The sequence below is a fragment of the Ochotona curzoniae genome, unplaced genomic scaffold, assembly GCF_017591425.1.
Source record: "Ochotona curzoniae isolate NIBS_2020 unplaced genomic scaffold, NIBS_Ocur_1.0 scaffold_4505, whole genome shotgun sequence".
Lineage (NCBI taxonomy): Eukaryota > Metazoa > Chordata > Mammalia > Lagomorpha > Ochotonidae > Ochotona > Ochotona curzoniae.
In genome coordinates, this window is record NW_024467118.1 from 29,961,110 (window position 1) to 30,032,160 (window position 71,051).

Here is a 71,051-nt window from a genome sequence, read left to right on the forward strand (position 1 = left end):
TAGAGATTGGACAGAAATAACACTGGTGGGCCCGGTGCGGTGGCGCAGTGGTTAAGGTCCTCGCCTTGCACACCCGGGATCCCATGTGGGTGCCGGTTCTAATCCCGGCAGCCCCGCTTCCCATCCAGCTCTCTGCCTGTGGCCCGGGAAAGCAGTCCAGGATGGCCCAAAGCTTTGGGACCCTGCACCCGCGTGGGAGACCCGGAAGAGGCTCCTGGCTTCGGATCGGCATAGCATCGGCCGTTGCAGCTCACTTGGGGAGTGAATCATCGGACGGAAGATCTTCCTCTCTGTCTCTCCTCCTCTCTGTATATCTGACTTTCAATAAAAATAAAAATCTTTAAAAAAAAGAAAGAAAGAAAGAAAGAACACTGGTGATGGAACAACGAGAGTGTTGTGTATGCCTTTTAAAACTTTATTTCATTTTTTTTTTTGGAAAACAAAGTTAAAGGGAAAGAGAGTGATACAATGCCAGATCTTCTGCCTGCTTGCTCATTCTCCGGATGATCACAATGGCCAGAGATCAGCTGTTCTAAACCCAGGAGCCAGGAATTCCATCAGGGTCTCCCAGATGAGGAGGCCCAAGGACTTGGGCCATTTTTCATTGCTTTCCTAGGGGAGCAGCTGGGACATGAGCCAGATTCAGAATGGGATGTCAGCCTTGCAGGCCATGGCTTTTACCAGCTAGCCTCAGGGCCAGCCCCTGTGGGTGCTTCTGATCTTACCTGTTTCGGTGATTTTTTGAGTTTTTGTCATTGCTGTATTGTGTGGCCAATACCCAGAATTTCAGCTTTCTATCCCACTTACAAGATCCCTTTTTGTGAAATCTGTTGTTCTTAGGATTGTAGCTTCCAACATTGCAGTAACAGGGTTGCAGAGTTTCAGGAATGAGATTTTCAGAATTTTAGCCTTTAAGAATATTGATCATGTGAGATTTTGAATTTTCCCAGAATCATTTGCAGAAGAGACAGTCCTTTCTTCAGGGAGTGATTTTAGTACATTTGTCAAAGATAGGCTGGGTGTAAATGCATGGTTTAATTTCTGGGGCTCCTATTATGTTGCATTGGTCTACATGTCTATTTTTGTGCCAGTATCAGGCTGTTTTTGATTACAACTTCCTTCTGTGTTATGTCTTGAAATCTGGTATTATGTTGCCTATGACTTTGATTTTTGTATAAAGACCAAAGATGTTAGACTCCAACTGAATCACTTTATTTTTTCCATTTCAAAATTATCATTATTATTTTATGATACCGTTCCATAAGCTCTGGGATTTCCCTAACCACCTCCCCAAACCCTTTCCCTCCCAACACATTAAATGCCCCTATATTATTATTATAGTACAGTTCTTCATAAACAGTCATGTGCTCTTCATAAAGAGTCATATGTCCTTCATTGTCATGCCACCTCCAGTGGAGCCTGTGTGAGGAATCACCGGGCCAAGGCGGAAGCTTCAAGGAAGGATGCCTCCTGTGCTCGGCTGCATCTCTAGTGGTCTTGGCATTCCTGACTGTACTCTCTTTGCTCTTATCTTTATGGCTGGAATAATACTATTTATGTGTAGCAAAGGCTCAATGTTCCTTTATAGTTCTATGAAGCCTTCTGACAGGAGACTGGACAAGGGTATCAAGCAGTATGAGATAAAAAACTATCAAGTCACTAGCTTTAACAAACCTACCTGGGACTATTTTTGAGAATTCCTAAAAAGAAGATTATAGTAGAAATCTATAGCTTAAAAAGCCATACAGGAAGAAAAACTAGAAATATAGACAGGTTAATATTCAAACCAATGTAAGACACAAGGCACCATGAGAGCTAACTGCTTAATGGTTAAAACCGCAGCTGGTGCCTAGCCGTGTCCACAAGAAATAGCAACTGCAGTCTGTCACCAGGCTGTTCGAGAACAATCTTTTCTCAACAGCCCCATTTACCTTCCTGGAATAATTGTTTGTAAAAATGTAACCACATGAATAAGCAAAGAAAATGTCCCTTTGCAATAATCTGTTGCATATAAGCTGATGCCTTGCTTTTGCAAAATGCATTCAAGTACAACTGCCTTGAGTTGTCGTGTCTGTCACTCGCTGAATTCTTGCCCACCGTTCCCAGGGTCCTGTTGCCGTTGGACTGATTGCTCCCAGCTGAGCCGGTCTGTCGCACTTCATTGCATGCAAGGACAATGGCAAAGAGTCCAGCATCCTATTGTCAAGATATAGTAAAGAGTTTCATTGGGGGGTCCATCTCTGATCTGGAAGCAGAGATGCATACTGTACTACACCCTCACATCTGGATATGATAGTCTCCATTCCACAGTTACTACGAATCCCCTTGAATGAAAAGCCATAAAACAAAATCAGCACTGCACTGCCAATAATGGATAGAACATATACATAAGGGTCCAGTGTTGTTGCATAGTCAGCTAATCCTCCACCTGTGGTGCGGACATCCTATTCAGATGTTAGTTCCTATCCTGGCTTTTCCATTTCTGATCCAGCTTCCTGCTAATGGCTTGGGAAAGCAGCAGAAGATGGCTCCAAGTCCTTGGATCGCTCCACCCATCTGAAAGACGTAGAAGATCCTGGCTCTAGCTTCAGGTCAACCCAGTTTTGGTGTGGCAGCCATGTGGGGAGTGAACCAGTGTATGGAAGGTCTCTCTATTTTTCCCTCTATTTGTAACTCTGATTTTTAAGTGAAATTTTAAAAAAATTTTAAGAAAAGGACGAATGCACATGCATATATGTAAAGTTAATAAACACTGACTTGAAAAATATTATAAGCAAACAGAATGTAGCAAAAATATAAAAAAACTTTCTCTGGAATGGCTTTCTCTGCACAGCAGAAGTATTCTTCAGGCTAGATCACGTGTTAGAGAACAAAATAAATTTTAATAAATTTAAGATCAAAGACATGTTAAGAACTGTTGCCCCCATAATTGATGAAACTAGAAATCAAAATAGTAATAAAAATAGAAAATTTATAAACACCTAGAAAATCAAAAACATACCTTGAATTACCACTAGGTGACAGAAAAGTCAAAGGCAAGCTTTAAAAGTATCTAGAAACACACACACAAAAAATTTAATTTATTGGATAGATCAAAATAATTCTGAAAAGATAGTTAATCATAAGTAACTACTTCATTAAAAGAAGGAGCATCTCAGATTAAAATCTTAAATTTAAACTAAAAGAATTAGAAATATAACTGACTAAAACTATAAACAACAAAGATTAGAGAAGAACCTAAAATCAAACAGACTAGAAAAACTGTAGAAAAATCAACAAAATTGAACTGTTTTCCTGAAAAAATTTAATTGACCATTTCTTAGCCAGATTAAGCAAAAGGAAAATTCAACTAAATAATCATACATGCAAAAGGAAACATTAGAATGGATGCCTCAGAAGTTTAAAAACAAAAGGCCAGTAAGGGTCTATTGCAAACAATCAGCTCCCCCACCCCCAAAAATGGATAGCAAAGAAGTTTCTAAAAAAGTACAATTTATCAAAACTAAATCAAGAAGAAACAGTAAGCCTTACTAAATCAATAGTAAGTACGGATGTTGAATCATTCTCATAGCTAGTATCATAGCCAATGCGGGAAAGAGCTGGGTTTCCCTCCAAGATCCAGAAAAGGAGTGTTTGCTCCTGTCACTCACAGGCAACAGAGAACCCAAAGTCCTCAAGGAGTGATTACACATCAAAAGAACAGCAAGGTAACCAAACAGGAGAGGAAGAAAGAAAACTTTCTGTTTACACATTATAATGTATCTAGAAAATTCTAAAGACTCAACCAAAAAAAATGCTAAATGTAGTGATGGGAGAGATATTGTCAAAGAAAAAAACTGTAGTTACGCTGGAGGAATAAACTCAGGACATGTGTTTTATAATGTGATAACTATAATTAATAATGACGTACACTTGAAACTGTTTTGAGAGTAGATTTTAAATGCTTTCACCACACAAAAAATGGTAATTATATGAACACAGATTTGTTAATTTGCATGATTAAGATACCCCGTTGTGTAAAAATATTTCAAAACATCATATCATTTATCAAAAATGTGTTAATCTTATTTGTCAGTTATAAATTCATAAATAAATAGACATTCCTACAAGGCTAAAATAGTAAAGAAATTGACACTGGCATAAATACTAACTATATATCAATGAAATAGAATAAACTCCAAAACAAATACTTATATTTATGATCAATTAAATGTTGACATAAGCATTCAAGATACTCTCTAGGTCCACATTCTGTTGCTGTAATAGCATATTTGAGTCTGGGTTTTTTATAATAGAAATTTGTTTAGGAAATAGTGTTGGAGGCTGAGAAGGTCGAGATTGGACTGGCAGTCCCTAAGAAGGGCTGTTCCTTGAGGACTTTGAGTTGCTGTGCAACACACACTTGATACCCATTTCTGTTTCTGCTCCACAGACATTAGTTAAAGCACCTTATCTGCCCCCACTCAGACACTATGCAGCCTGGCCATAGGCTGCCTTGTAACACTCAACTGGAGCCAGGCAGCCCACCCCCGGGATTCTGTGAGCCTTCCTTTGATGTCTTTGATTGCCAGCCCAAAGTTTGCATGGTGTTCTTGACCTTCCTGGGCAGCACTCCAAGTCTGCCTTCTGGCTCCAGATCTATCAGGCTGGGAAATCAACATTTGTAGAAAACTACAGAGGCCCTGAAATCTCTACCTTTAGTGTGCCATAAAGTATTCAATTGCTTGTTCTCACAGTCTTATTTGCTTTGCTATGTAAATTGTGCTTTCAAAGCATTTTCTTGTGATCAAGAAGCCAAAAGCAGCAGAGACATGAGACAGATCAGTAAATTTAGGATTCATCTTCAGAGGTGCTGAGTATCGCATGCCAGCGTAGTCTGAGCGAATGGTGCATCCTCCAAAAGCCCCAAGACTCCTCTTGGAGTTTCTAGGGTCCTGGAAGAGCCTCATGCCCAGGTGTAGCTGCCCTGGGATTGAGAGTAGAAAGGACCTGAATCCAGTCCAAGTGCCAGAACTTCCATTCCCCTTTTTGGCCCCCTCAGGCTCCAATCTGTGAAGTGTGCCCCTTCTGAAGCAACCACTCAAGTCCCAGCAAGCCGCCACTCATTCCCTGGCTCAGGTTCAACCCAAGATACCATTTTCAGCATTTCAATAGCCAAAGGAGACTGGCTTCAGTACTGTAACTGCAGATTCCTTTCATGGAAACCCTGAAGTCAAAGGGGCAACCAGAGGAAGGCAAGGCAGGAAAAGAGTTTCCTTCAAGGGGCTTAACCAGAACATAAGCCTCCAGGAAGCCATGAGATCAAACAGCATGGAGAACGCAGTTTCTGAAGTTGGTAGACTTACCAATGCATTCTCAAATATTCCCTGGGTCTCCCAGGCTGTTGTAATTTTTCATTATGTTTATTATCTTGGCATCTGAAAGGTAATTTGTACCACCTCATAAGAAGCATGTCCATGTTCCACTGCCTCGTTTCTTTTATTAGCTAAGGGCACTATAGGTTCCCTGGAACACTCTCCTCTTTTTTGGATCCCCCTCATATCATGTGTTAGTGTGATGTATAACTAAGCCTGTGTTCCTTGATACTTTAAGCATAAAGATTGATTCATCTCATTCAGTTTCTTAGAGAAATAATCACACCAAAGCTGTCTTGCTAAGGTGTGTGGTTTCAAATCTAATTTCATGGCTTCATTATGCTGACATTCTCCAAAATCATAACACATAGGTTTGCTGTTGTACCTAGTACCTCTCTGCCAATCACCAGGGAAATAAAGTGAGCATGTTGACTCAATGAAAGCTGAATTCACATTTACAGTTCCCCCAAGAAACTGTAAAAACAACACTCATTTTTGAAAAGTCTCCTCATTTCCCTGTTTAAGCACTGTGTATGTCCTTTGCCCAAAACCCTATCAGCCTTTCACGCATCTTTAACTGATGACCATGCCGTTTGCCTGCTGTCTCCTGATTTAAAGTCTTGCTACTGAAAGATTCCATAAACTTACTGTAGGCCACCCTAGAGCACTACACGAAGAGAGAAGCTCTTCTCATCCCCAGCCCAAGGTTCCTTGTAACTTACCTATTCAACAATGAGAGTCTTGTTTTTCATTCCTGGAGTTCTGGTCTTATTGGTCCCTGGTTCTGCCAGGTAAAACAGAATCTTTTTATTCCAACATTATAAAAATGTAAATAAAAAAGCATGCAAGGTCTTCCGCGAGTTTGTCAATAAACCAGCCCAGGGCAGGTGTTACTGTAGTGTGAAGGCTGGGCCGAGGCTTGGAGGGTTGGTGCTCCGACTGTGTGGTAGATTCCCTTGGTGACTGAGGAGTCTGATCCAGAAAACGTAAGAGGATGTGCATGGAACACAGGGAATTTGGAGAACTACATGACGGATAGAAAAGGATGGTGGGAAGAAGGGCTGGGGGTGAAGAAGCTATTGCTCCACCACAATCCTTGCTATAAGGAATATACCCATGATACAGCCAATCAGGCGCCTACTTTAGATGCTCTTTAAAGCTAGATAAAACTTTGATGATTTACTTCATGTAATAGCAATTGTTTTATTTGCACTTGGAGTTTTCATTCTATTTTTAATCAAATAATTGCCCAATTTTATAGACATATTTACTGAATAATCAATGTAATATTTCCAAACTAACTTTGGAGTTCACTAACACTGCATAATAAATATTAATCTTTGTCTTATTTCTAACATTAATTTATATTATATTTTATTGACATTTTTTCTGATGTACATATTAATCCCATTTCAATGGCTTATCGATCTAAATTTCTCATTGCTGTTTTAAGTTTTTATGAAGCTATAATTTCCAGTAAAATTCACTCTTTTAAAAGATTGTCCTCTTCTGATTAAATTCTTCAATGATTCATAGATCATCCTGTAGAATCATTTTCTTCAAGAAGGTTCTTGATTTTCTTTTTCATTTCTTCAGCAACACATTAGTCATTCAGTAGCATGTTATTTAACTACATGGTGTTGTTAATTTCTTTCTTTTCTTCCTGTTGTTGTTCTTGTTTTATGGCTTTTCATTTAAGGGGATGTACACTAACTATGTAATGGAGACTATCAAATTCAGATGTGAGAATACAATGCAATATGCATCTCTGCTTCCAGATCAAAGATGGACTCCCTATGAAACTGTTAAATATATTATGGCAATAGGATGCTGGACTCTCTGCCAATATCCTTGCCTGCAATGAAGGACATATGACTCTTTATGAAGAACTATATTATAGTAATAATATAGGTGAACTCATTGTGCGGGGAGGGGTTAAGGGGAATCCTAGGGAACTGTATCATAAGATGATAATAATAAAAAGAAGTAAAAATAAATAAATAAATAAAAGATTGTCCTCAGTAGATCTCAGGATAGCCTTTAAATTGTGCAACCAGGTCCACATCTTAGCCCTTGTATATAAAACAGCAATAAATATGAAGTGTAGCCACTCTTTTGCATGCTGATTTCATCAGGGCCCAAAGCTTTGGGACCCTGCACCCGCGTGGGAGACCCGGAAGAGGCTCCTGGCTTCGGATCGGCATAGCATCGGCCATTGCGCTCACTTGGGGAGTGAATCATCGGATGGAAGATCTTCCTCTCTGTCTCTCCTCTCTGTATATCCGCCTTTCCAATGAAAAAATAATAAAAATAAATCTTTAGAAAAAAAACACAATGGAAGATTGTGATCTAGAGATTGAGATCTAGAGATAGGCTTACTGAATCATACCATGGGTCTGTTTTCACTTTGCTGAGTCAGCCCGTGTTGCTTTCCAGGAAAGCTGTACTAGTTCACATTCCCACCAACAGTGTTCAAGAGTTTCCTCTTTTCCATATCCCCATCAGCACTTGCTATTTTTTTGTCTTATTGTTAATATCTCTTCTGAGTTGCATGCTATCTATTAATGCAATATTATTCTATTTAAGTAATCTAGGACTGGTAAATTGGTGGTAAGGATTGAAAACAAAGAAAAGATATAGATATATTTCAGAAGTAAGGTTGATAACATTTATCAGCCAGATGAGAAGGCATGAAAACTAGTCCTGAGATTTCAATGATGATGACCTAGAGATAGATGACAGTATAGCTCACTAACTTAGAGAACCAGGAGAGCAGTGGGGTTGAGAATGGGAGGGAGGTGGGAGTCAATGAAGAGGTGTATGTAAGAAATGTGACTCTCAGTCCACCAGGCACATTTACAAAAGCCTAACTTTATTTGTGTATAACTTAACTTCCATTGTGAATTTCATTCTGCTTGGTCACAAAAACTGAAACTTAAATCAGTTCAGAGTTAGTCAACTTTTCTACAAGTTACTTTTAAGTTCAAGGGGAGACAAACAATGGAGTAGTGTCTGGGTGAACATTGATTATGTTCACATAATTAACATGTTTGACACATCCTGATTTTTCTGTACTTAACCCGGGTGCAACGGTTGGGCTGCCTCTGTCTTAGTCTCAATCAAATTCTTGAAGCTTTTTGGTGTGTTGCATGATTCTCTAACTTATGTGCCACCCTTGCTCATCAGATGGGAATACCTGTGGTTTCACTACCTTCATGCTATTCTGAGACATTCAGTGATTTGCTAGCACTCCTCCCAAGATAGAAGAACCTGTATGAGAGAAGGGAAACTGACAGTCTGAAATTGTCGCAGCTCTGTTGAGTGAAGAAAATGGTGGAACTGATGCCTTGCTGTAGTGCTCCCCTACTCCTCCCCTTCTTGAACTTTTCCTCCCCATCAAAGGAGACAACAATGGTCCATGACTGCTAAGCTGGCCACCTCCCTTCACCCCCGACTCTCCATGAACACAGGACACCTTAGTGAATTACATCACATTAATAGAACAGGTTGAAAATGATGGGGTTGTTGCTGTTAAGATCAGATTACAAAAAGGGTTCTGGCTTCCAGCTCATTCATCCATTCTTGGTCTTTGGGAAAGAGTTTCTAAAATATGTTCTAACCAATGAGAAGTGAACAAAGAGGGTCTCCAGACAAGAGTGAGAAACTGAGGCTGCCAGTCCAACAGGGAGTAGAACTTTGCCAGTGAACATGTAAGAGAGCATGTGCCAGGATCCCAGCTGCTGTACTTCCCATCCAGCTCCCTGCTTCTGGCCTAGGAAAGCAGTCAAGGACTCTGCACCCATATGGGAGACCGAGAAAAAGGTCCTGGCTCCTGCCTTTGAATCAACTCAGCTTTAACCATTGTGGCCACTTAGAGTGTGTGAACTAGTAGAAGGAACATCTTTCTCTCTCTCTCTCCTTCTGTATTTATTTTCCATGAAAAATAAATACATTTTTAAGAAAAAAGAAATGAAAAGCCCCTAGCCCTCAGGCCGCTGCTGTAGGACTCTGGTGAGCCCGGCTCTGGGATAACACCTTGATGAACAAGGAAAGCTGTCAAACAGGAAAGGGCTGTCAGTGTGGTGCTCCAATGCGTTGATGAGCTTCAGCAGTCCAGCTGCCCCAGGGGTGTTCAGCGCCTCAGCCGCCTGGAGCAAGGCATGCCTCCCTCGCCTCCCTGAGAGTTTCCTGCAGCAGATTGCTCAGCCACCCTCTTCTCTCTGTCAATTGTCCTTGTGCAGCACCAGGCTCTGTGTGCAGTCTCTCAAAGGGCAATTCCCAGCCATGAAGTCTCTCCTCATCGTGGTGGTTCTTCTGTCCTCTTGGGATGCCGCCCTAGCAGGTAAGATGTGAATCTTTCAGCTAAGGGAGGCAGGTGCTCCGACTAGAGCTGCCATTCTAACCAGAGACACCCTTGTAACCAAGCAGCCTTGTAAACATCCTGCTACTACGGACCCTTTCATCCCCCAAGCAGCAAAAGCATCGACCGGCTTTGCTGTCAGCAAGACCTGATCTTCAATCCTGACTCTGACATGTTAGCACTAGGACTTTGAACAAAGGACCGAGCTCCTCTGAGCCTTAGATCCTTCATTAAAAAAAAAAAAAAAAAGTAAACCATAAGACCTTTCACCTCGGAGTCTCACAGGGATGAAATGGGATTGTGTCTAGACTACGTCTATGCCTAGTGAGAAAAATATCCCACTCACCCCATCACATCCCATTGTATAGAATCATTAGTAATGCTCCCTCCTGTTTTGCTACTGCTGCTTTGTCTAGGTACGAGAGTCTGCACAGGTACTGATAGCACAGTGTATTAAGTTTTTTAAGACACTGAAAGCTCATTTAGGATTTATAGATCCCTCAGGTGCATGAAAAAGTTTCAAGAGACCCGCACTGCACTGTCTGTGAGAGCAAGAATGTCTACTCAGACAAGGTGGCCTCGAGGGAGGATGCAAGGGAGGCACAACTCAACAGACACATCAGCTTTATCCTTCCTTGACTGTGGAGGTCTCACCTGGAGTTACTGAGCCGCTCTGCGCCCTCTCCTCACAACTGCCCACCTAACTTTTCAGGCTCCCTGATGTGTTCTCTAGCAGATGAAGCAAATTTTCAAATCATAAAGGAGCACATTGGATTTGAGAGTTCATAGGCTCCAGGCCTAGAGTTAGAGGCATCAGTAATGGCTTCTGATAACTGATTCATATCCTCGCAGCGGTCAGCAGCTTCATTAGTCTACATATGTCCTATTCCATCCTTGCATCTGTGCGACTATCTTCCTTCATTACACGAATGTTACACATTATCAACCCAGTAGAGCTACAGCTTCTCATGGATTTCCATCTTGACAACTAGTTAACACTGATCATCTTTCTCTTATAGGGCAATTGTCCTCAAGGGCATGTTGATTTAGATAGGGTATGTATTGGTTCAAATTTTCTGTGAAGAGCCAAATAACTGCATTCTTTTTCTTCTGAATACCTTCTTCCATATTAATATAGGAAAATATTTATGATTGTTTATTCTAAGGGAGAGCATGTGCACAAAATTTAGAAATGACTCCATCTAGCTTCAAACCCACAAAACCATTCCATAGCACACACTGCACTGCACTTGTCATGTTTTCCCCTTTGATATTTTGTGTTTTTTCTCTGTCTAGATTGAAATTTTAGTGAAACTAATTTCAGCATATTGCTCAAATGTACCTCAGCAGTACCCAGTTTACTAGCTCTACAGACACCTGCTTGAGAGTTGAGTAGCTAAACATTTGAATAATTAAATACCAAGGGAATGACTGTACACACAGCTAACCTGATCGTTTAGATTATATTAACTGAGCAATTCAGGAGAACTTCCAATTACCAGTTATCTTATTGAAATCAGGCTGCCGCAACAACAACAATAAAAAATTGCAAACTGAGTGGCTTAGACAAAATTTACTTCCTCTAGAAACGAAGAACTCCAAGATCAAGATCAATTGACTGAGTTTCTGGTGAGGGCTTTTTTCCTGGTTTATAGATAGTCATCTTCTTGCTCTGTCTTCAACTAATAAGGCCATTAATCTTACTAGATTAGGCTACCGATCTGCTTGGATTAGAGTATCACCATTATTACTTCATTGAAACTAGATTACCTCCAGAAAAAGTATGTCTCTGAAAAAAAAAAATCACTTAAGAAGTTAGGATTTCAAAATGTGAATTTGTAGGGGGAATCCCAGTGCCTATAAAACTGTTTCACATAATACAATGCTATTAACAATAAAAAAAAAATGTGAATTTGGGGGCAATGCAATTTTTTTTCTTGTCACAAAATCAATTCTTTTGACCAACCAATCTTGGAATTTAGCTGAATAAATATTGAGGGGATAGTCATGAAGTGACCACCAAAGACCTGAAGTGAATTGTCTTTTCATTCATTTTCCTTCCAGGTTTCAATCTAATATCACCAGAATGGCGCAAGAAATGTTCCGAGAATGGTGTCTGCAGATTTGAGTGCTATGGAAGTGAAATGCTGGTCGACTATTGTATGTCACGTCTAGAATGCTGTGTCAGAGGAAACCCCGTACCCTGACATGAGAAGCCAGTCACTGCCTGCTGCCTTGAAAGCCTCTGACCCTCCCATCTTTCAGAAAGCCAGATACCACAGTCAAACTACAATATCGTGACGCACCGCAGTGAAGAATACTTAGTATTTTTTCATGAGCCGTTAAAATCTCATGATCTCAGATTTGAAGAGTAAAATGAAACCTTCTCATAAAGAGTGAGGCTTCTCATGAAAACCACTTGTAATCTGTATTCTGATTTCAGAGTAATCTCCACTATTTAGTTACTTTCTCCATAACTATAGAAAGTATGCCATGGGAGGCTGCGATAGAGTCAGCTTGCTATACCTTGCTCTTAACCCTACTGTCTGTAGAGGAACGGATTTGCATCTTAACTGACCTTGAAGTTCTTGAAATGGGAGAGAGCCCATCTTGGGATGGGTTTTCACAAGGTACTCTCGCCCATCTCCCATCTCCCCAGCCTCAGCCCCGTAGTGTTCAGCTACAGGCTGTAAGGCAGCTTGGTTCTCAGTGGAAAACCTTCAGCAGCTAAGCACACACGTCCTCTGCTCTGCATCAACCAGCGCCTCTAGCACTCTACCTGGGTGCCAGTCCAAAGGCCTAGGACCTAATATCATTCTGATCTTGCTATTTCTACATGTAAGTGAGAAACTCTCTAAATCCATTTGGACTCAGGTGTTTTCTGGGCCAGCCAGTCTCCTGAAGGTACAAACAGAAAGCCTAGCTCTTGTGCTGGTGGTGCTGTGGCTATAGCACTGCTGTTGCCTTCCTGCATGGCTGCTTGTTGAACATGGCCAGTTCATATGCAGAGGCATGCATACATTAGTTCTGCAGGGCTGCCCAGAGCCAAGAGCAGGGTGGCCCAAGAGACTGAATTCCAACTGTGTCGTAGTTTTCTACAGCATCAGGGCTGCATTCGGCTTGAACTCCGGTGAGTCTAAGAATACAGGGCTCTTGCTACGGAAAATTATTGATCTGGTACAAACTTGAGAACCAGTAGCTAAACTGCTAGGCTGAAACTCTGCACCCAGCCCTCCATGATGTTCTATCTTCAAGCAAATCAAGTGTAGATATCTATGGAAAGACATATACTAAAAATGTATTAGAGTGTGTCCTCCTCTCATAGGTCCAAACTTTCCAATGGAGTCTGTAAAAGAGGTAAGTTAAAGTGGACTGGGATAACAGGTGGCATAGATAAGCTATCATGGTTTCTGAGAATGTAAAGAATTCTTCAAGACAGGGTTCAGGAAAACTCAGCCTCTGAAGGAGGCAGGGGAATTTTTATCTGAAGAGTGATGAACATTACAGAATTGTGACCTCACAGCATCCCAGAGAGCCTGTCCATTTTGCTTTACCTGTCCAGTTAGCAGAATACCTAGACTCAGCATTGTAAGGTACAGGGTTAAGCCATGGCTTGTGACCACAGCATCCTATAGAATGCTGATTGAAGTCCTGGCTGCTCCAATTCCAATTTAGCTCCTTAAGAATGTGCCTCAGAAAGCAGTAGAAGATGGCCCAAGTGCTTTGGCCTCTGCCATCCACAAGGGAAGCCTGGATAGAGCTCCTGACTGTGGGTTTGGCTTGGCCCAGCCCCAACTCTTACAGTCATTTGGGAAGTGAACCAGCAGATAGAAGATCTCTTTCTGGGTCTCTCCATCCATATGTCATCCTACATTTCAAATAAATGAACAAGTATTTTTTTAAAATATCTAAAATTAAGTGCTTTTTAGTAGGAAAAGAAATAGGGGGGCCAGCATTGTGACACCTGCAGTGCCAGCATCCCTTATGGCAGTGCCAGTTTGACTCCTGGCTGTTCTGCTTCCAATCCAGCTTCTTGCTAAAGTGCATGGGAAACAACAGATGATGGCCCATGTACAAGAACCCTTCCCCCCAGGTGGCAGAAGAATAGAGTTCCAGGCTCCTGTTGAGGCCATCTGGGGAGAGAACCAATGGATGGAAGATTGTGTGTGTGTGTGTGTGTGTGTGTGTGTGTGTGTGTCCTCTATCTCTTTCTCTATCTCTCTGTCACTTTGCCTTTCAAATAAAAGAGTCTTTTTTAAAAAAAAATTTATTTAGGTTATGGTTTTAGAATCTGAAAGTCCAAGGTGAGGCAATCCTTGGCTCTGGTTTCTGTTGAGAGCCCAGTGAAGATGGTATCATGGGGGAGCACACGTGGGAGTGAGAGAGTGCATCACTAGATAGGCAGCTGGAGAAGAACTCAGCGCCAAGCTCACTGTCACAGCAAATCATTCCCAAGAAGTAGTTCAAGGTGTCACCTTAATCTGTTTTGAAGATAGCTCTTCTAATGACCTCCTAATGGACTCTCACTTCAGAAAAGTCCCATCCCCAGCCTGAGGGGCAAACCTCCAACAAATGGCCTTTTGAGTACCAAGCTACAGCCACAATATAGCCCCTGCTCATTTCCCATTTTATTCTCCTGATTGGGTGCAAGTTTCTACATGCATACACACAGAGAAACCTGAAGGTAACCCTGCCTATGGACAGTCTGAAGATTTAGGGGAGATATTGCTAAAAGAGACTGATTATCAAGCTGAGTCCAAAAGCTGAAAGGCAACTTCCTTCACTGAAATAATCAGATTCTCCCTCGAAAATAAATCAGGAGATCAGTCCTGCACTGCCTTCACCTTCCTAGCCCACAAACCCAAACCTCAGCCTTCACCAAGCCAGCCAGAAAACAGCCTCTGTTACAATGCTTGCTAAACACTCCTTTATTCTTTTGAAAGAAAGAATGCATGTTACAAGAGCATATGGAAGCTCTGCTAGGCTTCTTTAAATAAGGAAGCTGATAAATCATAAATTGAATACCTTTGGTTTACCTCTGCACGTTAACATACCCAAAGGCTCTGCCATGTTGCCATGTTGGTGGGTGGAGTCAAGGTAAGTCTGTCTGGGCAAAGGCACAGGTAAGTGTCTGAATCTCCCAGTCAAGTAGCTGTGACTGGGGGAATCGATGCTGGGCCAGGATTCCTGCTGCAGATCCTAGCTCCCCGTCCACCACAGCCAGGCTGTGCACAAATCCAGAGCTTGTCCAAGCATAAGGTTCGAGAATTTCCTCTATCCACAGTGATTGTGCTGTGGGAGGATCTCAGATGGCTCTGAGCATGCTCAGGACCATGGCTCTGCCCACCGCCACCAGGTAAGCCTGGGCAGAGGCATGGGTGAACACAGCTTCACGTACTGGCCACCCAGCAACAAACTCTGGGGTCTTGGGAGTGTGGAATTACTGCCTAGGGACATCCATGGATAAGGTCACTGGACATGTAGGTGAGGAATCAATCCTGAGGAAACCCAATGACAGGGCCACTGCTTTGCAGGTAAGTGAGGGGACTGAGACATGGTGGTTTGGAGGGGAGAGACCTGAAGATCTTTATCAGTCAGACTGATGCATCAGCCCACATGGGAACCTGGGTTGGGCTTATTAGCATGGACATGGGTGCCTAATATATGCCAAAGCGCATGCAAGCTGTGGCTGGGAACCTGTCTGGCAGGGCTAGATCCCAGTACCTGACTGTTAGAACAGGGGATGGGTCACATTAGGCAGGGCCAGGACACTAACCAACAAGTGAGAGAACCAGGTCTGGGGGTAAATTTTGTGGGGGATATGTGGGCCCAACCCTGTGGAAATACAAGTCCCATTGATTTTTCTCAAGAGTTGGGGTGGTGATGGGTTGAACTAGGTGTGACCATGGAACCTGCCAACACTCACAGGTACAGGGACTGAAAAAAGTCTGGGCAGGTCTAGGCTGCAGTACCCACATTTGCATCCTAAAACAGGATGTGGGCTGGGCTGGGCTGGGCTGCAGCATCCTACAGCTCATACAAGGCCAAGATGGAGGGGCAGGCAATGCTGGGAAAGGGTCTAGCAGCCAGTGGCATGCATGAGATCTGGGTCTGGGAGTAGGCCTAGTACAGGAACTTAGGCAACTCTCCTAGAGGGTGATAGCTCCCACTGGTTAGCATGTGATCCAGGCCTGGGGGTCAGGCAGGCTGGGTAAAGTAGCTCCAACTGCTGGCAAATGTGTGTGTTGGTTTTGGGGGGCAGACCAGGTAGGGCCAAGCAAGTGCTCACTGGCAAGTGCAGAAATCAGGCTGGAGTGCAGGTCATGCCAGGCTAGGATGCCACACCTACAACTTTGCATGAGCCAAGTATGGGAGCAGACTGAGGACTGAGCAGGGCCAGGTTCCCAGCACCCATCAGTGAGAGTTGGGACTTGGAGCAGGCTGGGTCAAGCCAGGCTGCAGCATCCAAAGGCAAAGGCCAAGAGAGGGGAGGGGCTATGCCAACTTGGGTCAGAGAAACCACTGGTATGCATGAGATTTGTGGCTGGGAACAAGTCTGGTTGAAGAATTAAGAGGACACCCTAGCTGGGTTATGGGTCTCACTGGTGAGTGCATGGTCCAGAGTGGGGGCTGTGGTCTGGTCTGGGCATGGCTGTAGTGTCCATTGGCACAAGTGTGGACTGGCTCTGGGATGTGCAAGACTGGGCTAGACTCCAGCACCCACTGATGCTCATAAGAACCAGGATGGGTGTAGGACAGACTGGACTAGCTCTCTAGAATGGAGTGTAGGTCAGGCTGGTTTGGGCCTGGTTGAGCCTCAACACAAGCCAGTTCACAAGAGGGCCAGGACTGGGGACCTGATGGGCTGGGCTAGGCTGTAGACCCCACCCGTGTGAGCTGGAATTGGGAAGTGAGCCAGGCCCAGCCAGGCTACAGCACCCTCTGGCAAATGCCAAGGTGAGACAGGCCAAGCCAGACTGGGCCACAGCACCCAAGCAGCACATATGAGACATAGAGGGAGAGGGAGTGAACCTGGTAGGAGAGACTGCATGACTGTTGCACTGCTAGACTACCACTCCCACTGAGAGTGTGAGAGTTGGGTTGGAGCAGATCATGCCAGGCAGGACTACAACACCTGCTGACCTCATGTGAGCTGGATCATGGGAAAGCCAGGGTGGATTGACTGTTCCTACTGGTGTATGCAAAACCCAGAGTGGGTGTTGGTTGGTTGGACTTCACCACAGCATCAGCTAGCAGATGCTGGCATGGGGGGTGTAAATTCTGTCAAGTTAAATTATGAAATTACCTGGAGAATGCAAGATCCGGGATTGGGAGTGGACCAAGTAGAGAAACAGTAGGCACTTCACTCTTGGGTTGCCACTCTGACTGGTGAGAATGAGAACCAGGACTGGAGCAGGCATGACTAGACAGGGAGTGGCATCTGCCAGCACGTGGGTGAGCTGGATAGTGGAGCTGGTTGGGTTGAACTGGGCTTCAATGCACATTGAAATGTATGAGAGCTAAATGAAATGTGGGACAGACAGGACCAGTCTGTTCTACATGCTGGCAAGCACAGGAACCAGAGCAGGGGGGCAGGTGTGGTAGAGGTTATTGCGGGTCACTCCAACTAGGCTACAACTCCCACTGGTTTGTGTGGGGACCAAGTGGGTAGGATTGGGCTGGACTGCAACACCCATTGGTTTGTGTAAAAGACAGGGCTAGAGACAGGATTGACCCAGCAAGTACATAAGCTGATTTGGGCAACAGACTGTGCCAGACCGTGTATTGGCATACACACATAAGAATCAGGTCTGAGATCACCTCAGATGAAGTTTCTTTGGGAATCCCCCCCAACTGAACCGCTGGACTCAGAACCCCAACCATAGAGAAAACTGTAATTTCCAATGGTCTGACTGTGGAATGTATGTGTCAGAGCTGGGCCTTCTCAGTGGCTTAGATGGAGCAGTGGACAGCATATCCAGGTGCACATGGAGGATATGGCAGTACACTGGAGCCTGCAGACGACCCTTGGTACCATAACAGAGGATGGAGGACAGAACAAATCAATCAACTACCCTAGCGAAAAGTTGGAGTGAGTACCTGGGCAAACGGAGACTCAGGTGGACTATGTCAGCCAGTGGATTCTGGAGAGATTTCATCGTGGTTGGAGTGACAAGATCAGCAGCAATACAAAACTGTTGAATATCAAAATCACTTGAGCAGGACCCTCAGAGCATGCCCCACATCGGAGACTCTGGGGTGGTGTCGGGTGGCTATCCGCTCCCCAGGGTACAGAGGCATTTGGGAGGCTGGGTGTGGCTTCTCCCTTCATCTGCTCCCTTCCCCCAGATAGAGGAAGAAAAAACAGAGAATGTGCTAATAATGGTCACACCCACCTTCTAATAGGCCTTGACCCTTATCGCCTTAATAAACTATGTAAAAATCATCAGAAGGGGCAGATCTACAGAGAGGAGAGACAAAGATCTTTCATCCACTGGTTCACTCCCAGGTGGCTGCAATGGCTGGAGATGAGCTGATCCAAAGCCAGGAGCCAGAAGCTTCTTTCAGGTCTCCCACGTGGATGCAGGATCCCAAGGCTTTGGGCCATTCTCCACTGCTTTCCCAGGCCACAAGCAGAGAGCTGGAGGGGAAGTAGAACAGCTGGGGTACAAACTGGCACCCATATGATATCCCAGCATGTACAAGGTGAGGACTTTAGCCACTAGACCACCACGCTGGGCCCACAATTGTTTTTATACAAAATTCAAAAGCAGGTGTCAGGGCTTTGCCATTAGAAGTCAGACTAGGTATTTCAGAACTGTAAAAACCATTTGAACAGTACCCTTGGAGCGTGTTCCACATCAAGGACCCTGGAATGCCATCATGTGGCCGTCCCCCATCCCTGAATACTAATGTAGTTAGAGTGCTGGGTGTGGCTTCTTCTTATCTATCACCTCTTCCCCCAGATAAAGGAAAAAGAAAGAAAGAAAGAAAGAAAGAAAGAAAGAAAGAAAGAAAGAAAGAAAGAAAGAAAGAAAGAAAGAAAGAAAGAAAGAAAGAAAGAAAGAAAGAAAAGAAAGAGAGAAAGAAATGGAAACAATTTTCTCACCCACTTTTCCCTATTCCCTGGCCTTTCCCATCCTAATCAGTGGTGCACATGCGCATGCAATGCTTCTCAACTTTGAAAATATCATCAAAAAACCAAATTTTTAAAGAATTTTTAAAAAGAAGTCAGGCTAAGTCTGCAGTGGACAGAATGTCCAGAAGCATGCAGGGAACATGGCAGCCAGCTCATTTAGGCCAGCAGGGGACGTCAACTGTCTCATCAAAGAATGAAAAACAGAACAGACTGAACAACTCTCCCGAGCAAGCTTTGTAACATGTTTGGGTCTGTCTCTGGACTTTGCCAACCAGTAGATCTTGGAAAGATTTTCTAAACCCTGAAGCAATAAAGCCAACATCACAGGTCTAGTGAAACCATTCAACTAATACCCTTGGAACACTCTTGCCCATATCGGGGTCTCTAGCATCATCCACTGTCCCCAGTTGTTGACGTGGTTTGACAGCCAGGAGCAATCCTCTCTGCCTCCTCCCCTGCAGACATAGGAGGGAAAAAAAAAAGACCAAAACATGTGTCCCACTGACTTTCCTCCATTCAAGACCCTCTCCATCCAAATGCATCCTTCTCAACTATGTAAACAATATTTAAAAAAAAAAAAAAACTTTAAGAGGTCAGGCTAGAAATTCTCATTGGTGAGGTCATGCTAGAATGTTCTTTTCTTTCTTTTAAATTTTATTTCCACTTTATTTGAAAGGCAAAGGAACTTGAGACATCATACACTACCTACCAAAGTGCATATTAATCAACAGGAAACTGGTATTGGGAGCACAGTGAGGACTCAGAGCGAGCCAAACCTTCCCAAGGGGTGCTGTCACCACCACACCCCATGACCACCACATATGTTATTTTTCTGATCTAAGTGCTGGTTACAACAGCCTATGAATGAAATTTGTGGAATTCATCAACATTTATTTATTTAGACTTTGTAAACTTTTTAGTTGCATGGCATGCTTCAAAAAAGAAGTTTTCAGAAAACTTGGTCAGTCACAAGTTCTCAAAAAGAAAATAACACTGAAGACGGGAACTGCAACTAGGAGAGTATTTCTGTAGGATAGACACAGCCAACACAGCCACAGGGTGGAGTAAAGCCATGATTTTAATGAGGTGGCGCCGCTGAGAGGGATCTGGAGTCCCAGAAAACATCTGCAGGAGGCTTGCTGAACTCACAGCTATCACCCAACAAGGATAGGCAAGTCTTTTTCGGAGACACAGCAAAGATGATAATTGTTACAAAAAATGTGATAGACTTCACTCTCTGCACATGCTAACTTGCAGGTGCCTTTCAATCGCCAGCAGGTTTCGAAGATCTTCTTGAGGTAAGCATTTGGTCCACTTTTAACTGTCGATGGAAAGCAAAGTGCAGACAGTCAGTGCCCTGCTAGCATCGTGAAGGCTACACTTTAGACCTAATCAAAGCCATCTAAAACATCTTGTGGCTGAGTGCTCCTTTTTCAGTTGTTCTTACCTGATTTTGCACTGGCCCCGATCGAGACCAATTAGCTCCTCTTGTCCATGCTTACATGAATCACTAATCAACTAAATCGAAGGACCAGGGTCCCTCAGATTCTTCTTGGGACTATTCGTTATGGAAAACCCATTCAGATGTTGAAGAGATCTCAGAAGTCTGCACAGACCTCATATTGGGAAGCAGGCACAGTCAAGGACTCAAAGCTGTGCATGGTTATTAAAGTGTCTGCATGAGGATAGAAAGACCCCTGAAATAAGGTTTCAAAAGTCCATGGTCCTAGCCCTGGGTTCACCAACAACATTCCTGCTGACTTGTGCCAAGTGTCTTACTATTTGCCCTGGCTTAATCACAAGGCACTTAATAGAATACTATGCAATTAGTAGAAAGTGGTTTTGCATAGTCATTTTCTTAGCTGATACGATTAATACGAGGTGCTTCTGAAAGACAAGAGGTGAGGAAACAATGGTAGGAGGAAGTTTAAGAGGGGTGGGGTGGCCCTGAGTCACCCCATTCTTGGGTGTTGAGCCTTCTCATTGTCTTGTCAGTCACCCAGATAGTGATGGGGCCTGGGTTGCATGAAATGATAGGTGCAATGTGCCTATGCGCTTTGCTAGCAGATTTGCCCACTCGGTGCTTCCTGACTCTGGAGCACCTGTCTGGAAACAAAGGAATCTGGTGGAGAGACAGTGAAAATTTCTGAACATTATGATCATGTCTAAGCAACAACATGACCCTCATCTATGTTCCAGCTTGGACATATCTAATACGTAGCCCTTCAGGGATTCTGTGTCTGTGATGGCTGGAAGCAAGAGCTAAGAGCCTTCTGTAGATTCCATAAAACCCCAAGCAATTTTGAGAACATCAGTGACTTCAGTGGTGTTTTCTCAGGAACACTGACCACTGTTCTCAGAGCGTAAATTCCTCAAACTGATGTTCTGTCAGATCTCATCATTTTAGAAGTTGATTGGATATGTTTTAACAACCAGCACTGCTCACCAAGCCTGCTGAGCATGATACTCGTATTAACTGGAGTTCTACAAGTAAGAACACAGGCTCATACTATGTAACTCTGATTATTATTCTTTAAGAATTCAGTGTCTGAAAGACAAGATAACTAGCAAATTTGAGAGGAAGTCCTCAAGGAACAGCCTCCCTCCCCACCTCCACCTGTCTTCTAAAAAAATTTGGGGGGGGGGTTCCTGCCCTACTTTTACTAACGCCAACGTCCAACCTTCCCCATCAAACTATGTGGACTCCCTAGACCAAAATCCAGAACAAGATTCCTCTCTGAAGACGGCGACCTACTAGCACATGTCTTTGACCTCTCCTCTCCATTCCCTGGCATTGCTTAGTGCAAGCATCACTACTCACATCCCTGCTGGCTTCCTTCCCTTGTCTTAGTTCTGTCTTTTTCTCACTCTTGTAGAATCAAATACCCTTTTGGCTTTCACCATTCCTAATTCCACAGGGAGGAGAACCCATGTTACCTGGTGGAACAGAGGAGAGCAAGACAAGAACCAGGAGGATCAACAGTGAACTCCTCATGGCCAACCAATGAGGCGAATGAGAGGCTGGGTGGGGAGGCAGTATATATGTAGCTTTCGGGAGATGGGGCACTGCGTGGCTAGTGAACCTTTTGGAACAAGAACACCTGCTTGCTCCAGTGAACAACGCAATAAAGGAAAGGCTTCATTTTTGAGCAAGACGTCTCCCCACCAAAGCACCCATCCTGGGTGTCACTTGTGTGCTAAGCATCTGAATTTCACAGGGTGTGAACAAACCTAATGTCAATCTGGGAAAGATGTTGTGTCGATATCATTGTATCTTTATTGTACACTCATCGGCTGTATACAGATGCCTCTGTGCACAGAAAATCATAAGGACTACCTTACATGATTGACCAAGTGGTTTTGTTTTGTTTTAAAAATTTATTTATTTTCATTGGAAGGGCAGATTTATAGAGAAGGAGAGACAGAAAAATTTTTCATCCACTGATTCACTATCCAAATGACTGCAATGGTTGGAGCTGAGCTGATCCAAAGCTAGAAGTCAGGACCCTCTTAAAGGTCTCCCATGTGGGTACATAGTACCGAGGCTTTGGACCAACATCCACTGCTTTCCAAGGTGCATTGGCAGGGAACTGAAGGGAAATAAAGTGGAACAACCAGGACATGAACCAGTGACCATATGGGATCCCAGCGCTTGCAAGGTGAGGATATAGCCATTTAGCCATTGTGCCAGGCTCAGGAATGCTAGTCTTAAGTAAATAAATGACTTTCCTGGGTTCTCAAAGATGGTAAATGGCAGCAAAACAATTTACACACAGATTTTGTTGGTTGCTATATATAGAAGAGGATATCAAAGGCTCATGGAAATAAAATTAAGTGATGTTTCTTTTTCTACCATCCCCTCCAAAAAATCTCTGAAATCCAGGTGTAGGCAGGGTCTTCAAAAGTACTGCCGTACATGGAAGAGTTAAAGTATGGCCTGGTTCAAACTTCTTAGAAAATCAGGGCTGCTGCAATAGTATGGACAGGTCCCTGGAACAGCGGCACCATGAGCCTGGAGACACATGGAGTTTTACAGCTCCCTAGTAAGCACATGCCTTGTACTGGTCTTCTATTGGCACTGTGGGTTGTATAAAGACTTTATAGAAATATCCTTGCTGGGGGATGACACAATGGTGTAGTGGGTTGGGTCTCCACCTGCAGCATGCATCCCCATCCTGGTTGCCTACTTTCAAGCCAGCTTCCCGATAATATGCCTGGGAAAGCAACAGAAGATGGCCCAAGTACTCTGACCCCTGCATCCATGTGGGAGACTCAGAAGAAACTCCAGGCTCTTGGCTTCGGACTGGCCCAGCTCCAATCTTTGAGGCCATTTGGGGAGTGAATCATGAGTAGATCTGTCTCTCCACTCTCTGTAACTCTGCCTTTCAAATAAAAATAGATCTTTAAAAACTATATTTTTGTTTTGAGTGACTAAAGGCTAGAAATGATGGTTTTCAAAGTGTTTTAAATTTTATAACCCTATCTGACATTATGTCAAGAACCCAGAATCAAAAAAAGTTAGTTGCTGGGATTGGTGCTACGGAGTAGAGGGCTAAGCATCCCACATCAGAGTGCTGGTCCAATTCCTGAATACTCTGCTTTGGACCCAATTTTCTGCTGTGTATCCTGGAAAGACAACAGATGATGATTCAAGGGCTTGGAGTCCTAATCCCCACATGGAAAATCCAGATAGAGGTTCCAGCTTCTGACTTTAGCCTGACCCAGCCCTGGCTGTTGTGGGCATTTAGGGAAGAAGATATGAGATAGATAGATAGATAGATAGATAGATAGATAGATAGATAGATAGAAGGAATCTCCCTTTGGTAAAACTCTTCTCTTTCCAACATTGGGAAATTTGTAGTGTGGTTGAGATTATAGACCTGCAAAAGACTCATAAAAGAATTAACAGAGCAGAAAATCAATAAGTAAAGAAAGAGTAGTGAATGTGAGTAGGGTGGAGCCCCAGGGGAAATGGTCATGGCACATGGATGCACAGAGAAGTCTTCAGAGGATGGCTTTCCAGCCCAGGGCATTGCAGGTGGCCAGGCATGCCCACCCCCGGCTCCCATGGTGCTGAGAGCGTCTCCCTAGGCTGCATCCCAATCGTTCTCACTCTGCCCTTCAGAACTCCAGTTCCTGCTGAACACACCCCTGCAACTTCTCACACTCAGAGGACCGCAATACACTGCACTTGGTGTCTTGGGTGCTGTTTCCTGGAAGCCTTTGGTGATTGCTGGCTGTTCATCTGCCCAGGCTGACCATACCATGGGCCAGTCATGAGGCGTGCAACAATTTCCCAACAACCCCATGCTATTTCCCGAACATCCTTCCTTGCCCTTTCCCCTTTCGCATTGAATGATTTATCATGTGTTACCAACTCTGCCTCCACCATGCATCTCCCAGTCATCTGATTCCTTTCATCTCCACTATTGTCACTCAGTCCAATCCATCCCCACCTGCCACAACCTAAATGGTCTTCTTATCCAGCTCCCAGATACATACCCTTTATCTTCCCCTCAGTAACCAAAGTGACCTTCATAATATTGAAAGTGGGTCATGCATTTGGCTTGTGTAGATACCCTTTAGTGGTTTCCTTTTGGGTTGTTGTAGAAACTGCTTAGCAGGGCCCTGATCTGGTCCCTGGCTTCTTCTCCCTACCCAGCATTTCTCACTCATTCTGTCTCATTGTAATGCACTCTACTGCCTTTCCCGTTCTCACGCATGCCTACCTCAAACCTTCCCTGTACGCAAGCCCTGGCCTGGCCAGCTGCATCACTGTCCCCCTCATCTTCACTTCCAGGTATTCATTTGAAGGGAGTGTCTCAGCCTCTGCTGCAGAATGGATACTCCTAAACCTTCTTCATAAAAAAAAATAGGTTTTCTCTGTAAGTGTAATTCTTAGGACTTTTTTTTTCATCATTTACATTTAAATATGATAATTCCATATTTCTGCATTCTTTAACATTTTCTCCCTCCATTTGATTGTAAGCTTCACAAGAACATGGACTGTGTACATCAACAGACATGTGACACCACATAAGTGAAATCCATTTTGTTTTCTAGAACATTATCGGTTTTCTCAAAGTGCTAAAACAAAGTTTCAGGCAAGCAGATGTATCAAGCAAGAAATGTATTGTCTCACAGTCTGGGAGACAGTGAATCTAAAATTAAGATGTCAGTAGGGTTGGTTCCCTCAAGAGCTATCAGAGAAGAGTCTGTTTCAGGCTTCTCCTCAAGCTTCTAGAAGCCTCAGGCATTCCTTGGCCTGGAGACAAAGTTGTCTTTCTATCTTTCCATCATGTTCTATATATATCTGTGCCTGAGTTCAATGCTTCCCTTACTATATAGTCATAGTGGATTAGGACCTACCCTAATGACTTCATCTTAAGCTGGTCATTTGCAAAAACACTGGTTTTGAATTAGGTCACATTCACAAGAACTAAAACTCAGAGCTTCAACATAGCTTAGGAAGAGAAAATTTAACCCAAAAACAGGTGTTAACCTTCCATGTTCCTAGGTGACCTCAATGACATCAACCACTTTTACCCCTAAATTACTAATTATTCTTTTTATCTCTCAACAACCATCTAACTAGATGAAAAAGACAAATTTGAGACTTTTGAAAGGCACTGGAGAGTGTCACACAACTCAGTAGATGGCTGAGTCTAGAAATTAAGTCAACCGCACTTGAGATCTGGGTCTGAAAATGGAGCTGGTAGAGGAAGTTGGGGAACTCCCCTACTTGGCCACAGCTCCCTCTGGTGAATATGAGAACCAGGGCTGGGGTTGGGTCAAGCCAGCCAAGGCTGCACTAACTCCTTAGCATGTGTGTGGGCTGGCTTGGTGGCATGTGCAGCTGGGCTTGGCCAAGCCTTAACACCCACTGGCACAGACAGGGGCCTGGACAGGGTGTAGGCCATGTTGGGCTAGGTTACTTCACCAAATGAGTCACATGAAAGCCAAAGAATGGGGCAGGCTAGGCAGGACTAGGCCTCAGCACCCACTGACGAGAGTTAGGACTGAAGACAGGCTGGGCCCAATTAGTCTGCAGCATATACTGGCAAGTGCCAAGACTGGGAGAGGATCACGTCAGGCCGGGTCAGAGAAATCACTCACACAGCCAAGATGTGAACTGAAAGCAAACCTGGTAGGGGAACTAAGAGTACTCTTCTGCTAGGCTGCAGGTCCCACCGGTGAGTGCAAGAGCTGGGGTTAGGGGCAGATCTGGTTGAACATGGATACAGTATTCCTCAACATATGAGAGTAAGATGCTATGGTATGCAGAAGTGACTAGAATGTGTGCAAGGAATGGACCCATTTCATCTCAGCAGATGTTCTAGCTTTTCATCTCACAGAGAAAACAGAGATCAGAGGGTTTAAATTCATTGAACTTGACAAACCAATCCCCACCCTACCTACCCAACTATTATATACCTGCCTATCTATGCCCCGTTTCCTTTTTTCTTCTTCTTCTTCTTCTTCTTCAGAGAAATAGGCGGAAATTCTCTTCCTAAGTTGTATCCTTTTACCCAAACTATAGTTACATTCCCACCCATCTTCTCAGGCATACTGCTTTGTCAATAGCACTCCTCTAAATTTGGTGCTGGAGCTGTAGTGTAGCTGGTTCAGCATCTTTTTGTGAAACCTGCATCTCACAGTTGAAGTTCCAGCTGCTCTGCTTCCAATCCAGCTTCCTACCAGTGTTCCTAGGAAAAAAGTAGATGATGCCCTATGTTTTCTATTTGAAATAGGAAAACAGGGGAGAAAATACATTAAAGTGCTTGCACTGTTATTCTCTATATTTAAGCTTAGAGCAGTACATTTATACTTTCAGAATGTCATTAAAGTTAGTTCAGAAGCACTATGCTATGATGCAGAGTGTTAAGCCACAACATGAAGCAACAGCATCCCATATTTGAGCACTGGTTCAGGTCCAACATTTCTAAATAACTCCCTGCTAATGCACGCTGGAAGGGAGTGGAAGAAGGTCAAGGTGCTTGAGCCCCTGCCACCCATGTAGGAGACAAAGATAAAGTCTGGGTCCTGGATTCAGCCTGGCCCAGCCCCGGTTATTGTGACCTGACCATTTGGGGAGTGAAACAATATATGATTCTCTCCTCTTCCTTCTCTTCCTCCTCCTTCCCCTGTCACTCTGCCTTTCAAATAACTAAATAAGTAGGTTTTTTTTTTCAAATCCTGTTGTAAATAACTTCACGTTAGGGAACTTTAGTGATTAAGATACCTGCATTCCACATCCAGGTGCTTGGGTTTGATTTACAGCTGTACTCTCCTGAGCCCAGCCTCCCACCAGTGCAGATGCGAGTGATGGCTCAAGTGAGGGATCCCTACCACCTGCCAGAGAGATCTGGGTTGCATTCCTGGGTCCAGCACAGCACAGCCTCAGCCACTGTCTACTTTTGGGAAGTGAACCAACAGATACAATCAATTCTGCATTTTTCCTTCCTGCAACTATAACTACGGAAAGCCATAAATGCTGAGCACCTAAGACCCTTCCAGGTTAAAGAGACTAAATATCTGATGTGTGAGTGGTGGGATCCTTTAATTTGACATCAAAGTGGGCATTGGCAAGTTTCACATTCTTTATTGGTTGGTTTCTTACCATTACATTGGTTCCCCCTGGGTTTTTCATCCACATGATTGTTAATTGTCACGCAGTTTCATTAAACAATCTGTTGTATATAATTTTTCTGTAGTGGCTAGGAGCTGCTGCACTGAAAATAATGGGGAATGACCTAAACATAATAACTTAAATAAGAGCTTGTCAATCTTATGTTCTATAAAGGAGAGCTAGGAAAAAGAGGAAGTGGAAATCCACCGAGCAGCAGGAAAGCACATACCCTCCCAGCTCTGAATCAGTCAAGAGAAGACCACCTGCCTTCCACAGACTCCACGATCAACAACTTGTTGGACACAGTAAAAAGTTCCCTCCATCTTAAAAAATGATAAAAGAGGTAGTGTAAAGGTGCACTTTACCCATGATGTAAACCTCAAAATTAACTAGAACACAAACCAAAGAGACTAATGTAGGGTATGCAAGACTTCACCCTCAGCCCCATAAGAAACATTTTCTAGCCAAACTTGAACCAATGTAATGATGAGCACAGAATCCTTCAACTATTACTATTGTTTCTTAGCCTTTTGGCTAAGATTAAGTGTAAAATACTTCTACCCTCCTCCAACAGGGCATCAGGGGTGCACTCCTGACGAAAATGCTTGTATAAACTGATCTTGGAACTGGTTTTATGTGAATGTGATAACAGCCACTGTTTTATGTGAATGTGCCAGCAGCCACTGTTTCTCCTCTCCCACAGTCCTTGGTGGTTTTCCTTTCCAATGTGGGCCCTGCAAAATAGCTCCCTCAAAGAAGGGTGGCAAGATGAAGAGGGGCTGTTCAGTTCATCCACAACACCACCATCAAACACTCCCAAGTGCATCCATGGAGTGGGGGTCAAGACCAACGCTCCTCGGGCACTCAGAGAGCGGCATAAGTTGGCCATGAAGGAGCGGAGGTCCCAGCTGTGCACATTGACGCTGGGCTCCACAAAGCCATCCTGGCCAAAAGGGAAGGAATGTCCTAAACTGCAGCCACCTGGAATTGTCCAGACAATGTGACAAGGATGATGACTCATCAAGCAAGCTTGACACTTTGGTTACCTGTGTATCCATCATCACCTTCAGAACTCCACAGGCAAGCGAGTGGTTGAGAACTAAAAGCTAGTTAAAGTTAGACAGCTGCCTTTGTGTTTCAGTTTTACTTTTTTTCAGTAGCATGGACTATTCAAGCAAGGACTAAGCAGGTTTAGAATGCCCCAATTCATTCTGACATAACCATTTTTTCTAGAAATCAAATAAGATTTCCATCTTTTGCATTTTAATAAATGACTCTAAAGTTAGGTCATTGGTAGCATCTGCGATTTCATAAAATGAAAAACCCCTGAAGTTTGGGTGTGCTTTGGAAGAGCATAAAAACAAGTGATAAACTCTGGGTTTGGAAAAATACACAAGCATAATGTGGAACCTAAAGTTGGACCACTTTTCTCCACATATTGTTTTTGCCCACTCAATCTCTGCACAGGTTTCCTCATACAACACCACCTTTCTTGTCAACAGTTCTACAGTGGACATTACGTGCTTGAACCATGCCTCTGTGTAAAGGACAGGCCAAAAGAGGTGTTGGGTAAAACCTGAAAAACCTGGGCTTGGTGCAGTGGCTTAGCAGCTAAATCCTCACCTTGCAAGCTCTGGGATCCCATAGATGAGCCGGCTTATATCCTAGCCACTCCATTTTCCAACCAGCTCCCTGCTTGTGACCTAGGAAAGCAATGGAGGACAGCCCAAAGCCTTGGGACCCTGCGCCCACATGGGAGACCTGGAAAAAGCTCCTGATTCTTGGCTTTGGATCGGCTCAGCTCCAGCTATTGCAGCCACTTGGAGAGTAAACCAGTGGATGGAAGATCTTTGTCTCTCCTTCTCTCTGTAGATCTGCCTTTTTAATACAAAAAAAATCTTTTAAAATAAATAAATAAATCCTTTTTAAAAAGGAGATGAAAAACCTGACTCTTCTCTGGCCTGCTGCAGAATTCTTCACCCCTTCACCATGTTTCTCTGACGCTGTACTGGAACGTGACATAGATTGCGGGGTACTTTGTGGCCCCCATCTCACAGAGACCCTTGTAATCTCTGAGAATGGCTTTAGACCCAGACTCAAGCAGGGGGGCTCCAGATGGTTACACAACACAGCTCTTAGACACAAGGATAATACAGACATCCTGTCTGCTCCAGGGAATTTGAGAGGGACAGGGAGGTGACGCTGGTTTCCCCAAAGGATCAAGAAAGACATTTGCCTAGAAGGTAAGACTAGATTATATCTGGGGTCTTAGGACATTGCCTGAGGAGACATGGGTTTGGAAATTGCTCTTCTTGGCTGTTCACAGCACAGAAAGACTTCAGTACTTGCTTTCAACTTCAGATGCCCTTGAGCCACTGGGCCCAGAGTCCTCGGGGCTCACTTGCTTCTTTCTCAGCTTCTGACAAACTGTCCACAGAACACAACATTTTCCTCTGGACACTTCGGTGTCTTCCCATCCTCACATGTCTTCTCAGGCTATAATAACCAGGGTTATCTTCATTCCCTGGAACTCCTGGGTAGGACTGAATCATCACGGATAAGGGCCTCTCTCTGGCTCCTCAATTTAATTACATGGGCCAAGCCCGATTTGGACAAGGCAGGTAAACATATTCACAGGCTCTGTGGATAAGGCATTGCACAATCACTACAGGGGGCAGGGGTGAGGGGCACCACAGATGCCATAAAAAAAAGTAAACTGGGCATCAGCTTTGAGGCACAGTATGTTAAGCAGTTTTCTGTGATGCCAGCATCATTCTACCCAATGCTGGTTCAAGTATCGGCTACTCCCACATGTCATCCAGCTCCCTGGTAATGCACCTGTGAAAGCAGCGGAAGATGGCCCAAGTGTTTGAGCTCTTCCTACCCACATGGGACATCCAGATGGAGCTCAGACTTCTGGCATTTGCTTGGTCCAGTCCTGGCCATTGTGGCCACTGGGGATTGAATCAGTGGATGGAAGATCTCTCTTTTTCCTTCCCTGTAACTCTGCTTTCAAATAAATAAATAAGGCTTAAAATACAACAACATTTTTAAAGATGCTTTTTTTAAAAAGTACCAGCTGGTACCTTGGCATATGAGGCTAATCCTCCACTCTATGGTGCTAGCATCCTATGTGGGCAGCAGCTTGGTTCCTGGTTGCTCCACTTCTATTCAGCTCCCTGCTTATGGCCTGAGAAGGCAGCAGGGGAAAGGCCAGAACCTTGAGCACCTGCATCCACATGGGAGACCTGGAGGAAGCTCCTGGCTTCTGGCTTCAGATCAGCCCAGCCCAGCTCCAGCTCCAGCCATTGCAGGTATTTCAGGAGTACTCAGGCAGATAAAAGTTCTCTCTCTCTCTCTCTCTCTCTCTCTCTCTCAAGCTCTCTCTCTCTTTCTCTCTCTCTGTAGCTTTCAAATAAAAGAAGAAAGAAGGAAAGAAAGAAAGAAAGAAAGAGTGGTAAAATGTAGTTTACTCAAAGATACTTGTTGCATATAGTAGTATCAAAAGATGCATAGAAGGAACATGTCCTGAATAATTCACAAACTATTTTACATGAATAAAAATCAATGAAAAAGATAGGCCACAGACTTGAATATATTTAAACAAAAATTTTTTTAACAAGATTTACTTATTTTTAGTGGAAAGTCAGATTTACAGAGAGAAGAAGAGACACAGAGAAAGATGTTCTGTCCACTGGCTCACTCCCCAAGTGGCCGCAATGGCCAGCCAGAGCTGTGCCGATCCAAAGCCAGGAACCAGGAGCTTCTTCCAGGTCTCTCATGTGGGTACAGGATCCCAAAGCTTTGGGGCACCCTCCATTGCTCTCTCAGTCACAAGCAGGGAGCTGGATGGGAAGTAGAGTAGCCAGGATATGAACCAGTTCCCATATGGGATCCTGGTGTATGCACGGTGAGGACTTTAACTAGGTTACTGCACCAGGCCCATAAAATGTGTTTAATAGCATTGTATTTGTTGCTGCCATTTCTGTGTATGTCTAAAGCAGTCAGAGTCAATCACATGACTTCATCATGCAGATGGGCAGATGCATATCATGAGGGGAAGGCAGAGCAGGGTGACCATTTGAGCCAGGGGGGAAGGCTGCCTCTGTGACCATCATAGGCATGTGTGGGAGCATGACTTCATGCTGGAAAGTCCTACTGCTACGACCTCAGTGGTGCTTACACAATGCTTGCTCCCCAGGGAGCAATGAAGTGTGGCTAGGATTCATTTATTTTTCTTCATACATATGACATCTCTTATCAAGAGTTTATTTTCAAAATTTAATAACACAAATTATATGAAAATGTGAGTTTGTGAGGAGGAAAATCAGAGTGGGATCACTGTCCCCAGGAACCATCTGGCTGGGAATGATACAGTTGGAAGGGAGAGGTATGCTAGACTGCATGCTTTATTAAGACATATTTTATGTGGAAGGCAAACTTTACAGAGAGAACAAGAATGAGAAGAGGTCTTTCATCTGCTGGTTCACTCCATAAATGGCTGCCATAGTCAGAGCTGAGGGGATCCAAAGCTGGGAGCCAGGAGCCTCTTCTGGATCTCCCAAGGCAGGTGTGGGGGCCCAAGGACTTGAGCCATCCTTTGCTGCTTTCCCAGGCCATAAGCAGGGGCCTGGATTGGAAGTGAGCAGCTGGAACAGGAAAGACTGGCACCCATATCTGGGATATTGGTGCTTGCAAGCAGATGATTAGCCAATTGCATCATCACGCTGGTCCCTATATGCTTTATTCTTGAAGGTACAAATGGCAAGGGCAGCGTAGGAGCTCTAGAAAACTAGGGACAAAAGAAGAACACACAAGGAGAGCGACAGTGATGGGAAGACCAGGAGGCCATTTTTATCTCCCTGGCTGCTTTTCCCAACAAGCCCAGGGGCAGAGTCGGGGCCTGCTGGGCTCCACTCGGAGAAAGATCCACGGTCCCATGGTGGCAGGGGGCTCAGAGAGGATGGGAGTGGAAACAGGAATAGGCCATCCTGAGCATGCATGGCTCTCTAAGCACAGTTCAGATCTGCTCTTCCGGAATTGTGCAATTCTTGGAGGTGACTCATGTGCCCTTAGAAAATGTTAGAATCAGACTTCCCGTGTTGCCTAACAAATGTGTAAGCAACTTTAAAAATAGGTTGAAGACAGGGTTCTGAGCCAGGTCTGACGTGGGACTCCCCGCAACCCACTGCAGCCCATCTCTCGGGCCAGCCCATCTCTGAGCTTTGCTATTCCTATCTCTGAAAGCACAAGGGGTTGCCCTGGAGCCAGTCCCATGACTATGGGTGCAAGTTGCTGACATGAGGCCCAAGCAGCATGGGACCATTTTGGTGATCCAACTGAATAGTAGCTACATACCAACTTGAATGTAAAGCATTTTATAAGCCTTCCTTCATTTTCTTTTCAAAATGCACTACCTAAAGAGAGGGCCCTGAGACTCAAAAGAGGCCAAAAGATGTACCCAAGGGCGTGCACCTGCTGAGTGGAGCCGATAAAACCACATTCTGTGGCCTCATCAGAGACTTGGATTCCTACAGGCGTGGGCTACGTGAGGACAAGCTTACCTCCAGGGGCACACTCAAATCAAAGTCAGCCTTTTCTTAGTCACCCACTGTTACACCCAAAGGAGACAGGTCTTCCCCTGGGGCTGTGTGTCGGTAGTTGTAGGGCAGTGCTGTCTGATCCTGTCCACCCAACCTTGAACGCTGCCGTGGTGAGAGATGAAGGGGCGTCCCAACCTATGCACTTCAAAGTGGAAACTTCTCCCAGAACCTTCACGGTCCAACTCCTAAGCCACACTTCACGCTAGGCTAGCCTGTTTGGAAGACAAAGCCCTCTGGGCCTGCTTTTCCGGGCAATATTGCCGCCAGGCCGGCCACAAGAGGGAGCTGTTGGTCACTGTTTTGAACTAGCTGACTCGGTCTGCGGTTGATGCCTTGAGGCCAAATGTTCATGCTTACACACTCTGGTGGACATCACATCTCTGGGTCCCCGTGCCCTCAGTGAGACTCCAGAAGTTTCTAGGCCTTTCTGCTGTCAGTAAGAGGGGAAAAGTGCTGGGGCCTGGCCAGGAAAAGCTGGCTTCTGGCCTTGGACTGCTTTGGGAAGAAGCAGCTGAGGCTTGGCAGAACGTCTTCTTCTCTTGGGATTTGTAGGGAAGAACACAGCAAGAGATGGCTGCAGGGCTGGTCTCCCCCTCACCCTAAGGACTCTCCTCCAGAAAGGGTTAGGCTGGAGTCCAGCCCCACCCACCCTGGCCTGTCTCTATAAAGGGACCGCCCGAGCTACCTGCAAAGGCACTGGCTCTGCGCACTACTGCTCAGTCATGAGTCTCGCTCTGTCCGGGCTGCTCTGCCTGCTGCTACTTTCATTGCCCTCAGGTAAGACGGCAGATCTGGGACACACTATAGGCAGACAAGCCAGCCAGGGAGCCATGGGTGCCAGATAAGGCAGCAGGCCAGGGCAGGGGTACCTGTGAGTGATTACCCAGAACAACTAAGAGAAGGACTTGGCTTCGGGCTAGACACGGCTCCCCTGCAAACCTCCAGACTCTGGCTTCTAATTAAAGCCTGGCTGAGTTGCAAGAGGAGGGCTGAGGATGGGATGGCCCCAGCAGGGGATTCCAAACTCACAAGCCCTCTCCAGGAAAGAGAGCCTGATGCAGGCAGGTTCCCATGTCCACCTTGTTGTTATGTTTTGTTTTCCTGCAGGCAATGCCTTGTTTGGGAACGACGGCGTAGAAATTCGTACTTGCACTGCACTGAAAGGCAGGTGTTTCTTCGGCTGTAAACCAGGATGGACCTGGATAGCTTTCTGCCACAACATACTGTCTTGTTGTAGAAGGATGAGAAAGTATTTGCCCCCACAAGCCAAAAAATTTTGATCCCCACCTCATGGGTTCAGTTTAAAAGCTACATAAACCACTGAAAGGACTCGAACTGACTGTCTGTAAGGATCTAAGAGCTCGTGGTTGGGCTGGGGGTAGCGAACAGGACACCTGCTTGTAGCCAGCTTCTTGATCCAGTTGGGGCATCAGTTTGCATCCAGCTTCCTGACCCAGTTTTACAAGTAATTTGTTAAAGCAGACAATGCTGTGTAAGTCACCTGCTGTTGCTTTTTCTTTCCAACCACTGATCCTGTTTCCAAGTAAAAATTAACTGATTACTGCAAGTGCAATGGCCAGAGAATAATCACCTATGCTGAGCATGGAAACCATAGCTTGCCAACTGGTTTAAAATCCTCACCACACAATCTAGGCTTTTTCTTATCTTTGCACATGAAGAAACTTATCCAAGGTAACACACCTGGCCAGAGTTAGGCAGCATTGGGCTTGAAGCCAGACAGCCTTGATCCAGTGATGCTGGTTAAGCTGGACCAGCTGTCACCCAGTTAAGAGAACAACCTAGCTGGATTGGAGTTTCAGTGAGGAGTCGAGAATCCTGCTGGTTTCCTAGAACAGTCAGTTGCTCCCCATTCTTCCTGTGCTTCCTAACAGCCATAATGCTTCTGCTTGCCGAATCTCCTGTCAGTTCCATTGCCCCCCTAAGGTGCTACCCACGCAACCCTGCTGATCTCAACAACTGTGCTGAGAGCAGCGCATCATTCACACCCACACCCAGACGCCCAGTGGACTGCAGGACTGCCCTGGACCAGCAGCACCGCCTTGCTAGGATGGCCAGGGTCCCCACCCAGCAGCAGCAGAGGCCACAGATCTTCATCAAAACCCTCGTCCTTCTCTGTGAAGAAAAAACAGTGAGTTTCAGAATCTGCCTTCTCCAAAGAGGGCCTCCAGGGAACATGTGGACTGCCTGCACTGCAGGGAAGACCTGCCTGCTCGCAGCAGCCCCAAACCTACCCTGCCTAGGGCCAACCAGAACGGAAACACCAGGGGTTGAGACGAGTTTACACGCTGGACTCGTAGGCACTGTATTTAGCAAGTACTTTGGACATGTCTGGGGATGCTCTATATAGAATCAGGCTACCTGCATTTGCTCACTTAAATCAACCGTTTTTACAAAAAGAAAGAAAAACTGGAGAGAGAAGTAGGAAATCTCATGAAAGCATATAAATGTAATGGTACTAACATAAAAATAGCAAAGTACAAACTGAGCAAAAGGGAAAAGCAAGCATTCCTTCACCAGATTGTAAGACGATCCGCAGCTCAAAAAGCAAAGGCTAAAAATTCAAACCCTGCCCTACAGACACCAAGGCCAGGATTAAGCAGCCACAGGGTGGTCTGTTCCAACATTTACAGCGGGTACGAGAACTGACACACAGGGCTGGATAAGCCACTTGCAACACTGGTATCCCGTGTGAGACTACCAGGAGGCCACCCCACTTCTGATCCAGTTCCTTGCTGCTTTGCCTGGAAAGCAGCATCAGATGGCCCAAGTACTTGAGCCATGCAGGTGGGAGACCTGGGTGGAGTTCCAGGCTTCTGAATCCAGCCTAGTCTGTGCCATGATGTTGCACACTCTTTTGGGGGGAAGGGGATGTGAACCCATGAGTACAAGATCTCTCGCTTGCTTCTTCACTCTGTGTGTATATGTGAATATACCTTTCCAAAAAAAAGAAAGAAAATTTAAAACATGTTTAGAAGCTAACATTCAGAACAGGTGAGACATTCTCCCAACAACAATGATCCAATGGACTCGGATGCAGGACTAGCGCCCCTCTGTTTCCTGACCTGTAGGTGAAGCCCCTGGGGTCCCTGAGAGAGCCCACCTGTGCTGAAAGCGAAGCAGCAGGCCTGAGACAGAAGAGATGGTGTCAGGTGGGAAGAGGACCATAGGAAGAAAGCCAGCCCCTGAGAGGGGCCGGGGACTGAGATCAGGAAGGGCGCACGATTGATCTTGGCCTGTGCCACGTTTCCTCTCAGTATCATCTGGTGCCCCATGTCTGCTCACACTGTGGTGAGCCAGACAAGAGAGGAACCGGGGAGACAAGAGAAGCAGCCAAGCATTCCATTGAGCACCCTGCAACCAGTTCAGCCCCACAGGGACGTATCTAGTGGGGGGCCTCCCTCTGGAACCTTGGGGCAGCATGGCCTCCTCACTGCCCTAACCAGTGCAGTCCCATCTTGGTGCCAGTCATCAAGCCCAGGAAAGGACAGGAGGAGTAAGCAGGTGTCCAGTGGCACTGTGGACTCTTTTGTAGAGCAAATCCTGCCCAGCCTACAGATAGACACCTACAGGAATGCCCAAGTCCTCTCTTACCCTCCGTCTGGGAATTCACAAGACCTCTGGTGTCCCCACACGGGCCCTGACACTGAGCAGGCACTCTGCCATGTGACCTGCATACACCAGAAATAAGCAAACATGCTTTCTGGCTCCACGAGCCTTATGTCTCCGGGAGTTGGTTACCACAAGCTAATTGCTTCTTGAGACACTGGCCAGATCGAGTGAGAACTTCTGTTTGCTCCATTCAGCTCACCCCAAAGCCTGAGGGCCGTAAGCCAAGGCCAAATGCAAGCATAAAAGCTCCTGGGTGGAGGCAGACCTGTGGGCATCTAGGCTGGTGTGCCAAGTTCTGTGGGTCACCTGCTGCAGGCCCCGGAAGCCTGTGTTCTTCCTGAAGTATAAGGCTCGTCTTGTTTTGCTTTCGGTGTTCCACATGTGAAGGTGGGAAAGGATTCACTTCCACAAATCTCAAGGGAAGGGGAAGGACAGGTGCTTCCTGCCTACAGATGGGGCCTAAAGAGGAAGATTGTCTTTTTCTCCCTCTCTGTCTCTCTTGTTCTCTCCCTCCCCTTTCTCTCTGACCTTCCCCTGGCCCATTCTCACCCAGGTAAAACAACATTCAAAGAAAGCAGTGACTCTGTTTAGGGGCAAGGCATCTGGCACTGCAGTTAACTCACAGCTTACCACACCTGCAGCCCTCACCAGAGGGTTCAAATTCCCAGCTCTTTCACTGACAAGCTGACAATCTACACACAACTGCTGGTGCAAATCCTGGGAGGGAGCAGGTGGCAAGGCAAATCGTGGGTCTCTGCCATCAGATGGGAGATCCATATGGAGTTCCTGGCTCCTGGATTCAATCAGGCCAGGTCCTGATGTCTGTGCACATTGGGGAGTGAACCAGTCCATGGAAAATCTCTGTCTCTTGCTTTCTCTCCCTCTTTCAAGCAAAATGAAGACATTTTTAGAGAAAGTAATCACTCGTAGATACACTAGTACCCTCTTCCTGAAGTTTGGTTTTCCACACCTTCAGCACTGGGTCAACTACAGAGGTCCTCCCGTGGGCCTCCTGGTGTGAGGGAGGGGGTGATGCCATCCCAACTATGCAGATACCTGGCGTTCACATGGTGCTGCCAAAAGCCCCACATGGTCATGATGTCCCCTTGGGGTGTGGAAGAAGCAGACACACCCCAGGAAAAGCGGGACTTTCTCTTCTGTCAATACACATAGCCCAGGGCTGGCTGTCCAGAATGGACCGAGACAGAGCAACCACAGGCTTGCATGCTTGCTGCCTGAGAGAGTGTGAGCTTGGTTGTCCCAGGCAATAGATTCTTACAAGGAGTTTCATGAGACCTAGCAGGATTCCCTCCCATTGTGATAGAAAAACTCCCTAGGAAGTGGACCTACTCCTGGCGGCTTCCTGAGGGAATCAGAAGGTGTAGCTAAGCATTTCTGTCACAGAGTACAACAGCCTTGGATGACACAGTGGACACTCTGCTGACCATCCTGCCTTTGGCAGGTGCACCTGCAGGCTTCACATGGTTCACAAGGACAGGCAGAATGTTCCTCTGTGTGCACCTGTGAGGAACCTGGGGAGAGGGCCTGGGAAGGCATGGATGTGTGTGAGATAACTGTTTTAAAAACTTAAGATATTGGGCCCAGCGGCGTGGCCTAGCGACTAAAGTCCTCGCCTTGAAGGCGCCCTGAATCCTATATGGGCACTGGTTCTAATCCTGGCAGCCCCACTTCCCATCCAGCTCCCTGTTTGTGGCCTGGGAAAGCAGTCAAGGACGGCCCAAAGCTTTGGGACCCTGCACCAGCGTGGGAGACCCGGAAGAAGTTCCTGGATCCTGGCTTCGGATCGGCATAGCATCGGCCGTTGCACTCACTTGGAGAGTGAATCATTGGACGGAAGATCTTCCTCTCTGTCTCTCCTTTCTGTATATCTGACTTTCCAATAAATAAATAAATTTTTAAAATAAATAAATAAAATAAAAACCTAGGATACTATGAAAGTTCATATATTTTTTTTTCTTTCTAAGTACTGGTTTCTCAGTAAGCAGCCATTTCCAAGCTAGTCGCACCAATGTAGCTCCCACCAGCAGTGAGGGAGCATGCCAGTTCCCCTTAGAAGCACTCAGAATCGTCAGTGCTAAATTGTCACCATTCTGGTAGCTGGGCAGTGGTATCTGCTGGCATTTTAAATTGTGCTTTCCTTGCCCAGCTGCAGGCAACAGCCCAGGATGTATTGTACCTATGCAAGTGTTACACTGCTGGGAGAGAAGCAGCTAAGAGCTGGTGTGCATCCTGGGCCTGGTTAATGTCAGATTTGTGTTAACTATACCAGTGTGTCAGTGGACTCACATATTCAATATTTTTTTAAAGATATTTGGTCAATGGTGGAGGGCACAGATACAAGCACAACCAATAGACAGACTCTGGGGACCTGCACTCAAGCCTGTGTGGGTCTTGGGTAGGCAGGCAGGGTCCCAGGCTCGCATGGCACACTACCAGAGGACTGGGCATGTGGGGGGTAGTCTGCAGATTGCTCAGAGATGGGGGTCTGGGGATGTAGAGGAGTGAGAGCTGCTATGGGGAGCTGCAGGGGCTCTCCTGCTGGATCACTGCTCCTGCTGCTGAGTGTGAGAACTGGAGCTGAGCGCAGACCAGGCTGGGCAGGGCTGCAACACCCTTTGGCATGCATACATGCTAGGTTAGGGGGAGAGCCAGGCTAGGCTGAGCAACCATATCCACTGGTCATGTATGAGCCAGGGTAAGTACAGGCTGGTTGGGCTTTGCCGCAGCAGCAGCTGGCAAGTGCCAGGACTGGGGACAAGTCCTGTGAAGCTAGACTGCAGAAGAGTGCAAGATTCAGGGCTGGGAGTGGGCCCAGGAGGACAACTGTAGACACCCCTCTGGTGGGTTGCAGCCAGTGGACAGGAAGGTTTTCCTCAGCCGTGAAGCAATGAAATCATTGGCATCTCAGAACTACCCAAACAATTAAGGAATATCCTTGAAACACGCTCCCCATTGGGGTACCTGGGATGATCTCGGGTGGACATCCCCCATTTCTGGGTACTGATGTGGTTGGGTGGCTGGGAGCAACCCTCTCCTCTTTTCTCTCTACTTTCCACAGACACAAAAAGAAAAAAGGAGACAGGAGGCAGTTGTCTCATCCACTATCCCACACTCCTCACCCATGCACCCTCAGATCACAGGCCTGCACCCTCAGATCACAGGCCTGCACCCTCAGATCACAGAGCCTGCACCCCCACGTCACAGAGCCTGCACCCTCAGATCACAGAGCCTGCACCCCCATGTCACAGAGCCTACATGCTCAGATCACAGAGCCTGCACCCTCAGATCACAGAGCCTGCACCCCCATGTCACAGAGCCTACATGCTCAGATCACAGAGCCTGCACCCTCAGATCACAGGCCTGCACCCTCAGATCACAGAGCCTGCTTCAATCCCAGCTTCTTGGCTTTCTCCTAATGCACAGCCTGGATGTGCAGATGATGGCTTGAGTATTCGAGCCCCTCACACTCACCCGCGAGACCCAGATGGCGTTCCCACCTCCAGGCTTCAGCCTAGGCTAGTCCTGGATGTTGTAGACACTGGGGGAATGGACCAGCAGGTAGAAGATTTTTCCTTTAACTTTATAGCAAATAAAGTGAAAATAAATGAATTAATAAACATTTTAAATAAATTGCTCATGCTTTTGTTTATGTACATATGATAAAAAATACTAATCAAAAGGAAAGGCATTATTTTGGGGGAAAATTATTTTACTTAAAAGACAGAATTAGATTTTTTTTAATCCGCTGGCTCACTCTTCAAATGGCCACACAACCAGAGCTGAGCCAATTGAAACCTGAAGCCTCTCCCGGTCCCCCACGCGGGTGCAGCGTCCCAGGGTATTGGAGCATCCTCTACTGCTTTTCCCTAAGTTGGAATGGAAATGGAGCATCAGAGACTTGAGCCAGTCTCTGCATGAGATGGCTCACCACCATACCTGCCTGCTTTTTTAAGCCATTAACAATTTAGTAAAATTACCAAGTTGTAAAGGAAGTACTTTATATCGTTATCTCTTATTACATAGATAATCATTACCTGTCATATAGACCAAGTCCAAATACATTGTAGAGATGAAGAAACACCACTCAGATGAAGGCACGGAGAGCTTTTGTTTATCCAGGAATTCCTGTTGTTCTCTGTGCCTGGCAAGAAGTTCTAAGTCTTCTACTCTTTTCCTGTTTCCCGATTTTTGCTTTATTGCACAGCCAGAAACAAGCCTTGTGAGTTATGGTGCTTTCTGGCCGCCAGGGGGCAGACGTTGCCCATCTTTGCTCCTTTTCACACCCTTTGCACAATTGCTTAGCGTTCCCCAGGGCACCAACCGGCAAGGTTGCACCTCAGTTAGAGAGGCAGAGGGAGGCAGGACCCCTTATTCTGGTTCACTCCTCCAAATACAAAGACCAGGCCAAAGATGACAGCCAGGGGCAAAACCCAGGTCTCCTAAGAGGCTGGCAGGAGCCCAGTGACTTGAGCCATCCTTGCTGCCCCTAGGTCTATGCTAGGAGGAAGCTGAACTCACACCCAAAGGAGGACTTGAGTGCAGACAGTTCACCATGGGGCACAGGTGTGCTCATCGGCGTCTTCACCATTCCACCAAAACCTTGTTCCCCCACCCCTTCTTCCTCAATGCATCCCTGATACTTCCCTTTCCAACCAGCACCATGCCAGTGCTATGTTCATTTCAGACCAGGTGAAGTGAGGACAGAGGTTCGGTTTGCTGAGACCAAGGTCTAGACACGTGTTGCATAACAACGTATATACTCTTAGCACCTCCAATCTGTGTACTTAAGCAGTAGATCCATATCTACCTGACCATTTGCGTCCAACACATTGGCTCAACTGGCTGATCCCCATTCAAAGTGCTGGGATCCCACATGGGTGCTGGTTCCCATCCCGGCAGCTCCACTTCCCATCCATTTCCCTGCTTACTGCCTGGGAAAGCAGTTGAGGACAGCCCCAAACGTTAGAACCCTGCACTCGTGTGGGAGACATGGGAAGTGAATCAGTGATAAATGGTCCCTCCCTCTGTCCCTCTGTCTCTCTCTCTCTCCAACTGTGCCTTTCAGCTAAATAAAAATAAACCTTCAAAATAGTAAGACAAAAATTAGAAAGTGAGATAGATCGCCCCCACAGGGCAGTTTACAGAACGCACAGAGAGAGTAAAGCTGTGAACTTTGGTCACTCAGCAAGTGGCACAGTTCACACAAAGATTGACAAGTGAGGCTGGACCAAGGGGACCAGCAGCCACAGGGAGCTCCTGGATGGCCTGCAGCCCTGGGCAGGTCCCCAGGTAACACCAAACACGCAGGTGCCTGGACGGGCTTGGGACACCCTCTGGAAACCAGCGCAACTAATGAGAAAATTGAGGCTCAGGGGAGGGCAGGATCCTCCACCCTCCTTATGGGGCCCCTTGCTCACCTGCAGGCCTCGTCCACACCCAAAGGCCTCGGCCAGCCGGAGAGCCCGGAGCTCAGTTCCCATTGCCGCCAGCAGGGGGCGCGGCCTGCTTGCTTTCCAGCTTGTGTAGGCGGCTTTCCCCATCCAAAGCTAGAGGGACCTCTCTGTCCCTCACAACTTCACCATGACCAGAAGCACTTTTACAACTTCTAGAAAGCTTTGGAAGTGATACAGGAAAGGCGTGAGCTTGGGTGTAAGCCACCCGCCGTAATTTTAGGGCAGGGTGAGATTTTGGAGCAGGAGGTGGGGAGAAGGAATTGGATAAATTGATGTCAGTTTTTCAAGTGTAGTTGATTTCTGACTGTGTAAGTCTTGGAAATCCTTAGCAAAAAATGATGACTGTCGAGATTGGCATTTAGATGGGCTGGGGGGAGGGGTTGTTTGTTTGTTTGGGGTTTTTTTTTTAAATTATGCAGGTAAAAATGTCTGCAAGGAAAGGATAGAATTTGGAAAACCTCTATTCCAAAGAGCCAGTGAGGAAGACCACACTGAACTGTGATCGCTACAAAGCCTTGATTTCCCCCGGGGCCACAGTGTTGCTAATGAACTGAGGGACATTGGCAACTTCATTATCCATTCACAAAGAGGAAAAATCCAAGGTGCCAGATCCCCGGTGAACCGTGGTCTGCGCCACATGTGGAATGCGGTGGAAACCCAGCAGGTGCCCGGCAGGCCCTAACCAGATTAGGTCCGACTTGAGAGCCCAGGAGACCTCTTCCACGGCTAAGTACTAAGTGCTAAGTACTTTCTTATCTAGCATTTCTAGCTTTCCGAACCATCCTCTTTTAGCATTGGTACAGACAGACCTTAGTCAGCTAGAGGCCCATTCACAAAAAGCAGCCTTAAATAGCAAACTAAAACTTCATACAGGGAAGAGACATAACAAGGAACACGCAAACACTCGTGTGAAGATGGTTCTAAAATCTGGTGGCAGAACCGGGGCCTTGGGAGTGGCACCTTGAGCTAGGCCACCACTGCAGTGTGCCAGCTTGATTCCAGGCTGCTCTGCAGCCAGACCAGCCCAAGTCCCAAGGGCTCCTGGCACCCCATGGGAGGCCCAGACAGAATTTCTGGCTATTAGCTTCAGAGTGGCCCAGCCATCTGAGGTGTGAACTAGTAGAAACAAGGTCTCTTCTCTCATGTTTCCTTTTCTTGTTCTGTAACTCTTTCAAGTAAACAAGTCTTTAAAAAAAAAGAGTCAGAGGGCCCAGCACAATGACCTAGTGGCTAAAGTCTTTGCCTTGCATGCACTAGGATTCCATATAGGTGCCGGTTCTAATCTCTGCGGCTCTGCTTCCCATCCAGCTGCCTGCTTGTGGCCTGGGAAAGCAGTCAAGGACGGCCCAAAGTCTTGGGACCCTGCACTGGCACAGGAGACCGGGAAGAAGCTCCTGGCTCCTAGCTTCAGATCGGCTCAGTTCTGGCCATTGCATCCAATTGGGGATTAAACCAGTGTACAGGAGATTTGGCTTTTCTTCTCTCTGTAGATCTACCTTTCCAATAAAAATAAATAAAGCTTTTTTAAAAAAGAAAACAGACATGTCATTTTAGCAATTATAGACAATACAAAGCCATTAACTTCTATACCAAAAGTCAAGCAAAGAAAACAATCAGGAAATACAATAAATACTAGAATTTTACAAGTGAAAGTGTCCAATCAAAATCTTTAGTAATTTTAGTTAAATTGATTAAACTTACCACTCTGGACATTTATTTTTGCCTGAATTTTTTGTGTATCTTATTTGAAGAATAGAGATTTCTCATTTGCTGGCTTACTCCCCAAATACTGGCTATAACCAACCTCCTGTGTTTTTTTTTTAAGATTTAATTATTTTTATTGCAAAATCAAATATATAGAGAGGAAGAGAGACAGAGAGGATGAACTTCCATCTGATGGTTCACTCCCCAAGTGGCCCACAACAACCAGAGCTGATCCGAACCGAAGCCAGGAGCCAGGAGCCAGGAGCTTCCTACAGGTCTCCCATGCAGGTGCAGGATCTTAAGGCTTTGGGCAGTATATATTTTTGATTTTTCACTTTAATGCCCGAAGCATGTCTCCATTTTTTCATAATCATTATCTATGGGACACCTTAGTCACACAGCAGGTGGCAATATTTAGTTTAAGCCATTTTTATAATCACTCAAAAACTTGCAAATATCATGAAGTTTTCAGTCCTTTCTTTTATTTTTAAAAATGTAATGTTTATTTATTCGAAAAGCAGAGAGAGAGAAAATCTCATTAGGAAGGGTGCCACCTCGCTCTTGATAAAATGGACCTGCAGCCCTGCTCTCCCGGGGAGCGCAAAGCCACCAGACAGCTGCGTGTGACAAACAGCCGGGTGCTTGGAGAGCCTGGCGCAGACTTGCAACCGCGAAGGCCACTCGGGTCCCTTTCAACTTCTTATGGCGCCTCAGGGTCAACGAAAAACGCACTGCCGACCAAAACTAAGCCCTGCACACCAGTCTGTGCCCTCGGGGGTCCCGGCCCCTCGCCGCCGCGATGGGCAATCCCCAGACAAGACCCAGGCAGTCCCCAGCCCGCGGCGCCAGCCTAGCCACGCCTCCGCCGGCTCCCACCTACCCATCCCTTCCCTTCCCTGGCACCAAAACAGATGACTTCATCTGCGGGGCCAGCTCCTATCAGCCGGCGGGGCCTCCCCGGGACAGGAGTGGGATCCCAGAGGCAGAGAGGCCAACCCAGGCTCTGTGGAGTGTCAGCCACAGCCTTCGGGTGCCACAAGCCACAGCGCCCCTGCTCCCCACCTCCTCCGCACTTGGCATCACAGCAGGACGGCAGGAATCAGAGACAGCAGCCCCCAGGGCTATCGCCCCCGCATTGGTTCATTCCTTCTTTCTGTCCAAGTTAAAGGGCTTGGTCCACCACGGTTTTTTCCCATCTGACACAGCCCACAGAGCCAGCCTTCTGCTATTTCCTATGTGATGATGCCTGACTGGAGATAGGGGTGTCCCTCAGGGAGTATAGGGGAAACCTCACGTGCGCGACGGCCCAGAAAAGGGGCTAGGTCTAGTTTTAGTGGCCTGTCTTTTGGGAAATGAATTAGCCCACAAGGCCACTTTGGGCTTCCACTTGCCAGGAAACAGGACCCACAGGGCACCCTCCGCCCATGCCCATGCCCAGGACAAGACACACCGCAGCTCCCATCTCCTTGTATTGGATGAGAACCTCATTGTCTCAGCTTCTTGCGTGGACAAAGAAAGTCCGCACCCTGCTGGTTGCACTCCTGGATGGAGAGCAGCCGCAAGGGTCGTAGAGCTGTCATGCTCCTCCAAGCAAGGACGGATCTCTCTCTGCAGGAGACAGCTGGCTGGGTCTGGTGATGATGGTGCCTGCTGTGGCCCTGCAATAGACTATGCACTGGGAAGCCAGAGTCACTCGCATCCCCCAGTGAGACTGCCCAGGGCCAGGGACTGCAGCAGACTCAGGCACCGGCTGGAGTGCTGGGTGACAGGCTCCATAGCAACCATATGAGCATGCAAACGCAGCCTGAGGTTCAAAGCCCTTGGCCGGCCAGCGAGCACTGGCAGCCTCCTGGCCCCTGCTCTCTCCCCACTAGCCTCACATCGCATTTCCTGACCCCCATCCTACTCCCGGCGGCTCGGCACCCAGCCTCACGCCTTCCCCCACCTCCACTGTGCGTGTTTGACATGGCACCCTAAATGCTTTGTGGAGGTTTGTCGCAGACCTGCCTCAGCCATTCTCTCTGGGGCGGACAGTCTCTGTCTCATAGGACACACCCCACGTTAGAGCTTGCCGTGGTCAAGCACACGGCACCACGCACTGGAGCTGGGCTGTCAGGTAACTGACTCACAAACAGTGCAGAGGCCTGCGGGCTGGTGGTACCCGGCTGAGGGGAGGCCAAGAGGCCCAGGCTGTGTTGAAAGGACAGGCCAATGCCTTCATTCTAGAAGGCTGGAAATGGCGGGCTTTGGGGGCAGAGGGTCAGCCCAGAAAGGCAGCTTCCAGACGGCCTTCCAGCCAGCCCCTGATGCAGGCACATGTGGTGGGAGCTGAGGGAGGCCTGGGCTTTACCATCCAGAGCTGCCACATTGTGGAGCAGTCTAGCTGGCTTCCCAGGAACATGGCCCCTGGCCATGCGACTAGATTTAGTTATTTACATATTTTAAGATTAGTTTATCCACTTGAAAGGCGGAGTTAGAGAAAGGAGATAGAGGCAGAAGGAGACATCTTCCATTTGTTGGTTGACTCTCCAAAAGGCTACAACTGCCAGAGCGGCGCTGATCTGAAGCCAGGAGATTTTAGTGGGTCTCCCATGTAGGTGCAAGGTCCCAAGTACCAGACCTTCCCCAGTCCCATTAGCAGGAAGCTGGATTAGAAGTGGAGCAAGGGCCTGGCAGGATAGCCCAGTGGTTAAAGTCCTCACCTTACATCCACTGGGATCCATAGCACTGGGTGCTTGTTCCTATCACAGCTGCTCCACTTCCCTGCCAGCTCCCTGCTTGTGGCCTAGGAAAGCAGTCGAGGATGGCCCAAGGCCTTGGGACCCGGCACCAATGTGGGAGACCAAGAAGCTCCTGATTCCTGGCTTCGGAATAGTTCAGCTCCAGCCGTTGCAGCCACTTGGTGAGTGAACCAGTGGATGGATCTTTCTCTCTACATCTCCTTCTCTCTGTATATCTGCCTTTCCAATTAAAAAGAAAGTGGAGAAAACTGGGACTTGGACTGGCACACACATGGGATACTGGCTCTGCACACAGCAGCCTTTCCCACTACACCACAGCCTCAATCCCAGGATGGCAGACTTCTACTGCAGAGGCCTGGCTTCTGCACTTACCAGCCCATGCAGCCCTAGATGAGTCATTGACCCCACCTGGCACTTCTAATCCCCCCACACCCCTCCAGGGAACAGAAGCAAGAGGCCCTGCTTGGGGACCTTGCAGCGATGAGGATTTTGTGAGAATCAGGTGACCGCCATGCTCCGTGCAGCCCAAGCCCACCATGCGGCAACGAGGAGCACCTTGTCCTCAGCTGGGGCCAGCATGGAGCTGCCCACTATCCCTCCGCAGCTTGTCCCCCAAGTGCCCTGCCTGGAGGAAGAGACTTCCAGTGGTTACTAATAGCAAGCAGGACCATAGGACCACGATCCTAAGCATCACACGTGGCAGCAAGAAACCACGGAGGGACATGGTCTGGTTTGACAACGCTGCAAGGGATGTGGAAGACTCACCAGACCACAGAGCGCAGGAACGCGACTTACTATCCTTGATGCGCTCAGGGCTGCACTGTGGGGGCTGTGGGAGAGGCCAGAGGCCACGCAGGGCCCAGGGATCCTCCCACCCAAATACCCTGGGGATGGAGGAGAGGCCCACCCTACAGCTCAGCTTTGCCACCCCCAAACCCCTTGTGGCCATCCTAACGCCTCCAACTGGTCACAATCACAGACACCCTGGGCGACAAGGATGCTGGCCACCCATCTAGTTGCCGCCTACGACCAGTAATGCTGGAATTGGGGCTTAGCTCCTCCTCCTAGGTCATGGCTGTCCGCTCAGCTGGTCCACTCAGCTCCCGCCATGCATTGCATCCTCCATGACCCCGGCTGAGGCCGGACCCTAGCACAGCTCTGGCCGCTGGACTGATGCAGAGGGCGGAGCAATGGAGAGCTGCAGGGAGCCTGTCAGGCCAGGTGGTATTGTCCAGGCCTCGGGGAGCACTTATCTGGGACGCCCACACAGGGAAATGAGATAGCTGGGCAGCACTTTTCCCACTAATACTCTTATCTTGACTGGAAAAAGGAGGCTGTGTTTGCATGTAAAGATGTGTGTGTGTGTGTGTGTGTGATTTTGCACACTCCTGTGTGCCTCTTTCAGGATGTTTTTCAGCCTGTGACTTCTGACCATGTGAACTTAGGCCTGTGTCATTACATGACTTGAAAGTGACGCATCAGTCTGTGAGGTGTGTGTGTGTGTGTGACATGTTGTAGGCAAAGCAGACAGCAAAAAGGGCGAGCATGCGACAGGAAATGGAGATCCAGCCAAGTGGATGGAAAAGCCTTTGAAGATGGAAAACAGAAGTGGGTACAGGATGGTCACTGCAGAATTATTTGTAGTAGCAAAACTTATGAACAACCGAAGCAACCACAGATAAGGCCATGGTACCGTACATTACAGAAAGGCATATGGCACCCTGCAGAATCTGCCAACCAGAATGAATAACACCAAAACGTCTATACCAAAATGGCAGAAGATGTCTCCAAATAGATCAGGTTGAAGACTGTGGCCGGGAGTATTTAGGTGATGCCACACCTAAAGGAGGATGAGGAAAGGAGGACGATACGGAGACAGTCGGGGTGGGGGAGTCAATCGAGAATGTCTCGGGTGTGTCATCCAAGGACAATGGCTATGTGACCCTCAAACATCAACCCTTTCCAAAGTGTGTGTGTGTGTGTGTGTGTGTGTGTGTGTGCACACACGCCCGGTGGACTTGCAGTGCTGGTTAGAGTACAGTGCCAGAACATTCCAGTATGTCCTACACTTGGAAACAATCTTTTTCTATTAGGGTAAAATGTACATAGCATGAAATTGACCATGTTAAACACCCTAAACAAAAGCCTGGTGAACAATTTTCAGTAATGTTTAGGTACATTGGCACCATTGCACAACCAGCACCACCGTCATTTCCCTGACTTCTCCATTGTCCCAAACTGAAACCCTGCCCCCACAGAGCAGTAACTCCCGGCTCTGCGCTTCCCTGCGCCCTGGGAGCCACATGAGACTCTCTGTCTCTGTGATTCCACCACTCCAGTCCCTCCTGTTAGTGGGATCACAACCCTCCAGAGCCCCCTTTCTTCTTTGAAGAACGAGCTTTCAATCTTGCCTCAGAATCAACTGAGAATATTTTTATAATCCCAGGATACAGATGATTATATTCAAACCTCTGGTTTAAAACTGAATTGTTAAAAATACATAATGCATAAACAATATTACAACACACATGGGAGATTAAAAAAAAAACATGATGTGGGGCTGGCATTGTTTCCCAGTCAGTTAAGATACCACATGGAGTGCTGGCATTCGTGTCGCGGTGCCAAGCCCCTTTGCTTCTGGCTCCAGCTTCCTGCTAATGTGCACCAGGTGGGGAGCAGTAACAGCTGCAAGAGTTGGGTCCCCACCCACATCCACCCATGGTGCCCAGCATCCCACATGGGCACTGGTTATTTTTTCTCTTTGTTTTAAAAATGTTATTTTGTAAATTAATTTTCATTTTAAAGGATGCTTACATAGTTAAGAAGGATGTATCCCTATGTGGACCACTGATTAGGGTGGGAAGGACTGAGGTATGGGGGAAAGTGGATGAGACAATTAATTCCATTTTTTCTTCCCATGTCTGAGGGTAGGGGATAGAGAAGGGGAGAGAGCTGTTCCCCAACCACATTGGTTTCCAGGGATGTCGGATGGCCACTCAGTGTCATCATCCCAGGGTCCCCGATGTGGAGCATGTTCCAAGGGTACTGCTTAAGTGGTGTCAGTAGTTCTGAGATGCTATTGATTTGGTTACTCCAAGGTTGAGGAAATCCTTCCAAGGTCCATAGAGTCCACGCTAGAGTCTCCATTCACCCAAATACTTGCAGTCAAAGCTGGACCAGGATTGTTGTCCAATTTGTTCTGCCCTCCATCCACCAATAATCCTCCAAGTCATCTATTCAGTGAGCTGTCATGGGCACCAGTTCTAGTCCCAGCTGCTCCACTTCTAATCCAGCTTCCTGCTCAAAGCAGTAGACGATAGTCCAAGTCTTTGGGGCCTGTAAGCACACAGAGGACCTAGAAGAGGCTCCTGACTCCCGGCTTTGGACCAGCCCAACTCTGGCCATTATAGCCATTTGAGGAGTGAACCAGCAGATGGAAGATCTCTCTCTTTCTGTAACTCTTTCAAGTGAAATAAATAGTTGGTTCCCTGCCACATGTGTGGGAGACCTGGGTTGGATTCCTGTCTCCTGGCCTTGGCCTCACCAAGGTGAGTGTTTGGGGAGTGAATCAGCAGCTTGAACCTGCAGCTAGAAGACCTCTGTATTTCTTTCCCCTGCCTCTCTTTCAAAATAAATAGATATTTTAAAATATAGTATGCACTAAATAATAAAATCCAATAATCTTCACTATTATTATAAAATAGTTTACACAGAGATAAATACAGAAAAAACAGACCTCAACATGACTGACCAGTTGAAATTTTAATAGATGTTGATACTTTGCCACAGTAGCTTCAGGTGGCTTTAAAGAAAACAAAACAATAAGTGTAAACAGCCTTACTAATCCCCATCCGTGCCTAACCCAGAGGTAACCACTAAGCTGGAAGTTGCGCTTATCACTAACAGGAACTTTGGGACTGTTCCTCCATGTGCACACATCCATAGTGCATGTGTTTGAGCTCTGCACACATGAAAATGCGTAGATGAAGAGCCGGCTACCCACGCACATGCAGAACTTACACATTCCAGTAGATGTCGCTAGAGTCCCAGGCAGTAAGCGAGACCAAGCGGGATTTTCCGCAAGAAACTGCAAACTACAGGCGCTTTAGTGGTCAGAGCTTAAAGCAACACCGGATGTGCATGCGTGCAGCGCAGCAGGTAAGACACCTGCAGGCCGTGTCAGAAGGCCTGAGTGCAATGCCTGCTTCTGGCTTCCGGCTCCTGACTCCAGCTTCCTGTTCATGCACACTTTGAGAGGCAACAGCGATGGCTCACATGCTTAGGCACCTGCCACCCACATCAGAAACTTGGATTGAGTTCCTAGCTCCTGACTCGGACCCCGTCCAGACCTGGCTGTTGTGGACATTCAGGGAAAGAAGTAGTGGCTGGAAGATCACTTTCTCATCTCTCTTCTTTCTCTGTCTCAGAGTCTCAAATAAAAAATGTTTTTTAATGTTCAAAAGCAACACTGGGAACAGTTATCCTTCAATTCTCCCACATTTTTTCCTTAGAGAGAGAAAAGCATTGAGCAAAGAAACCTGCACCCCAGATCCAACTGGAGTTAACCGGCTGTGTGGGCTTGGGCAGGCCCATGAGCTCTGGCCTCGGGGCACTCCTCTGAGGAGAGGAGCCAGCTCATCCTTGCACCTGACACCAACTTGCTCCCTGGGCAGAGGCAGATGAGATCTGTAATGGCAAGCAATGGAACAGAAGAAGGGCAGAAGTGGCCGCACTGCAATAAGGAGATCATCTTTGAAGGCCCCTCAGGTCTCCACACTCCATCCCTGAGATCACAGCCCAGGCCAAGAGCAGCATTCCGCCATCTCGGGGGCACACAGGGGTCACTGCTGGAGTGGAGCTGTGCTATGTGAAGGTACAGGAAAGCTTAGCATGAGGGACCTTAAGGCTCCACAGAGCTGTGCTCAACAGCTGATCGAGCTCAAGGCAGGGCCACAGCTGGGGACCCGGACATGGCCTCCTCCCCCACTTCCTCAGTGGCTACCACGTACCAGTAGATACAGCTGAGGTGATGAAGAAAGGAAAAATGCCAGCCGGATGGGGTTCCAAGGCTGGGGACTGTCCAGGAGCAGGATGTGGGCTGATCGGCCTGGAAAGGCCCGGGGCCTTGCAGCCCTGGCCCCTTCCCCCGCTTCTGGAAGGCCCGGAGCAGTGTGGCCACTGGTCTGTGCTTGCCGGCCACCCCCTCCCAGCAGCCCCTCCCTGACCTGCCCTCTCTCTGGCCTGAAGAGGCCGTGGGAGTTTGGCTACCATTATCCGGCCCTTATCACCGCCAACGTCCAGGCTGACACTGAGCCCCCTTAGTTCAATGGCTTGGGGCCGGCCTGAGGTCATGCCTGTCTCCAGAGAGCCAGTGCTATCTCAGTGACCCGTGGAAACCTTGGCATGAGCTCCTGCCTCCTGACGACAGAGAGGACGCGGCCCTATCGCGGCCCCGCCCCCAGCGTCTGGCGTGAGCCCCGCCAAGGCTCCACCATTACTCACCGAAATAGCAACGCTGATAACCGCAGCACACAGAACCACATTGATGAATTTCCAGGCGGAAAAGCCCCCTCCTGCAGCTCTCCCCTCCAAGCGTACCCACTGGAAGGACAGCCCAGCCACGGGAGCCAGAGCCATTCCCAGACGCAGCCCCCAAATGTCACCTCCCCTGCTCTCAGGGAAGTCAGGCTACAGCCAGCGTGCTTCTGCTCCCTTAAGAAAATACCGTGGGGGTCGCACCGTGGCAGAGCTGGGTAAGCCATCACCTGCAATACCGGCTCCCACCTGGGTCCCAGCTTGAGTTGTGGGTGCTCTGCTTCTGATCCAGCTCCCTGAGGATGGAGGCCCAAGTGCTTTGGCCCCTGCACGCACAAGGGAGACCGACCCACCGAGAAGATGCTCCTGGCTCCTGGATTCTACCTGGCCCAGCCCTGGCCATTTTGGCCATTTGAGGAATGAACCAATGGATGGAAGACCTCTCTCTATGTCTCTCCACCTAACTCTGCCATTTGAATAAATAAAATAAATACTTTCAAATGAAAACATGTTTTGTTTTAAATGGTGTATGCTCGTTTTAACTCACTTATTCATCTCCTGTCTCGGATGTCTTTTTGCATCTCGACCCTTCCGTCTGGGACTGCCTTACGTCTAACGGCACTGCATCCTGCAGGACTCCCTTCTGCGAGTCTAACATCAGAACTTTTATATGAGGATGTCTCATTCATACTAATCTTACTTGAAAGGCCAACAGACTGGAACAGATCTCCCACCCACTGGTTCACTTCCCAAATGCCTGCAACAGTTGGACCTGAGTCAGAGCCAAAATCAGAAGCTTCTTCTGGGTCTTCCACGTGGGTAGCAGGGGCCCGAGGACTGGGGCTACCCTCCTCTGCATTCCCGAATGCATTCGCAGGGAAAAAGATCCGAAGTGGAGCAGCAGGGATTCGAGCCAACTGCACATGGGATGCCAGCACTGCGATGCTGTGGCGCCAGCTCCCTGACCGATCTAATAGTCGAAGTACTAACAGAGCTGACGCTTTCGTCTGTTCTTCCTGCTGGCCCTCCTCACAGCACCTTGTTTTCTTTTGGTGCCATGCTACTTTCCATTGTATCATTCTCATTCTCCTTAAAACATCACGTGTAGCAACAATTCAGGTTCAAGAGGAAACTGTCTCCAAAGAGGGCTTTGCTTGCCTCCCTCAGGGATCATGGATCATCTCCAGCTACCTTAAGCCCCATTTAGAGTTGCATGCTCCTTCTATCACGCAGGCAATATAAACCACAGTTGCTAATGTGCTGGAAAATGTACACATCTGGTCTACCTCTAGTCTACAGCTTGTGACACCAGCTTAATGTAGCAGAAAATTTCTATTAGACATCCTGACTTAAATGGGCTTAGACTTCTATTTCTGTCTCCCATCACCCCTGATGCTACAGGGGAAAGTCTAAATTAGCCAAGGATCAATAAATGCTCTCAGAGCAAAGCAGTTTTCCACATCCACTTTTATCTCAGGTGCTTGCTTTGTCCCCATACTGGTTTAATAATTTTATACTTTCTGCCCATACTTTAATGCCTTTAAGATATATATATCTATAAATACATATATATCTATCTGTAGATAGATATACATATACTCAGAGAGAGAGAGAGAATCTTCCATATACTGGCTCACACACATATCGCAAATAACCTTGTCCTGGCAGAAGCAGGCGCCTACAGCTCCAGCTGGATCTTGCCTGTGACTGCAGGGGCCCATGTGCTTGGGTCATCTCCTGCTGTTTTTTTCTGGGTGTATTAGCAGGGAGCTGGATCGGAAGTGGAGCAGCCGGGACTTGAACTAGCACTCTGACACGGGATGCAGGTGTTGACTTAACCAGCTCCTTATAGGCTTTTTTTTTTTTTTTCCAGCAAAACATGTTGTTTTAGATGAGAGAATTTGGTTCAAAGAACCTATTCTGCCACGAGTTTATTTAACATGTATTCATGTTTGGTGATTTCCCTCAATCAAAGAAAACTGTCTTAGAGGAAGAGATTAAGACAGATAGCTGATGGGATTTTGAAAAGCCAATTCTTGGGCCCCTTGCAAGCACCAGGATCCCATCTGGGCACTGGCTCCTGTCCTGGATGCTCCACTTTACCCAGCTCCCTGTTTGTGGCCTGGGAAAGCAGTGAAAGGTGACCCAAAGCCTTGGGACCCTGCACCCATGTAGGAGACCCGGAAGAAGCTCCTGGCTCCTGGCTTCGGATTGGCTCAGCTCTGGCTGCTGAGGCCACTTGAGGAGTAAACCAGTAGTTGGAAGATCTTCCTCTCTGTCTCTCTTTCTTTCTGTAAATCTGCCTTTCCAATGAAAAAAAAAATCTTTTTAAAAAAAGAAAAGCTGATTGTGTTGTCATCATGGGCAAAGTTTAAAAACAAACAAACAGAAAGCTCGTTGTCTTACTCTTTGATTTTTCTGGCTAAAATAATGCCCATCATTCTTCACATTACTTGCTGTCTGTCTGGATTTTGAATAACCATGCAATTCCAAACTCAGAGCCTTAAAACAACATCTGGTCGGTAGCTCCTAGCTTCTTTGGGTCAGGAATGCAGGAATGCCTTAGCTGGGGTCTCCTTTCAGGTTCTCCCACAAGTCGGCCTTCAACTTGTTAGCCAGGGCTGGGCCTCATCCGAAGTCCCAGCTCTGGAAGGAGCCTGCTCCAGGCTCACCCACATGGCAGGATTCCACTCTTCGAGTGCTGCTGGACTGAAGGTCTCCATCCACACCTGGCTGTTGGTCTGCAGATGCCCTCACAGCCTGGCCTTGGGAGCCTCCCAAACTTGCTTTATCAAAGTCAACAAGAGCCTGCTTTCCGGTAGCTGTCACGTCTCAGGTCTCATCGCAGAGGTAAGCTACTCACGGGCGTGAACCCAGCAGGCAGGGTTGCCTCCGGACCATGTGCTGTACATCCTGCAGGTATAAACCCCAAGGGCTCAGCAGTGCTTAGCCTGCCCTCTAGAGGGCGCTGTGCTCCAAAGTCAGCCAAGACATGTACGAATCCAGGCTCCATCACAGAAGAGTTGAGTGACCTTGCAGGACTGCCTGAACTTCTAGGACCCTAGTTTCCTAATCTGCAAAACAAGAAAATAAATAATCTCAAAGGGTTTATGTAGGCTAATATTCAGACAGAATGCCCCAATACAGGCTCAGCTGTTCTTAAACTACTTAGACGCGTTCAACCCAGTTGGTAAAATCCTTATTTCCCCGGAAAGCTTGTGGATGTCCCCAGGGCCACCCTCATATTCCTGACCTCTCCCTGCCAACTTTCTGGAACCCCACTCTATAGAAACTACCGGAAAAACATGCAGCACAACAACTGACTTCTGAGACAGCCTCAACGCCAGGTGGGCCATTCCATCCTGCATTTACACTGTCCTGATACTCCTGCTTGTTCCTTGTTGGGTGTAAATGATTTTTAAAAACCTCTCAGACAGCACTCAGTCAACAGAAACCCACCGCCCTGCTCGAATTCTGAGACATGTTGGAGAAAGGAGTTAAGCCACAGGGAGAAGCCGGCTGTGACTTCCTTGCCAGGTGGGTTAGTGGATTCTCAGAACTAGGAAGCCTGGTTAGGGCAGGTGCCAAAGGTCCTCAGGGAATACCAGTCTCCCAGGCCCAGGAGAGTGGGGCTATTTCACCCAGATACCACATCACCCAACTTACACAGCAGAGGAAATTTCACTTGCGCATTCAGACACCAGAGCCTGGGCCTCAGGTGTGACTCCATAGTGGGCACTGAGTTCAAATCCAGGCTCCACCAGTAACTTAACGTATGGCTTTTCACTTCCCTAGGAACTATCCCACGCTGTTACTAAGTGAACTGATGTCAGACTGGCCGGCGTGACTCCCCAAACCTACCAGCCCCCCAGGGGATGGACCAATGTTGAGCCCCATTTCTGCATCCTTGCTGTCCCTTGGGGTTTGGTGAGATCCAATGAAGTCACACACATGGCGAACTCAGAGTCTGCACATAAGCATGCAATCAGTGAAGCCATAATGAGTGAACAAATCAACCACACAGTCCTTGGAACTTCCTAAGTGTCCAGTCATTATCCTTAATCCTGCCTCAACTTACTCATCTCTACGATGGGAATAATTATACTCACTTCAAAATGCAGAGCATGCTTAATGAAATGATAACTGCAAGGCAAGTTAGTTCGTTCATCTAAATGTCTCATTTTACAGACCTCTTTTTATCCCTTCCCCTAAGGGATGCAAGGGCAAAGGTGATGAGGGCAGTTAGAAAAACAGAGTTGAGACTGGTGCTATGGCACAGCAGGCTAAGCTTCCACATGCAGCACTGGCATCCCATATGAACACTGTAGTTCTGGCTGCTCCACTTCTGATCCAGCTCTCTGCTTGTGACCCTAGAAAAGCAGCAGAGGATGACCCAAGTCCTTGGGCCTCTGTACCCATGTGGGAAACCTGGAAGAAACTCCTGGCTCCTGAATTTGGATGGGTTCAGCTCTGGTCATTGTGGTTATTTGGGAAGTGAATCTGTGGATGAAAGATCTTTCTCCCTGCCTGTCTCTCCTTTCTTTAACTGCATCTCAAATAAAAATAAATCTTTTTTTTTTTTTTAAATAGAAAAGAAAATCAGAGCGCCTATTAAGGAAAGGGCTTGGGAAATGGGCTTAGAACAGGGACAGGGGGCAGTTCCACCCCTTTCAGACAAGCCACCTCTGGGGAGTCCAGCCAGCTGTCACTCTGACCCCTCCCTTTTTTAGTTGGGGAGAGATCTTTCTTAAAACATGCTTTCTCCATGTCTTCTGGAAGAGGCCCAAATCTGTGAGCTCAGAGACATGAGACAGGCTGTGGAAAGCACCTGCTTCAAACTCTTCATCCAACAAAAACACGGGGCAGAGGAGGAGTGACCAGCCCTGAGTCACAGGGCAGCCATGTCCTCTGTGGGCAGGAGCCAGCTGGCACTCACACCCCGCCCAAGGCCAGCTGTGCCTGCACCTGACTCCACAGAAGAGACCACGTGGAGAAGAGGATGCCCAAAAAAGGAAGGGGCAGGTCCCTGGCAGCAGCCTGGATTCCCTACTTGGCTGTCACATCTGAAACTCTTTGTTTCTATTCCAACTACAAGCATGGACGAGGGCTTCTTTGGCCTTTGGAGTGTCTGGCAAATGCGGCTCAGCCCATTTCCCACTGCCACGCCAGTCAGCGGCTCTCCCAGACAGCCAGTGCACCATTGGATGCCTGGTCTGACACATGCAACATTGATAGGGACCACAGTTCAGGGTTTGGTTCCTACTTGGCCATTGGTTAAACCACTAGTCTGACATCCACCATGCATGCCCAACCCCGTGCTGGACTCTGGGACACAGTCTCTGTCAGCAAGGCTGGAGAATTAGCTCACCTGGAAGGGAAGCTAATGAAGGTAACGGAGCCAGTACAAGGTTTTCAGGACCGTCTTACTGACCCTCTCTGGCCAGGACACCCAAGCTGAGTCCTAAAGCTGAACAGGAGCTGCCCAGGCTAATGAGAACAGGAGGATTCACAAGAGACAACCAGGAAAGAAGGCTCAGGAAGGGGGTGGGAGTAAAGGTGAGCCAGTGCCGTGATCCTAAAAGGGCACAGGCACGGAGGCTAGCAGGTGCTCAGGATGGTGCACGGAAGCTAAGAAGCCACCAGCTGAACAATCCCATCCAAGCTTTGTGCCAGGTTAGACCATCCTGACCAGGGCAGGCATTGGGTGCAGCAGCTAAGGTGCCACTAGAGACAGCTGTGTCCCTAACCAGAGGGCCCCCATTCGAATCCGGGCTCCACTTCCAGCTCCAACCACCTGCTCAGGCACACAGGTGACGGCTTGCCGCCCTCGTGCGAGATCCAGACTAAGTTCCAGGCTATGGGCTTTGGCCTGGCCTGGTTCAGCCCTTGCTGATCTGTGTACTTGGGAAGTGAACCAGCAGTTGGCTCACATATTGGTCTGCCTCTGTCATACTGCCTTTCAAATACAAATAAACTATCTAAAACAAACAAAACAAAACAAAAATCTCTCGACTTTTTAGGGTTTCTTTTAGGGTCTTTTTCCCCTTTGTTTAAGCATCTGACAATGTGCCCTTGGCCGAAACACTTAAGTGACTGTTCAAGCCCCTAACACCCCATCTTTCCTCCTCTGACCTGAGTTGCTGCCATCTCCTGCCAGGGGTCAGGCTGCCCCCACAGCCATCCTCTCCTCTTGGCTCTGTGTCTGCAGCCAAATCCAGGAGCCACGTGTCTCTGAGGAGCCCCTAAGGCTGGGGGCAATGGACATGCAGGTGATCTTGCCAGGAGACCCTGGGGAAACCCAGGGTGCTGTTGGGGAGCTGCAAACAGGAAGATGGAGGTGATAAGGCAAAATCCCCAAGGGGACCAGAATGTGGGATTCAAAACAGCAAAGCCTGGCAAAATCCTGACCTGAAAATGAGAAGTTCTGGGGGCCCGGCTGATAGCATAGTGGTTAAAGTCCTCACCTTGAATGCGCTGAGATCCTATATGAGCGCCAATTCTAATCCTGGTAGCTCCATTTCCCATCCAATTCTCTGCTTGTGACCTGGGAAAGCAGTTGAGGACAGCCCAAAACCTTGGGACCCTGCACCCATGTGGGAGGCCCGGAAGAAGCTCCTGGCTCCTGGCTTCAGATGGGCTCAGCTCCAGCCATTGTGGTCACTTGGAGAGTGAACCATCAGACAGAAGATCTTCCTCTCTGCCTCTCTTTCTCTCTGTATATCGGCCTTTCCAATAAAAATAAATACATTTTTAAAAGAGAGAGAAGTTCTAGGTCACAGGCATCAGAGCTGAGAGACACCCCTCAGCACAGGGACAGGGAGGGAGCTGGGGCTGTTGCTGCTGCCACAAGGCACTGCTGGGGTCGGCCCCATCTGGATCACGGACCTGTCACCCTTATGTTTTGCACAAACATACTGTGGGAAGTTCATCCCTAGCCTCCTACTGAAAACTGTGACAATGTCCCTCAGCTAGTCCCCAGGGCCTCTTCCCAGGCAGCAAGAGTACAAATGGTGGTCTCCATTGTAAAACCTGCCCCGGTGCTCCCCCATCCCCATTTCTGTCCAACACCCCACCACGTGTGTGTACACACACACGGCAATCGAGTCAGAACCCTAGAGACTGCTTACAGTGCATAACCTGCATTTCATTCTACTCTTTCAAGGTCAGACCTCCAAGAACCCACCCAAACCTTGGACATGGCCTCAGCAACACTTGGACCTGAACTTTTGAGGCCCTGAGAAGTCAGAATAAAATCTAGAACAATTTGAGCTTGTAATGGACATGGTCCCTTGACCTGGCAGGCTCCTCACCCATGAAGGGGGTGGGGCAGGTCCTCTAAATTATGGGTGTTGGGCCAAAGGTCCCTCCTGTCCAGGGTTAAGGAGGAATGCCCTTCCCTTAATTTGAACCCAGAAGATCTCTCTCACTCTGTCTCTCCCTCTCTCTACTTCTGTGTGTTTACTATACCCTTTCAACAAAACTAATCACTTTTAAAAAACAGAAGAGTCCAACAGCACCCTGGGCTTCCCCAGGGTCTCCTGCATGTTAAAGATAATTAGCTCTTAGGGCCTGGCTTTGTGGTATAAGTGGGTAAAACTCACCTGTGATGCCAGCATCTATTATGGGTACCATTTAGCATCCCAGGTGCTCCACTTCTGATCTCGCTTCCTGCTAATGCACCTGGGAAAGCAGCAAAAGACGGCCCAAGTGCTTGGGCCCTTGTCACCCACATGGGAGAGCTGAATGGAATTCCATGCTCCTGGCTTCAGCCTGCTTCAGCCCCAGATGTTGTGGCCATCTGGGGGAGTGAACCAGATCTCTCTCTCTCTCCCTCTCTCTCCTTTGCTCTCTAACTTTGGCTTTAAATAAATAATTAAATCTTTTTTCAAAAATGGGCTTCTTCAATCAGGCCTAGACCCAGATTTTGTGAGCACTGCAAGGTGAACCAGCAGCTGGAAGATCTTTCTCTTTCTCTCCCATTTCTGCTTTTGAAATCAATGAATAACAATTTGCACAACAGTAGTTATCAGAGTACCAGCATAATAGCGGGTCTCAATTTTCCCTGGCACCATTTCATAGAGAAGAATCCATACATTGTTGTGCACAATTTTGAAATTCCCCGAAAATCTTCAAGTCTGAAGTTGGTGCTAAGGCATAGAGGTGGTTTATTCAGATTAGCCTAGGTCTCCCAGCCACCTCCCCCAGGGAGGACAAAAAGAAGGAGAGAGCGTGAGCCACAGCTCCACTCCCCAACCCCCGTTGAATAGCCCAGTCTTTCTTATACCTTTCAGGCTATTAATTATACAGTCATGATTTAGCAGGTGGGTTTGAAACAAGCAACTTTCAAAAAGTACAAGTCGATGAGCTATAGGGCGGTGAATCTTATCAAACACCAGGTACCTCCTTCCTGAGGAGTGGTCTGCCTATGTTACCTGTCAGGTGTCCCGCCGGGTGTCACTTAGACTACCAGGCCTGGAGCTCACACAGCCCCCAGCCAAGCCATTAAGGCAGAATTACAAAAGGCAGAAAACATGTAGGTTCTTCAACATCATCTTTGTAATTCAGACAATGAACAGGACACGTGCACACATCCAGCATGGTATTTGGATAGGTGCAGGAGAGCCAGGGGACAGGCCTTCCAAACGCAGGGAATGGCGCTGCTTGTAATGGGGAGACAGGAAAGTGTGGAGATACTTCAGGACACTGGGAGCCCACCTGCCTGGGTAGATAACAGCTGGAGTCATGCCTGGAAGGGTAGGTTCCCAGGAGAGCACCCCCTAGGTCACCCAGAGCTGGAGGAGCCTGGTGTTCAGAAGCTGTGGGGCAGGTAGAGGTCAGGTGGAGGCTGGGGGGTGGGGGGTGGAGGCACAGGTACAAGTGCAGTAGGTGCAGGGGTGGGTGTGGGTGTGGGAGGGTGCGGGTGATCCAGGCACCTTCACGTGCCCTTCAAATGTGTTGTAGGACATACAGGAGGAGCAAAGATAGACAAACCCCATCCTCAAACGCCACTCGTGCAGGCACAGGAAGAGGGAAACGCACATCCTGGCGCTCAGCCCAGGAACACAGCTCCTGGCTCCGCGGATCGGCCGCTTAGCGGCGCCGCAGATACAAAAGGGGGCGCTGCGGACTGCGCAGCCGCTGGAAGGAAAGGCGGCCTGAGACGGGGGCCTGCACACCCGCTTCGGCGCGGATTTGGGCTCCCCGACTCCCTGGCCAGAATTCGGACCCTGTGCAGACCGGGAGGAGGCCGGGGCTAACCTGTCCTGGCTGGAAAGAACAGGACAGACGGGGGCTGTCAGTGCTATAATTGAAGAAGCTGTGCTTCCTTGAATGCGGTGGCACCTGCTCAGATTTCTTTGACTCCAAAGTCCAATGAGCTCAGCCGCTTCTCTTGTTTGTTTTGTGAACAGTGAGCATTTGTGTGATAAGTAAAAATGGAATGAGCGGGACTCCACAGAGAACTGATGGGGCTGAACTGCCGCCAGGCAGATTGGGGTGGAACAACAACAACAACAAAACGAGACCTGACCATTGGCGCCATTCCAAGCCGTGCTAGGCACGACCACCCCGAGTCTCCTTCTGCCAAGGAGAATTCTGGCTCCTTCTCCTGACCTCTGAGAACCTTGCTTAGTTAGACTGTAAAATGGTGTTGGCCAATCCCCCACCCAACACACAGGGAGAACTAGAGTAGGCAAGGAAATATTTGATACATCAAAAAAAGTGTGAAAGTCATCATTATTGGTAAAAGACCTCAGCCAGCTCCCACAGAGCTACAAAACCTACTGAGGTAGCCCAGCAAAGGCTGTGTTTGTTTATTTGAAAGGTGGGGTTACACAAAGAGAGGGAGAGACAGATCTTCCATCTGCAGGCTCACTCCCCAAATGGCCACAATAACGGGTCACTGGGCCAGGCAGGAGCCTGGAGCTTCTTCCAGATCCCCCATGTGAATGGCAGGGGTCCAAACATGTGGGTCATCTTCTGCTGCTTTTCCCATCCCATTAACAGGGAACGAGCTCAGAGATGGAGCAGCTGGGAAGCAAACAAGACTTTATGAGATGCCAGGGTTACGTTTCCCTGCTATGCTGGGCCAGTCTGAAGCCAGGAGCCAGGGGTTTCTTCCAGGTCACTCACATGGAGGATTGTAGGAGCCCAGGAGGAAGCTAGATTGGAAACAAGGAAGCAAGACTTGAATCAGCAGTTTGATATGGGGTGTGTGGCAACAGGCAGTTTACCACATTGCACTGCAACACCGGCTCCACCAAACCACACTCTTGTTGCTTCTGTTTTACTCATAATCCAACTCATAATAGGTTAATTATTAAGTATTTTCACCTTGCAGCCAAATGTATAAATCTATAGTTTGAGGGATAGTCAACCTGTGGTCATGTGGGTACTATGATCAGAAAGTGTGTCAGGGCTCCCAAATTCAACCACCTCTGCCACAGATCGTGTTTCAGAGGTTATGACATTGTCAGACACCTGCTGAGCTCACCTCTCTCCCTTTCTCCTCCTGCCCTGCTTCCTGCCCCACCATGTGACTGCTTTGCTGAGTTTATGCCAGGACCTGTGGTTGCTCCACCACCAACACAATGAGAACAGTGAGGTCTTAGACATTAGGGGGACAACTGGACACAGACTATTGTCTCTAAGTACAAAAAGCCTTCATCTTCATAGCACTGACTAGCTTGCATGTCATCCACCAAGAAGAAGATGACCAGTCCAATTTCAAAAATGGGCAAAAAGCTTGGATACCCCACAAAAGATCCCTGAATGGACAGTAAGCACATGAGAGGATGCCCGGTGCCCTGCACCACTAAAGCCACAGTGAGCTGCTGCTGCATACCCAACAGCATCATTGCATGAAAAAGGCCGACAATGCCCACTGTCATTGGGAATGCAGGATCACCGCAAGTCTCATACACTACTGGTAGGAATGTGCAGACACTTCAAAATCAGCTCAGATGAATTTCTCCAAGGCAAGCATACATCTACATGTGATGCAGCAGTTCCTGTTTTAGAACCTAGAGGAAAATTAAAACGTGGCAGCTTTCTTCATAATAGCCAAGAAACAAAAGCCCAAGCTTCCACCAATAGGTGAATCAATAAATAAACCAAGATCTAACTAATCAATAGAACATTACTCACCAATAACAAAAAAGGTTCAGGCAAGTCCTGACTGCTCCACTTCTGATCCAGCTCCCTGCTAATGGTTTGGGAAAAACAGCAGATGATCCAAGTGTTTAAGCCCTAGGAAGAAGCTCCAGGTTCCTGGCTTTATCCTGGCCCAGCGCTGGTTGTTGCAGCCATTTGGGGAGTGAATCAGCACATTGAAAATCTCTCTCAGCTAGGAATGACCATGGAACCCCCAGACACTCATGGGTACTGGGGTTGGGTACAGGCTAGATTGTTCTAGGCTGCAGCACCCGCATACATACCCAAGCATATGGTATGAGGCATACTGGGCCACAAAATCTACTGTTAATACATATGTAGGACAGAGTCGGTAGCTTATGACCAATAAGGACCTAGCACACACTGGCATAGGCAAAATCAGGGTCTTGGAGTGGGTCTGGTGGGTGAACTAGGAAAACTCCCCTGATGGGCCATTGATCCCGCTGGTGAGCATGTGATTCAGGCCTGGCGTTGGTCAGACCAAGCAGAGTACATCCACCTGTCCATATGTGTATGGAGTGGTTTTTGAAGAGGGTGGACCAGGCAGGGCCAAGCCAACCTTAGCACTTGCACTGGCAAGTGCAGGAGCCAGGCTGGAATGTGGGGCATGCCGGGCTAGGCTATCACACATACTGGTTTGAATGAGTCAGGAATAAGAACGGACTGGGCAAGGCTTGGCTGTAGCACTTGCCAGCGAGAGTTGGGACTGAAGGCAGGTTGGGTCAGTCCAGGCTGCAGCATCCGATGGCAAAGATCAAGATGGGGATGAGCTATGCTAAACTGGATCAGAGCAACCACTGATATGCATAAGATCTGGATCTGGGAACAGGACTGGTTGGAGCTAAGGGGATGTCCCGGCTACATTGTAGTTCCCACTGGTCAATGCAACAGCTGGAATGTGGGTGGTGTTCTGTGCTGGACATGACTGCAGTGTCCCTCGGCATGGGTGTGGACATGATCTGGGGTATGCCAGACTAGGATAGACTCCAGCATCTACTGGTGCTCATGAGAGCCACAGCGGATATAGGATGGGCTGGGCTAGGTTTCTGCTCCCATTAGACCACATGAGAGCAGCATCAGGGCAAGGACCAGGATTGGCTAGACTGTAACACACAGCAGTAAGAACTCAGTTGGGTATGGGCCAGTTGGGTAAGGCTACTGTTCCTGCCAGGACAGGGGTGGACTAAACTATCCCAGGCCAAGGACCCCCCCCATTGTACATGAATCTGCCACTGAGAGGAGACCCAACAGAGAAGCCTGGGGAACTCCTTTGTTGGGGCACAGTCCCCACAGGTGAGCGCAAGAACCAAAGCAAGGAGCAGCTCAGAACAGACCAGGTTACAGTACCTGCCAGCATACATGTGGTTCAGGTAGGGGAATGGGCCAGGCTGGGTCTGGCGGAATCACCAGCCAGTTCATATTAGGGCTGGGATTGGGGGCTAGTTGTGCCAGGTTGAGCAGCAGCTCAAGCCAACACAAGATAGAATAGAGGCAAACCAGGCTGGGCCAGGCTGTACCACCTGCCAGTAAATGCCAAGGTGAGACAGGCCACGCTAGACTGGACTGCTGCATCCACCAACACATGCAAGATTGGGGTGGGGGAGTGTGACTGGTAGGGGAGTAATGGGGACCCAACTGTTGGGCCACTGCTCGTGCTGGTAAGCATGAAAGCTGGAATTGGGGGCAGACCAGGCTGGGCAGGGCTACAACACCTGTTGGCCTACATGTGAACTGTGTTAGGGAAAGAGCTAGGCTGGGGTATCTGATTGTATCCACTGGTACAGGCATGAGCCAGAACACGGGCAGGCAGATTGGGCTTTGCATCATCATCAGCTAACAAGTGCTGGGACTGGGGACAAGTCCTGTCAGGCTAGACTGCAGAACCACTTGGAGAGTGCAATATCTGGGGCAAGGAGTTGGTCCATGGGGAGGTTATGGGCTCCTCTCTGATGGGCTGCAACTGCACTGGTAAACACAAGAACCAGGACTGGGGTCAAGCCTGGCTGGATAGGGAGTGGCATCCTCTGGCATGAGTATGTACTGGAGGGTGGAGTCAGTTGGGTTGAGTTAGGCTTCAATGCCCGATGATATATGCAAGATCTCAACGGGATGTGGGGCAGACTGGACCAATCCACTGCACATGGTGGCAGACACAGAAACCAGAGCTGGGGGGCCAGCCCAGTGAGGGTTTTTGAGGGTTGCTCTGATTGGGCTGCAGCTCCCCCTGTGGTGCATAGGGAACACGTGTGTGGTGGACAAGGCTTGAGTTGGGCTGCAGTACCCATTGGATTGCTGAGGATGAAGAGCAAACAAGCTGATCAATTACCCCAGTGAAGCTTGACAGCAAATATCTGGGCCAATGGAGACTAAGAGGTGGACTATGACAACCAATCAATCTTGGAAGGATTTTCTCATCCGTGGAGCAATGATATCAGCAGCATCTCAGAACTATTGAAAGCACATGAACAAAACCCTCAGAAAATGCTCCACGTGAGGACCCTGGGATGACATTAGGTGGCAACTTCCCATCCCCTGGGTAATACAGCAGTTGGGAGGCTGGGTGTGGTTTCTCCTTTTGTATCCCCTCTTTCCCATATACAAGAAGAGAAAGAAAATGTGTAAACAATGGTCTCACCCACTATCCCCTGGCCCCACCTGACCAACTGTGTAAACATCATCAAAAATAAATTAAAAAAAAAAAAACAGAAAAAAAGAAAATCTTTTTGTAACTCTTTCAAATAAATAAAATCTTACAAAAAAAGAAACCATAAAAAAGAATATAAAATGTATAATTTATTTGAAATTCTATTTCTATAAAATCCCATTTACATAAAACCCTGGAATTGCAAATGAATGTGCAATGAGTGCCAAATCAGTGGATGCCTGGGGAAGGAAGCAGGAGAAAGTGGCTCTAAAGAAGCAGACAATGTGGAGGGTGAACAGTGCGCTTGTTACTGTGGTTGTAGTGATGCTTCCACAGGGAATATGACTTGAAACTTATCCAAATGTGCACTTAAAATACATATCGATGGTGGCACATGGCCTTGGAACTTATACACAGGGAACAATGAAGAGTCCCTGTAAGGACAAATAGAATAGGTCACCTCTGAGATGAGAATCACTCCAGCAACACCCGCAGGACACTCTTCCCATTACTGAGGCCCTGGAGGCAGCATCCAGAGACCATCTCCACGCCATCTGACAACAAGGAACAGTCTGTGGCCTATACTCTGCCCAGCCCACACCTCACCGAGGGCGCATCTTTCTCAGTGTCCTTCCCCTCCCTCATTCCCTCCCCAACCCTACCAGTGGTCCACGAGGCTTGTAACCCCCATCCCCTCATCTCTGTAATTAAAGAGAGAGAGAGAGAGAGAGAGAGAGAGAGAGAGAGAGAGAGAGAGAGAGAGAGAGAGAGAAACAAGCTAAGCCTCATGGCAAGCAAGAGATCAGCCAAGCCAGAGGATGAGGCTTTCTGCAGATCTACTGGCCTGGCTTCATGCCAGATCAGTGTCATCATAGAAGGGCTAACTCCAGTCACTAGTTTAGAGACACAAACACCAGAGACCACCCTGAGAGGACATTCCAGACACTGCTTGGAGTGGGGTCTAGATGATATTAAGGAATTGTTATTTTTGAAAAATAACATTTAATTGAGAGAGACAGATTTTCTACCTGCTGGCTCACTCTCTGTATACCCACAGCAGCGAGGGCTGGGCCAGGCAGAAGCCAGGAGCCAGGAACTCCATCTGGGTTACCCCATGCATGACAGAGACCAAAGTCCTTGAGCCATTACTTGCTGCTTCCTGGGATGGACATCAGCAGGAAGCTGGGTCAGAAGCAAAGTGAGGACTCTGTCCCAGGCACTCTGATGTAGGATGGGGGCAGCCCAAGTGGCAGCTTAACCCACGATGCCACAGTGCCCTCCTCTCTCAACTATAGCTCAGCAGAAGATAACACATGAGCAGTGATGGGCAGAGCATTCAACACAAAACATAAGGGCTGAGTCAGTTTGTGCCTTTTCACTTCCTGCAATGTCATTCACTTCCTTGAGCTTAATTTCTTTTTAAAATTAATGGAATGGGGGGGAGCAGATATTTAGCCAAGTGATTAACATGCCCACATTCCCCTAGGCTTCACTTCTGGCTCTAATTCCTGGCCCTACGGTCCTCCCTGCTGATATGGGAGACAGAGGGAGATGGCTCAAGTGGTCGAATTCCTGACCCCTATCTGAGAGACTTGGTTTGGGTTCCCGGCTCCTGGGTTTGGCTTGACCCAGCCCTAGCTGCTTATAGGCATTTGGGAAGTGGCCATGAGAGGCAAACCCACTCTCTCCCTCCTAAATAAACAAGTGAATTTTTAAATGTTATATGAAGACACCAACTTAAAACTTTACTTAAAGGATCTAATGTGTAAAGCCCATAAGCACATCCTTAGGTTCAGGGAAGACCCTTCACAAATGCTGGTTTTCCATTCTAATGGCACTTTCCCCACTCTCATCTTCCTACTTAAAGATAACATCTCTTGGGCCTGGTACAATGGCTCTGTGAGTAAATCCTCACCTTGCAAGTGCCAGGATCCCATAGAGGTGCTAGTTTGTGTCCAGGCTAGTCTATCTCCCATCCAGCTGTCTGATTCTGGCCTGGGAAAACAGTCGAGAATGGCCTAAGTTCTTTGGACCCTGCACCCATGTGAGAGACCTGGAAGAAGCTCCTGGATCCTGGCTTTGGATCAGCTCAGCTCCAGCTGTTGTAGTCATTTGGGGAGTACATCAGCAGATGAAAGATCTTCCTCTGTCTCTCCTTCTCTCCATAAATCTGATCTGTCTTTCCAATAAAAAGAAATAAATATTTTAAAAACTAAAACTAAAACAAAAAAGGTAGAGCAGACGCTGAAGTGTAGGGAGTAAAGCCACCACTTGTGACATCTGCAGCCCATAAGGGCACCGGCTGGAGTCCCAGCCTCTATACTTCAATCCAGCTCTCTGTTAATGTGTCTGGAAAGCAGCAGAAAATGCTCCACAAATTCTTGGAGCCATGCACCCATTTGGGAGATCCAGAAGATGCTTTTGGCTCCTGGATTCAGCCTGGCCCAGACCTGGCAATTGCAGCCATTTGGGAATTGAATCAGGATGTTCTCCAACCTGGCTCCTGTCACTGTGCCTTTCAAATACACAAAATAGATACAAACAAAAAAAAAGGGGGGGGGGCACAGCATGATAGCCTAGCGATGAAAGTCCTCATCTTGCACATCTGGGATCTCATGTGGGTGTCGGTTCTAATCCCAGCCCCACTTTCCATCCAGCTCCCTGCTTGTGGCCTGGGAAAGCAGTTGAGGACAGCCCAAAACCTTGGGACCCTGTACTTGCCTGCGAGACCTGGAGAAAGCTCCTGGCTCCTGGTTTCAGATGGGCTGAGCGCCAGCTGTTGCAGGTGCTTGGGAAGTAAATCATCTGACGCAAGATCTTTCTCTCTGTCTTTCCTCTGTATACTGCCTTTCCAATAAAAAGAAATAAACCTTAAAAAAAAAAAAACAAAGTGGGATATTCTCACCTATAAAATGAACTTGAAAAACCTGGCATTGGTGTCATTGTGGGAATCAAACAGAAGTCTGTCCTTGGAGAGACTTTAAACTCAGAGGTCTGTGTGATGGCTCAGCTGGCTAATCATCTACCTTCAAGCACTGGCATCCTATGTGGGCTCCACTTCCCATCCAGCTCCTTGCCTATGGACAGCAGTGGAGGATGGCCCAAAGCCTGGGGACCCTGCACTCACATGGGAAACCTGGAAGAGGTTATTGGCTCCTGGCTTAAGATTGTTCAGCTCCTGCTGTTGCAGCCATTTAGGGGGTGAACCAGCAGATGGAAAATCTTTCTCTCTGTGTCTTTTTTCTTTCCACCCTCGCCTTTTCAATGAAAATAAATTTAAAAATATTTTTTTTTAAAGAGACTAACCCTCAACAGAACTAGGAAATACTATGGTCAGCATTTAAGGGTCTGTCTCGGCGTGGGGGAGGCTGAAGTCAGGGGTTCTGCCTTATTCTATCCTGTGCTGGTGTTACATGGTTGTGGGCAGAAAGCCACAAGAAGACTGCTGCTGACATCAGGCCCCTGTGCCAACTGTTGCTCAATAGGTGGTGGTGCTTTGCAAGCTCAAACTCCAAAGTAGAGAAAGGCATGTGATTCCAAGGTCAGGTGACACTGAGACCATGAACATAAGCCAGACCCAGAGAGCAAGCAAGAATACAGTGTCCTGCATGAGGACAGCTGTGGAAGGCAGCTGAGCACGGCTGCAGACATTGCTCGTGCCCTCTTGGCCTGGGCAGTCCAAGGCCCAGGGCCTGGCAGCTCCTGCCTCCCCAACCTGCACCCTATCTTCAAGTCCTGCTAGGTGGGAGCTGACCTGAGGATGTGGGGAACAAGCCATGCCATCAATAAGCTAGCGTAATGCTCCTTGCGGGGCATGCCTGGTCAGCTGCAACCCAAGCCCACAGGGAGGCAGAAAGGGAAAGCAAAAGAGGCGCCAGCACCGTAGGCTGAGCATGCCTGAAACGTGCTCGCCCAAAGCTTGCTTCTCTGGGCCTGGGCTCTCACTTAGGTTTCTAACACCCAAATATGTATATATATTGTTATCCAGAAGCACTTCTTAAAACATTACTATGATTTCCACTGACAAAGGTATTTTTAAGGACCAGCATGGTGGAGGAACAAACTAATCCTCTGCCTCCAAGCACAAAGATCCCACATGAGCGCCAGTTCATGTCCTGCCCTTCCCACCCAGCTCCCTGCTTGTGGCCCGGGAAAGCAGTAGAGGATGGCCCAAAGCTTTGGGACCCTGCACCCATGTGGAAGACCTGGAAGAGGCTCCAAGCTCCCGGCTTCAAATTGGCTTAGCTCCAGCTGTTGCGGCTGCTTGGGGAGTGAATCATCGGATGGGAAATCTTCCTCTCTGTCTCTCCTCCTCTCTGTATATCTGCCTTTCCAATAAAAATAAATGCACCTAAAAAAAAAAAAAAGAAGTTCCTGGCTCACAGTTTCAGTCTGGCCCAGCTCTGGCCATTACAGTCATTTGGGGAGTGAAGTAGCAGATGGAAGATCTCAGTTTCTCTCCTCCCCCTCTCTGTAACTCTGGCTTTCCCAGTACAATAAATAAACCTTTTTTTAAAAAGTATTTTTAAAAGACCAAAAAGCATGTAAATTATTTTTATCTTGATTTCTTTCATTCAGTGTTCCTAACACACAAATACATTAAGTATTTTTTCAAAAAGTAAAGCCTTCGCAGTTCCAACATCTGTATTTTAACTCATATTATCTCCCTTACTCCCACAAAGGCTGTTTTTCATGGTTTTTTTTATTTGTTTGTTTTTAGCTTTATTTAAAAGCAGAGTTACAGGGGAGAGGGAAAGAGAGAGAGAGAGAGAGAGAGAGAGAGAGAGAGAAATATCCTCCATCCATTGTTTTGCTCCACAAATGGTCGCAACAGAGAGAGCTGGACTGGTCTAGCAGCTTCTTCCACATTTGCTACACATGGGTGCAGGGGCCCAAGGACTTGAGCCATCTTCTGTCGGTTCCTCAGCATTAGCAAGCAGCTGGATTGGAAGTACAAGAGCCAGGACTTGAACTGGTGCCCATGTGAGATGCTGGTACCACAAGTGCTGGTTTAATACTCTACCACAATGCTGGCCGCAAGATTCTCTTACATAATTTCAGCCATA

General features: G+C 47.5%; 3 protein-coding genes across 3 annotated transcripts; 2 read left to right on the top strand and 1 right to left on the bottom strand.

The window, feature by feature from the left end:
- The first annotated feature begins 9,638 nt into the window (after positions 1-9,638).
- Positions 9,639-11,921, top strand: DEFB134 (defensin beta 134). Its single transcript, XM_040966318.1, has 2 exons — positions 9,639-9,696; positions 11,779-11,921. The coding sequence occupies exons 1-2, from the start codon at positions 9,639-9,641 to the stop codon at positions 11,919-11,921; spliced, it is 201 nt and encodes a 66-aa protein (XP_040822252.1).
- Positions 11,922-19,802: 7,881 nt separating this feature from the next.
- DEFB135 (defensin beta 135) lies at positions 19,803-21,848 on the bottom strand. Its single transcript, XM_040966506.1, has 2 exons — positions 21,791-21,848; positions 19,803-20,174 (listed from the first exon to the last, which is right to left on the bottom strand). Exons 1-2 carry the CDS (start codon positions 21,846-21,848, stop codon positions 20,008-20,010), a joined length of 225 nt encoding a protein of 74 aa, XP_040822440.1. The 3' UTR covers positions 19,803-20,007.
- An 11,959-nt stretch (positions 21,849-33,807) lies between these two features.
- DEFB136 (defensin beta 136) lies at positions 33,808-34,365 on the top strand. Its single transcript, XM_040966337.1, has 2 exons — positions 33,808-33,862; positions 34,193-34,365. Exons 1-2 carry the CDS (start codon positions 33,808-33,810, stop codon positions 34,363-34,365), a joined length of 228 nt encoding a protein of 75 aa, XP_040822271.1.
- The last annotated feature ends 36,686 nt before the right edge of the window (positions 34,366-71,051 follow it).

What these genes read in the sequence shown, in the direction of transcription:
- DEFB134 (XM_040966318.1), top strand. Translation starts at nt 9,639, where the DNA reads ATGAAGTCTCTCCTCATCGTGGTGGTTCTTCTGTCCTCTTGGGATGCC. An exon ending in TTGGGATGCCGCCCTAGCAG is followed by an intron (nt 9,697 to 11,778) that starts GTAAGATGTGAA and finishes TTTTCCTTCCAG; the next exon opens with GTTTCAATCTAATATCACCA.
- DEFB135 (XM_040966506.1), bottom strand. Translation starts at nt 21,848, where the DNA reads ATGAGGAGTTCACTGTTGATCCTCCTGGTTCTTGTCTTGCTCTCCTCT. An exon ending in GCTCTCCTCTGTTCCACCAG is followed by an intron (nt 20,175 to 21,790) that starts GTAACATGGGTT and finishes TTCCATCGACAG; the next exon opens with TTAAAAGTGGACCAAATGCT.
- DEFB136 (XM_040966337.1), top strand. Translation starts at nt 33,808, where the DNA reads ATGAGTCTCGCTCTGTCCGGGCTGCTCTGCCTGCTGCTACTTTCATTG. An exon ending in GCTACTTTCATTGCCCTCAG is followed by an intron (nt 33,863 to 34,192) that starts GTAAGACGGCAG and finishes GTTTTCCTGCAG; the next exon opens with GCAATGCCTTGTTTGGGAAC.